The sequence below is a fragment of the Sphaerodactylus townsendi genome, linkage group LG06 (assembly GCF_021028975.2).
Source record: "Sphaerodactylus townsendi isolate TG3544 linkage group LG06, MPM_Stown_v2.3, whole genome shotgun sequence".
NCBI lineage: Eukaryota > Metazoa > Chordata > Lepidosauria > Squamata > Sphaerodactylidae > Sphaerodactylus > Sphaerodactylus townsendi.
The window spans coordinates 75909050-75981138 of record NC_059430.1 but is presented as its reverse complement, the minus strand read 5'-3'; the positions used below and the strand labels follow the sequence as shown (position 1 = coordinate 75981138).

At 41.3% G+C, this 72089-nt stretch overlaps 1 protein-coding gene across 1 annotated transcript; it reads left to right on the top strand.

Annotated features, from left to right (window-relative positions):
- Positions 1-24100: 24100 nt before the first annotated feature.
- Positions 24101-39717, top strand: GPR37 (G protein-coupled receptor 37). The gene is made up of 2 exons (XM_048499942.1): positions 24101-26119; positions 37280-39717. Exons 1-2 carry the CDS (start codon positions 25106-25108, stop codon positions 38096-38098), a joined length of 1833 nt encoding a protein of 610 aa, XP_048355899.1. The 5' UTR covers positions 24101-25105; the 3' UTR covers positions 38099-39717.
- Positions 39718-72089: the final 32372 nt, after the last annotated feature.

The following is a 72089-nucleotide window of genomic DNA, read 5'->3' as shown; positions in this document are numbered from 1 at the left end:
CACCTGTGGGGGCGACACTGACGCAAGCTTTCTCTCCGGACAGGAGGGAGCCATCCCTGCATCTTCCGTGCAGAGGGCTGGGAGAGGCCGAAGGCTTGGCACCCTTGGACCTGCCACCCTTGGGCTTGTTGTCGCCTCTTTGAGGCGCTGAGGGGCCGGCCGAAGGAGGAGAACCCTCCCCGGGCACGCGGCAGAGCTTTGGGAGAACGCCGCGGCGCTATCAGGCACCGGGCTGTGATGGCCACAGGGAATGCAACGGCAGGCGGCGGGATGAATGAAGAGTCCAAACCGCTCTGCCCCTCGCCCCCATTCTCCGGAGGACCGGCAGCCTGCATTATGAAAAGAATGCGGTGCTTTTTGGAGCCGCCGCTGCGCGTGCGTATGAGGCCGCTGCCGGAAAAGGCAATAGAAAGGCAGAACGATGTGGCTGGGATCCCCCGAGGGAACGGATGGAACGCTAGCGAGGCTAGCCGAGGCAAGGGAAGCACGCGATGGGAAGAGGGGGAGGGAAGAAAGAGTAAAGAGAGGAAGCCACTCACGGACAGACCCAAGAGCTGCCGACGATCTCGGCAGCGAGCGAAAGAGGGCCTGCACGTGGCCCGTCCCCAGTTTAAATGGGGAAGGGGCGGTCTGGGCGGCTGACGCCAGGGCTCTGCAGCCTGACGTCACCCCCAGCCAATCAGCAAGCGAGGCCGTGCTGGCCTCATCACTGGGCAACGGGCCCGCCCCCACCCAGCAGGAAGAGGCAGAGGAGCTTAATGGCCGCCCCCTTTCCCTGGCTGCAAATGGCGGCCGCGGTAAGTCGCGGGCCGCCTCCTTATGCTGCATTTCCACCCAATTCAGGATCCCCAAAGTGGCGAACATTTCCTTCATAAAAATCCTAGGTTGTGGGTTAAGGAGTGTCTCTTTTTCCTTCTGCCTTCTTTTTCCATCTGTGCTATATGAAGCAGACATTAGAAAATTATCATACATTGCTAGGTTATCTTGCTTCCAAAAAGAACCAACCTAGGAAGCACAACTTCTGGAACTTCTTGCCACTTGGACAAGTGGGGAGCATGCAATTGTTTATTGCAAATATCTTGCACTTGTTTCTCATCCATATGAGCAACACTCTGGTTTTCTGAACTTGAGCTAACTGTTACTTAGCTAACTGTAGGTAACTTAGCCAACACCTGTAAATTCAAAGCATGCCTCCTTTTGATAGCATCCTTCTCAATAAATTCTTTTCAGTAAGAAGGGGAGGAAAGCAGTGGGAGGAGGATCAACAAATGTGCCTTAAAGTTCTGCATTCCCTTCCAACAGAATGATAATTCTGTCTGGTAATTCATTTCTCTGCTGTGCTTCTCTGAGAAAGAAATAAACATTATTTCTTTATCTCTGTTCATTATGTTCTTTCTCCTCCTCTCCTTCAGGCCTAGCTATTTATGTAAGCCACTTGCTGTGTCTTGTCTGAAACTCCTGCACATGAAAGATGGGATTATTTCTTAATCACAAGTATTTGTTTTCAGCACATTAAAAACCTAGACCTACTTGAAGGCTCTTTTTTTACTACTGTGCAGAAAGCAAGAACCTCTGGAACATCTCCTTTCCTCAAATTCTCATTTCTCTTCACCAGGCTTGCTACTTAGCCACTAGCAGGGAGCAATCCCCTCATTTCTCCAGACCTTGATAATTTAAGGGCAGGGATTGGGAAGAGCTGAGAGCTCAGCAGAGTGTAATGCCATAAAGTTCACCCTCCAAAGCAGCCATTCTCTAAAAGAGGAATCCTGAAGTGTTGGAATGCTCAACGAGGGCAAGGGCGAGGCAGAATAGGAACTGGAAAAGTATCTTGCTCATATCATATGCATAGTAGGGATGATTTAACACCCACCAGTTTGGCTCACAGCCTGTTTGCTAGTTGCACACAAGAGGGCGCATTTCAGGGGGCTATTTGTCAGCCCATTCATGGCTGTTCTACTGGTTGCTTCCTTCTGTTGCTTAACTGCGATACCTGGTGATTTGGCTTTTAGCGCATGCACTTTTTCCCACAGTCCATCTGAGTTCTGCTCCCACACATCCTTGATGTGCTGCTTCTCCATTCATCAGTAAGTTGTTTAAACAGGCAAATAAATTAGTCACAGATCATAAAATCTGTCATAAACAAATACTGTTCAAATGCTTTAAAAAAATCCTAGCATTCAGTGTTTCTCTAAGCAACCTTTAATGCTGCTGATCAGTTTGGATAAGCAGCATTTTTGCTCAAGAAATTTGCGAAACCCTGGTGCAAACTGTTTGATGGGCGTTTGAATAATTTGGCATGAAACCAAACAGACCCAGTGGATGGTTCACATCTTCACAGCTAAATGTAATAAGTTTAACTGTTGAATAAGTTGGTTGTAAAATTCATAGCACCTCTCGGCAAACTGCTTGAGCCTACTTGCTATCTGTTGCCCTGCAGAACATTGTTTCTGTACCAGCCTCCTGATTCTTTGAGTTCTTTCTGCTCAGGCTTCTGACATGGGAGGCGCTGAGGTGGACCCCATTCACAGAAGTGTGACAACCACCTACATGAGTGATGGCTGCAATGGCCAGTGTGCATCCAACAGCTTTGCTGTTTGGTGACAACTGTCTTATTCTAGTCTGGCTAATGCACTGTTGCAAGTTGTTAAGCATAGTTGTTTGGTCAGGCCAGTTATCTATCATGGGGATACAATGAAGGACAGCTCTCCTATGGTTCGGTGGTCTGTCAGTGCAGTCTTCAAAGGTAATGGAGCCTTGCTAGATCAAGAGAACAGGAACCTCTATTGATCCAACTGGCATTCAGAACTTATTCTGTTCAATAAATGCTGGGATTGTTTCACAGCTGTTTGTCTGCTTTAATGAGATTTAATAGATAAGGATCTATGCCTGCCACCTGCCTGCTTATTACCAATCTCAGCTATATTTAGCCTGAGGCTCAACTGCCTACCATGATGCGACAATTCTCCAGGATTGACACAATCATATTCTAGCTTGGGGGAGGGGCAGTCTTCTCCAGGTTCATCCCTCTGATCACTGCTACACAACACAAAGGGGTAATCAAGAGCAATCACTAGGAGAAATGGCAGAAGGGGCTGATAATGAAGCTGATAAATGTGGCAAAGGGATGGTCATACAGGAAGGTTCTAAGCAAAATTATTGGTACCTTGGGCTGCCAATCAGCATGTGTAGCTTGACTACCTCCAGTGACTGGACCTGATGGTTCTGATGGTTCAAAATTTCAGCTGCGTGAAATCTGGGAAGATGCTAAGCTACACTGTTGGTGTCTGGGGCAGTCAATAAAAATTAGCAGCTATCCCAAATGATTGGGTCTGTTGGTGCAAAATTTCATCTGTGCACAGGACTACTTCCAGGCTTCTGCTAATTGACCTTTTGCAGGATCTGAACCAGAAATGTTATGCCAGAAACCTTCTAAGCAGATAACTTTTTTTCTCTGTGTTCTTGATAAAACAATTGATTAGATTTGCTAATTTATCCAAAAACTAATGTTGCCCATTTGACCATGTTAGAGAGCTTTTATTGAACACCTTGTTTAGGATGTGCAAAATGTATGGCTTCACCACACGTCCTGGGCAGGGTGCAGAATGCAGAATGTTGTTCAGTGGCTTCTGATTTCCCCCATAAACTAGGACAGACAGTAGTCTCGGCTTGAATGGAAAAAAATATTCCATTGGCCAAAGAAAATGTTATGCCCTTTCACATTTTTTTATCAAAATGTATTACAGAAGAGGAAGCATAGGATAACTACATGTACATGTCCCTCACATGTATTTTCTGAAAATATAAAGGATCTAGTGTTGTGTTTTTGTTTTGTACAGTCCAGCACTTTGTTGATGGTATTAAAATGTTAAGCAATAATATTCAAAACAGCACAGTAAGAAGGGGTGATGGGTCAAGTGACAGCAGAGGTATAGTACCTGAAATGATTGAGGGAAAGGGTTTGCTGGAAAGATGTGGCTTTTTGTTTTTTGCTGTTATATCCAAGGCAACAAATCATTGAACCATTCAGCCATTGAGATAAGAATAACAGGGTGTGTCTGTTTCCATGGAAACAAGTGTTTCCTGCCAAGTTGCTGCTTGCCATATTCCATAACAGAAAGACCTTGAGGAGAGTGTATAATACACCCTAGAAAGATAACAAACAAGATGACCAAATGGACTCCAAAATTTTAGAATATATCTAACAGGATGTCACTTGCACACAGTTAATTCAGTGTAGTAGAAGTGGGCATGGGTAAGGTTAATTGGACAAAAGGATTTGGTGAAAGGGACTTTCCGTGTAATAAGCAGTTGAGATTCCTACTATCAGCTGACAAACATCTGTAAATGGGAAATGAAGCAGTATAAAGATCAGTAAGAATTTTGATAAAGTCTATTTTAGGATGAAGTTTACAGGATGTGAAAGAAAATGTTAGAAGGCAAAAGGAGGAGTGTGTGGAAATAATGCAGAAAAGATGTAATCTGCTGTAATGAGAGGGGAAACATTGGGAACATATCTGCAAGTAAATAAATCTGGATGGTACTTGTTTCCCTTCCTGTTTATAAACTTGGGTGTGACCAGAGGTGTCAGTCTCTTGGCAATAACCCCAAGGCTTTCCTACATGCTCATTTTGCTAAATTCATCTTTCTAAGTTCCTGTTTCTTCAGGGGTTTTTTCACAGTTTTGCAAGTGTTTTGTTCCCTCTGGTAGTCAATTTGACATTAGATTTTAAATCCAGTATTCTGCAGATTTAAATGGCAGATTTTTATGCCAGATTTAAAGCTATCTGAAGTCAAATTGACCACTAGAGGGAGCAAAACACATGTGGAACTGAACATCCCCACCTTCCCAGGGGAACAGGAACTTTGAATTGAGGAAAATGAGAATGCAGAATAGCCATAATGTGTTTGGGTCATCCGTAGCCTGGTGAAACTCAGGTCAATGGGTCCTGGACTTTTGTTTGTTTTGTTCATTTAAACTGTGATTTTGTAGTCCATTTTGGGGCCACATTGAAGACAAAATGGAGGTAAAAATAAACTTTAAATACATAATTAAAATGTTTACAAGACAAAGAGCTACTCAAGTGGTTTGCCATAAAATCACTCCGAGTTCCTCCATCCTAAAGTAAGACACCATCCATTATGAATAAGAACTCTCACACCGAGGAAGTGGAGATTAAGTCGCAGTATCAGCCAATTGTTGCAGTTGGTTGGATATGAAGTTCTCCATTCCTTATTCCAAGTGCCACTACTTTAGATCACTGGCAGCTGTGTGTGTGTGTCTGTAGTCACCACGGCCTTCCTTAGAATACACTCCTTGAGACGCCACTGGGTCTGTTAAATCTTACTGTATCATTTTAACAGTGGGAAAATAGTGACTACTATCAGAGAGGTCTGACTTAAGCCACTCCTAAACCTCTCCACATGGATGTGGTCTCGGGTGATCATCTGGTTTCAGATCTTTCTATTAAGGTTAAATTAAAGCATGTGGTAAACTTCACAGATTCAGGCATTTTTGAACCCAATGCTAGATTAGACCCAACCAATTTTCAGTGGAATGTCTACAGATTTTCCTATGTTTCTCTCCATACCAATTCCTTTCAACTCACTTGGACCTACATGACTGCAATGCAACAGGCAAAGGAATGAAATCACATCTTTAAAAGTCCATCTATTTTACTCATTTAAAATACTAATAAAAGCACTGGGACACTGGTTTTGAATAGCAAAACCAAGTGGGGTTCAAAGCTTAAATTTCCTCCTTCATTCCGTGATCCGGTCTGTGACTGTAAAGCAATTTACCTTTTACAGTCATATCTGTTTGTGCCCTTCCAGTGCAATCCTCAGCAGAGTTACACTCTTAATCAAAGTGAATGGGTCTACAAGAGTATAAGTCTGCTTAGGGCTGCATTGTAAGTTGGTGTGTACGCACACTTCTAAATGTGACAATTGAAACCTCCAATGCACTTTTTTTATTCCTCCATTCACTGTTCAAAAATGCAAATTGCACAGTCATCCTGAAGAACACAGGTTAAATAAAGTAAACCTGTAGGGCTTTCATGATGCAGTCTATTGTTATAGATGCTGGTCTCATTTTTTGGCTATAACCATGAGATAAATAATTCTAAATTCTCACATTCAAATCAGTGCTGTGAAAATTGGCAGAGCTTGCTTTCTGCTGTGCCCTCCCCACACTAGCCCCACCAAGCCCTGTTGTGCTAAGTACTTTGAGAACTTCAACAGAGCCCTTCGGGGATGGGGCGGTATAAAAGTTCCAAAAATAAATAAAATAAATAAATTCAAAATTCAAAACCACGCCTAAATGCTCAAATATGCATAATAGCATTCCTAATTGACAGGTAACATTTACTGATGACTTTGCAAGAGCAGTGAGTAAAATGACCACACACAGCTTGATTATTAATTTTTGTATGCTCTGTTGCAACAAAGTAGCACAGCTGGGTTAAAGAGACACCCACACTACTGTATGCAGTCATATAGGATCTATGCAGTGATGGCAAACCTTTTTGAGACCGAGTGCCCATTGCAACCCAATTGCAACCCAAATTGCAACCCAAAACCCGCTTATTTATCGCAAAGTGCCAACACGGCAATTTAGCCTGAATACTGAAGTTTTAGTTTAGAAAAAATGGTTGGCTCCAAGACGTGCATTACTCGGGAGTAAGCTTGGTGGTAGTCGGTGGCTTGCCTTTGAAGCAACCGTGCAACTCTTCCAACAGGTGAATCACGAACCTAGGAGGGTTTACTCAGAAGCAAGCCCCATAGCCAGCAACCGAGCTTAATCCAAGGTCACGCTTTCGTTCTTCGCATGAAAATCAGTGGGTTTAACAGCGCTTAACAGGGTTACCTACACTGCTTCCCCAAAACTAGGTCTTAGGTTTAATGCTAATAATTGAGCCCAGCGGCCCGGGCCAGCCTAGATGTGTGTGTGTGTGGGGGGGGGGCATTCTGTTTGCACGTGCCCACAGAGAGGGCTCTGAGTGCCACCTCTGGCATCAGTGCCATAGGTTCGCCACCACTGATCTATGGCCTATGTCTGGGGTACAAGGCCTTTTGCAATTATTTTTTTTTTTTGCAATTAAGTCACCTCTGACTTATGGTGACCCTGGTGGGGTTTTCAAGGCAGTAAATGTTCAGAAGTGGTTTGCCATTGCCCGCCTCCATGTCACATGTTTGATATTCCTTGGAGGTCTCCCTTCACAATACTTGCCAGAGTCAACCCTGTTTAACTTCTGAAATCTGAAGAGATCAGGGTAACCTGGGCTAGCCATGTCAGGGCTGCAATGTCATATGTAAAAAAACCAGAATTCATTCTTGCTTGGTACAATGCAGCATGAATTTATGTGTCTTTACACAAATACATAGGCCTTGGGCTGTGGGAAAGGCTAGGTCCACTACAAGGACTGTCAGCTGAGGTGATTGGGAGATCTCTACTGGTATCACAATTCTTAGGCATACAGTGCCTAGGGCTGCCAACCTCCAGGTTGGACCTGGAGATTTCCTGGACTTACAATTGATCACCAGATTGCAGAGATCAGTTCACCTGGAGAAAATGGCTGCTTTGAAGAGAGGAATGTGTGGCATCATATTCTGCTGAGGTCCCTTCCCTTCCCAGACTCCATCAACAAAACCCAGCTCAGTGTTGGCAGCTCTAAGGGTCAGGCTCATGTATACAAGAAGACACATCAGCATTCCTCCTTGTGCCATTTTACAATCATGTAATTGTGACTACATAAACACCATATGGCACCATTCCTAGCAGAGTGTAGATGTTTTACCACTAATATGTTTGTCAATATGACAGCAGCAAGCCCACCCCATGAGGCTAGTCTCAAGGTTTGGCATGATGGACACCTGACCACCCTAACTGGTAGCAATCCCCAGCATTACTGGTGTGTCTTTAGCAAACATGCCACCAGAAATATTTCTGTGGGTTGAAGAAGGAGTGGTTGTGCTTGGCAGCTCCTGAATGTGCAACTCAGAAAGGCTGGAGAAGGAGTGCAATTTGCCACAGATAGCAGAAAGGCTATGCCAAATAACAGGATTATGTTTCTTTGTGATGGATTTGTGGGAGGGGGATGAAGGCTATATGACAGCAGGCCTGAGTCCCACCCTTTAGGTTAGTAGTACCCTGAGGTATCATTTGTATGATGAAGAGTTAACCCTCAGACCAGGCCTGGAGCCTTGCTGATTTCACAGAACTGGGCCAGGAAGCCTTTGAGTAGTCTCATTATCCATAGACCATAAGGCCAGGAGGATGGGAAGTAGCCTACCTCCCTCAAGCATCACAAAGTCTTGGCAAAGAGGAACCTAAGCTATATGCATGTGAAGGCTCAAGTTTCACAGCTGGGATAACCTCACCTGTAAATTCAGGAATGTGCAAACTTGAGGAGGCCTGACTCTTCCGCATCCAATCAATTGCCCACACTGCAACTGTGTTTGGTTTGGTATGGGGTTTGAATAAATTTGATCCATGTAAATAAATAATTGAAATAATTATTTCCTTACTGAGATGTTGGCTGTTCTTATTTTGCAACTGTAGGCAATAGGGCAGTGGTGATATTAACAAAGAGTTATTTACTGTATGTCTCCACCCTTCCCAGAGGTCTCCTTTCTCTTCCATTTAGTAAGATACTTTCCTTTGGAAGCACAACTAAGAAAGTGAAGTGGGAATGGATGTGTTGTTGTCTTTGCAAGAGAACAAAGAAGGACATCTCTTAATGACAAGAAATAATGGACTTCTCTTTGATTGCCTGTTGATTTTAATTGCTTGGAAAATCTTTTCTCCACCAAACCCTTGTAAGTTTTTACAAACTTCTGTTTTATGTTTGTCAGTGTGTGAAAGAGAAATATTTTAAATGTTGATTTTAATTATTTTTCTCTTGCTGAGATTTGTCTGTATTTCTGTGCTGTTTGTATGTTTTTAAAATTTAATTATCAATCTGCTATCTTGCTTTAATATTTTTTTTCTCTGCTTCAGAAATTAGCTGTCTGCTTGAAGGGTGGAATATAAATATTTACAACAGTGCTACCACCAAATTTCACCACAAGAGAAATATACAAAATTGGTGAATGATGTGTATAAAAAAACCTAAGTAGGATTTTCAAGGAACATTACAGCATTTCAGTAAGTTTAGTAAGATTTCCCAGGAGATTTATGCTCAGCTCTAATTATATTTACATTTTATTGTATTCATTCTATCTGCTTGTATATCCTGCTCAATATTGTGGAGTTCAAGATATTTTAGAGGTATTTCATCAAAATGACTGTTTGTCCAAAGGGGTGGGGGGGTGTGGGGCACCAAGTAGCTTTTAAAGAATATGAATACTTGGGGGAACAGATTTCTATGCAGTGAATTCTTCTTAACAGCACAGTTAACTTAATATTCATTATGTTGTATGATGTACGAGGGCATAATTTTTGTTGGGGAGAATGTATTGATTGCCTACTTATGTGATCTTTGAAAACCTTTCATAATTTACCAGCATCTGAAGGAGATGCATAGGTTTTTTTGTTTTGTTTTTTGTATTGGGCAAGACTAATATCTAAAATGCAGGGAATAATCATGATGGATTTGCTCTGACAGATTAGGTGTTCTATAAAATTTTCTATCTCTGAGAAAATCAGCTCCAGCAGGGATGGCTTATGGGATACTAAGATGTCAAGCAATGTGAATGTTTTTGATGCAGATGTTTAATTTAGAAACAATGGCCATGTCCTCTGTTTCCATTTAAATATCCCAGAGGATGCAATACAAAGACACAAGTTGAGGATGTTAATATATATTTGGGTGACTTATGGTTTGTTCTCTATCTATACAATCCTTTGTTTTGGGGGAGTGCGGGGAGGAAAGGACCAATAGCAGCCATACAAATAAGGAATAGCATGCGCAGCACCCGTTCTGGATTCTTATCATCTGCCTGTCGGAAGTCATTAATCACTAAATCTTTAACAAAATCAGGACATCCATTCCTGCCAACAGATTAAATGTAAACATCTAATTTTTCCCCTGCCATGCTAAACCGCCTCTGAAGGCTCCTAGAACAGAAGGCCCCTCTACCCAATTTAATTTGTTGCACAAAATTTAAGCAATGCATTTCACCCATGTTCATAAAAAAAAGGATGATTGAAGAGAGCTGGAGGCCTGACAGCTTTACTAGACTGTTTTTACTAATATACAAAATAAAAGAGAATCTCATTTGTTTGTGTGAACAATTTCTGTTCCACCTCTCTATTAAGCCTGCTTAAGATGACTTACCAAGTGAAACCAGAGAAGAACATACAACACTGTAAAAATTGTATCAAGCAGTTAAAAACTTAACGTTAAAGACAAATAGCATCTTAAAACGAGTTCCATAAAATACTGGTCTGTCTAGAAGCAGTTTTTAAAAAATGAATTTAAAAGATCAACCTCTTAATTAAAAGCCTGGCTAAAAGGAAAGGTTTTACTCTGGGGCCTCAAGTATAATAAGGTAGACGCAGAATTGCCAGCCTCCAGATCTGGAAAGCTCCCAGAATTAAAACTGATCTCTGGCCACAGATGCCAATTTTGCTGAAACTGGGCTTTTGGAATGAGATTGGGAGGGACTTACTGGCAGAGGGGAAGCTTTAACCACCATCTCATCCTAGTCAAGTGGTGTAAATCACATCACTACATCACCAGCAACACAGAGGATGCTCTGGTATTTGGACTCATCTACATAGCCTGGAGACCAGCTGCATTTCTGGGAGAACTCCAGGTTCCACCTTGATGTTGTAACCCTACTGGTAGAATACTGGGTGCTGTCAGCCATCATCCTGGTTCCAGAACTATAACAATTAGTGTTACCAAGTCTCTCCTGGCAACCGGTGGGGCATAAGATACTTCCCAGCTGCAAGTGGAGGCCTAGGCTGGCATTGCAGTGGCACTGTAAATCACTTACTCGAGAAAATCACTTACTGCAGCTTGTACCCCCCATCTCTCACACTCCACTGATTGGGAAAAGGTGGCCTGGCCCTACCTTGGTTCCAGCTGCAGCATTGGCTTTAATAGCTTTGGTCTGTCTTTCTGCTTTTCACATCCATCTCTGAAGCTAGGCTGTCTTTTCCACAAATGACCCTGCCCCAGTGCTTTACAGAACAGAAAAGCTCTGGTAGTGTTATCTTTGCTGATTGCAAGGAATGGTGAAAGCATCAAAAATGGGATGTTATGTTGTTTGTTTTACATTGTTATGTTTTCATTGTGATTTGAAAGGTGCATTGAGCCACAAGTCAAGGCAGGTAGAATGTAAACAAATATTCTCAACAAATTGGCTGCCTATTAATTTTTAAAAAGCTACACTTGAGACAACTTTCTCTTGTATGAGGCCATTAGTGCCAATGAAAGTATAATTCTTAGGTTGATTGAGGGACTCAAAAAAATCCAGTGCTTGAATGGTGGAATTAAGCTACTTGTATTAGAAAACTGGGTTATTGGTGGGGTTTGTTTATTTGTTTGTTTGTTTTGTAGTTTTCAATGGAAATATATGTTTCTGGATGTAACTTCCCCCACACACAACTGGAATAAAAAAGAGATGTGCAAATTGTAATATTAGGTATCGGGCGCCACCTATACCTATATCTATGCTTTTATTCATTCTACATTTTATATGTTAATGTGTAGCTAGTTTCGCTGCTTTTATAAGTTTTAGTCTATTTATGATATTTTATGACTGTATCCATTGTATGCTGTACGCCGCCCAGAGCCCTCCGGGGACGGGGCGGGATAGAAATTTAAAGCATAAATAAATAAATAAATAAATAAAATAATCACAATAAACCATTCATCAGATTTTAGTATCTTTCTTTTAGAATCTCATTATGGTTTATACAATTCTGTTATGTTAACTATGAACTCACCTTTCTAACATTAATATGGGTGTGGCAGAAAGCAACTCTAATTAAGCTCTTGGATTTCCTAACTGACCTTGATGTACCCGTTTGCTATGTTGATGTGGACACATCTGTCTCAACAAATTACTCCCATTATAGCAAACACAAGATAATTGGAGGCAAAGGTATTTGGAAACCACAGAAAAAAATTTTTCAAGGTGTGACTGCAGTTTCAGCGCTGTAGCTGATAATATTCTGCAGCCGTCTCCCTTTGGGTTCATGATAGTTAAGGAACAAAAAATATTTTAACAATTTCAATTTCTTCATCATGAACCCTAAAGTTGTGTAATTCTTCTGTAGTTATTACTTTTGATTTCTTGATGTCAGCTGTAATCCTTTACTTGGCACTTTTTGCTGTAACCTTCATCAGTAGTCATTTCAAGTCTCCACAATTTTCTGCCAGCAATGTGATATCATTTTTATATCTCAACCAGTCTCACTTCAGGGTGCCCAGAAAAGCCCAGGCTGTTCCTGAGCCACATAGAGCTGCCCCAGCACCCCTCTGAAGACTCAGGGTCAGTGGGAAAGCCCCTGGAACACTCAGAGCCACACTTTCACCCCCTTGGAGTGGGCTTACATTCTCACCTGGGGGAAAAATCCCTGGAACTAGGGATAGGGACCTCCCCAGGGGTCTAGAGATGAAGGACAATGAACTGCTGCAGTTTTATAATGGCTCGATACCCACCCAGAGACCAAGTCATATGGTTGTTAACAAGCATACCCTCAGTTTTCTCCCAACCCCCTGGGAGGACCGATTGGATTGCCCATCAGTCTAAACCCCAGAGGAGGTAGTAGCTTGCACCACTTGGAGACTCATACCCCATAAGTGCTGGAATGCGTGGAACAGGAGGTTGATAAGATACTGTGCAGGGGTATTATTGAGCCTGCCCAAAGCACATGGCGTAGTTCCATTGTGTTGGTCCCCAAACTGGATGGTAGCATCTAGTTATGCATAGTCTACCGAAGGTAAACAAAATAGCAGATGTTGATGCATATTCCATGCCCTGACCAACATCCTCATGAACCAGTTAGGGACTGCTTGGTATCTTTCCACCTTTGATCTCACTAATGTACATTGACAAATCATGGCTTTTGCAGACCAGGAAGAAAACAGCCATCACTATGTTGTCTGGTTTATACCACTTCAAGGTCATGCCCTTCAGGCTGCAGGGAGCCAATGTCACATTTCACAGCTAGTTGACAAGGTCATGGCTCTGTGCTAGCCTACATAGATGATATCATTATTTACAGTCCGGATTGGGAATTGCATCTGAGTCATGTGGCAGAAGTGCTCCAAACTTTATGAGAGGTAAATCTCTGGGCCAACTGCAGTAAAAGCTGCATCGGCTTCCAGGAGCTCCAGTACCTGGGCTACATTGTTGAAGGGAGGCTATTATAACCAGTACCTGAGAAAATACAATCTGTTGAACAGGTGTGATTGCCCCCAAACAAGAAACACTTTGATGGTTCCTGAGACTTGTTGGATAGTCACCCAGGTCGGGCCACTGATGAATGGTCTGTGCAAAGACCAGCCGCTTAAATTCAGGAGATCGAGGTATAGATTTTTATGCGGCGTGGACTCCTCGGGTGTGTGGCCACATCCCTCCCTTGAAGCATCCCCACCCCAGCCTCAGTGCTTATAAAAGTAGCTCTCCGAGGCTGGGGACAGCAGACCCCAGCTGCCAGCCAGCAGTTCCTTTTGCCCCCCCCCCCCGGCAGAGGCGTAGCTAGGAAAAATGGAGCCTGGTGCAAAATCTGAGTTTTGCACGCTTCCCCCCATGGGTGGCTGCTATGATGCTGGAATCCACCCCCAAACAGCATCATTTTCAATGGTGTTTAAACTAGGGAGCCCAGATTGTCCTTTTAAATCCACCTTAAAGGGAGAATCTGTTGTCCCCAGTTAAAACAACATTGAAAGTGATGCTGTTTGGGGGTAGATTATCCCCCACCCTGAAACAGCATCACTTTCAATGTTTAAACTGGGGACCTCACATTCTCCCTTTAAATCCATGCCAAAGGGGTGGATTTAAAAGGAGAATCTGGGGAAATTTGGGGGGTGCCTGCTGCCAGGGGTGCAATTGTTAAGCTAGCAGCACCAAACTTTCAGGGTATCTTTAGGAGACTCTCCTGATGATACCACCCAGGTTTGGTGAAGTTTGGTTAAGGGGGTCCAAAGTTATGGATCCTCAAATGTGTAGCCCCCATCTCCTATTAGCTCCCATTGGAAACAATGAGGGATGGGGCACCCCCTTTGGGAGTCCATAACTTTGGACCCCTTGAACTAAACCTCACCAAATTTGGGTGGTATCAGGAGAGTCTCCCAAAAATCACTGGTGCTGCTAGCATAAAAACTGCACCCCCTACAGGTCAAAAACTGGAAAAAAAACACCTTAAAATACAAAAAACACAAACGGGGGATGGAGCTTCGGACATGTAATAGGGGGTTTAAACCCAGGAAACCCCCCCCCCCATCTATGTCCTTGCCTGCAATACATCCATTGGAATCCCATTCAAATGTGTATCTTCCACGGTTTAGAATGGCCTTGATCCATACCCCAGTCCTCTGGAATCAGAATTTCAACAAGCCCTTCATGATCCAGACTGACATGTTCAACACAAGTTTTGGGGCTGTTCTCTCACAGGAATTGGATGGACATGAACCAGGATGGAAACATGTCAATGCCAACTTCCTGTCCAGAATGTTCAAAGAGGACCCTCAGGATGTTGTGTCAATTTATATATATTTATGCAAAGTTGAGAAGCAGACTCCAGTTTTAACAAAGAGTTCCATACAGTGAACGCTTGATAGCTAGACATAACAGTATGATCATGAATGGAAGGTACTGATGGGTAAGGTGATGTATGTGCAATCCAGGGAAGATGTTTTAGATTATAGAAGCAGATGATAGGAGTATTGATATGGAAAATTTCAGCATGAGTCTTAAGACAAGCATTTTAAAGAATGCTGAAGTTACAACTGGTAACAGATTAGTAGCACAGGTAGGAAAGGAAGTTCCTGTAGATTAAAAAAAAGAAAAACAGAAGGCAGCTGGAGATGAATCATCTGCACCTGAGAACTGTGCTGCCAGAGGCAATCTGTTTTTCAATGACATGTGATAAATTGATATGTGCACCAGCATTGCATAATGGCCTTTTTAAAATGCTATGATGGTAGTTGAGAAGGCTTGTAGAAAGATAGTACAGCATGAAAGCAAACAACTTTTTCTGCACCTAGCTTGCCACACTACTTAAATTGCTGTGATTTGATGTGGTCTTTTGCATGCTTCTCAGAAACCATTTATGGCACAAGATGGCCCGTAAATGCAGAAATAAAACTAGCTTCATACTTTGAATAGATATCATAGGAAAATATGTTGCCAATTTTCTGCCCATTTGTCCAAGATGTTGCAAGGCTGTTTTCGCCATCCAGTATTCTATGCGATGAGATGAAGCCACTCTTATGAAGGCTGGGTATATTGCCATCATAAGTAGATTTACGCCTTTTTGTGCCCTTCAACTTCAATTGACTTAGGTGGGTTTAACTCTGCTTAAGAATACAGTATAAATCACCCAGTGAAGAGGGCACAAGCAATTAGTTATCAGATTCTTATGGGGGGGAAAAACTGTGTCTTGAGATAGAGCATGGAATAGCATCCACCTAGATTGACAATATCTTCTCACAGTCAGCTTAAAAAAATTAGACAATAATTTTGTGATTCACATAAAAATATTTTCTTGTAAGTCCTTATTCTGATTCGTTTGCTCTGTTTTGGCACATAGCTGTAGGACCATAGGGCTTTATTGTTGCAAGTGTTGTACTGTATATAATCTTGACTTGCATCTGAGAACAAAAGGGTGAAGTTTTTTCAAGTTTAACAGCCCTATCCAAAGGCGGGGGGCGGGGAATCCACCATTGAGAATGTTGGGGAGAAACACCAGTAGATTCACCTTCTCTGGGGCACTTACCCAGAGGAGGGGCAAAACTGCCACTGTGTAGCTGCTATCCATCCCCAGTGGTGGAACATGACAGGACACTGCTACAGCATCCCTGAACTTCCATTGCTGCCTCCCGGCCTTTGCCAGCATTGTGCTGGCAGGCCACAGCCCCACACTTAGACCAGCTTTTGGGCTGGCACAAGTGCCGTACTGCCCATTTGGGCTTCTTGGAGGTGGGGAGGCTTTATACCTTTTCCATGCTGCTGGAAAGCCCCTTTGGGAGCGGCAGAGCAGTGTAGCTGCAGTGCCGCAGCTAGGTGCCCGGCCTGTGGATGGGGTTGCTCCTTCCTTTTAAGCTTAAAGACTTTAGTACTCTGGAGTTCAAGAATGATTTCTATGACCAGCCAAAACATTATGATTTCAACATTTCAGTCTATGGCGATACGGACTTGAACATTAATATTTCCAAATGTAGTCATTGCTACAAGTACTATCAAAATTCTTTTGACTATGTGTGGGCATAACTTTTAAATTACACAATGGACTTTCTGTATTCTTTGTATGATAAAGAACTACTGACTTACAGTTATACTGAACTGGCAGGTGCCATGCAAAGGAACAATACTATTCTGGTCAGGGTCAGCAAAGTCTGTCTGTCTGCTGAATTCCTGGAATTTCTTGATATATCTGTGTGGTCCACAGAAACTGATTGGTGCTACACTTTATGCTAGCCTTGATGTTACCTTGACCTTATCTTCTTTCATGTTGCCTGTTCTTTTGCCTATAGTACCTGATTCTGAAATAGCCCTTTCTGATTCCAGACCAGAACATAGGGCTGTTTTAGTTCTGTGGACCATGCTAGTGAAATATGACCTTTCTCTGCTTTTCAAGAGCACATATGTGTTCTGTCATACAGAAAATAGGAAAAAATGCAGGTACTTTGATATTTTACAACATCTAACTGAAATCTGTAGAGCTCATCTAAGTTTTGGACTTTAGTATTAACTGTTGCCTGATGTGAATGGGTGCAGTTTTCCCAGGCATCTTTGTGCCATGAAGGTCCTCGTGGCATGTGAAATTTCTGCAAGCATTTCAGTTAACAACACAGGAGACTGGCAGATCCTCATCTCGACTCTGTACTGTGCAGATGAACACAGCTCATGCTCTGCAGATATATGAAAGTGAGTGAATGAAATTGATAAGGTTTGATTGAATGCATTTTGATTGCATTTTGAATGCATTATTTCCTATGAGAAATTATAGTGTTTGCTGCATTGAGGCAGTAGTGTGTTTTAAGATAGTTGAGATGTGTGTAATTAACAACTCAGTCCTGTGCCTTGCTTTTTAAAATTAAGTTGCAGTGGGATTTACTCCAAAGTAAATGTGCAGAGGAATGCATTGTTAGTTACCCTGGTTACTGCTAATCTGCTCTGGGGTGTGTGGTAGTGAGGGATATTTTAAAAAGAAGAAATTTTGTTCAATCAAACTCTAAATCAAGTGGAAATCAGTGTGACTTACATTTCAGCAAATCAGGTGATTATGAAATCATTCCATTTCCTTCCAACAAAAGGCTACATTTTACAACATATTCAAGTGGAATGTTTTGGTTTATCATGCACTTGAAACAGAAAACAGGGACTTTCTCATCATATTTGGAATTTTAATTTTTCTGCAATTGAGAAACAGCTGCAGAGCCACACGTTGGTGGAACACCAGAGGCAGAGACAGTAGCACACTAGAACACTCCAATCTGCTATATATGTAAGAGCTGTCCAGTCACAATTGACGTATGGCAAGTTGTCTCATGGAGACCCCAGGAAAGGCTTTCATGGTAAGTGAGAAGAAAGTGGTTTGCCATTGCCTTCCTCTGCAGAGTTTTCCTTGGTGGTCTCCCATCCAAGTACTGACCCTGCTTAATTTCATAAACCTGACAAAATGAGGCTATACCTTCTCTTCCAACATGCTACATCAATATGATTTTTTGTGGGGATACTTGAACAATTACTGATTTAGCTCATACTCTGTTCACTAGAGAAGAACAGACAGCCAGGTCTTCATTGGGTAGTTGGGCTGTTCACAAGCAGTATTAGCTGCTCGCTGAATTACTTTGGGTGTATTTGAACAGTGTGAATGGCAGTATTTAATGCATGTGTATCCTAGCACAATTGGCCATGCTGGCAGGGGCTGATGGGAATTGTAGTCCATGAATATCTGGAGTGCCATAGGCTTGCCACCACGGTCCTAGCACAACCTGATTTTTCTAGGTCTCAACTAGACATGCTGGCATCCTGGAGACCACCACAAGGTATTACCCTGAATAGGCAGCTAGAGGAGGTACCTGGGATTGATGATTTATGTATACCAGGATTGTCCCCAGTGAGAACTCTTAATGAGTAGGTGGTTATATAAGTGAAAGGGTTTTTATTAAAGTACCGGTATAAAAACAGTAAAACAAGAAATATATTTTAAACAATAACACACACACACACACACACACACACAGAGAGAGAGAGAGAGAGAGAGAGAGAGAGAGAGAGAGAGCTGACTAAGAGAAAAGGAAGTACCGGTAAGTTGGATGGGATTTCAGGCATGGGTGATATTTACCAATCTTGAAAAGACATCCAGGGAAAACAGCACTGAGGAGGAAAACAATCAGTGTTTCCAGAAGCAAAGGAAGAGGAAGCCCACATGCAAGTGAGGGCAACTATATCGATTCCAGGACAAACAAGAAAGCCAGAGAAAAGAACTGACTGTTTTTCGGGGGGAGGGGGGATTCCAACAAAAGAATAGGAGAGACTTGATGTGTCATCAGGATCCAAGAAAATGCCTGGACTATTCTCTTGAATTGAATTGAATTGATTGTTGGGACAGGTGCAGTAATGGTCTGCTTGGAGTGCTGATTAAATCACCTTCGGTAATCGTCCAGCCAGAGGGAAAGTCCAGTTACCAACTTCCTTCCTGCCCAAGCTTGAAATACAAGATGAATCCCCAAACTCTGTAAGGGGCATTCATTTTGTGTGGAGCACTGTCTTGCTTTTATGTCATTCTTTGGCTTTCATTCCTCCATGGCACCCTTTAGCGGGAGGAAGAGTCCAACTGCTTACAAAATATACTGCTGCCATTTTAAAGTCACATGTAAGGCTACGATAGCTTTAAGCTGCCATGTGGGTTGCATAACAAATGCAATTCCAGGATGTCAGCATGGTTTCTTGCCATTAGCCACTATCAGACTGTTGGGAAGGGCAGGGTATAAATATAAATAAAATAAATAAATACAAATACAATTAACACCAATCTGCATTTTAGATGCATGCCGACACTGCTTTTTATTCATGTCATTTTTAACCCATCTTTCTCACTTGGGCTGATTTTTCATGTCGAAATTGCTCCTCTGTTGCCACGGGAAATGCTCCGGTACAATCAGGAGTTCTTCACGGTGCCCAGTGCTACTGCATGGCTGCCATGTTTTTGCCCCAAAGCCACCCCATGGCATTGGCTTTGCTCTGCGAATTTCCTGAACTGCAAATGTTGAGGTTCTTTTGAAATGCCCCTGTATAGCTCCGGAGGCTTCCACCACCATGCAAAACTCCTCTGTAACAGAACCGAGGTCATTTTTCCTGCCTCGCCACTCTGGCCCGCCCCACCAATGGACATGCACTGAGAATGGTTTAGATTTTAGACAGATGGAGATGGAGAATGGTGATTCCATCACACACACAAGGATTTTAGACCAGGGGGTGGTGAGGGCGCCGATTCTCAGAGCTTGTTTTGTGTTTAGAGTCATTTAAAACTAAAATAGTGAAAGTGAGTGGGGGAAACGGGGGGTGATTCAGCCAACCAGGACGTAGGAAACAGGTTGTTCGCACATGTGTGGAAGACATTGCGGCAGATCTCGTGGTGCAAATGGAGAAGCACCAGGCTCATGAAAAAACATTTGGGGCATAACATGCCAGCCCTGCTTCGAATCCCACGAAGAACCAGGGAGCAGTGAAGAGTCAACAACGGGGCAAAAAGCGCCACAGCAGGCACACTCTACCACGGGGCATTTTGACGTGAAAAATAGGCCTTGGACTCAAGGCAGATTACACACAGTGACTCAGTAGGACTGAAGGATGGGCCATTCAGTAAACAATACAGCAGGATTAGGGTTGTAGAACCAATCAGAAATCTAAAAATAGAACTGAAGCAAAGTATATGCCTTGACAGAACCTATAGGCAGCCCAGTTCAAAGGGCTGGGTAGAGCAGCAGTCAGAGATGGCACAGTGCCAGTCAGCGCAGTTAACATTGCAATCCTAAGGAGGGTTACTCCAGTCTAATTCCATTCACTCCAATGGGCTTAGACTAGAGTAACTCTGGATAGGATTGTGCTGTTAATGATACAAAAATTTCATAGTAGGATCCTTGTCTCAGTAAACTAAACACAGTGGTATAGGCCACAGTCCCTGATAATTTATCTAAGTAGCTTTGTGAATCATGTTGGAAAGACTGCTCACACACACAGACACACACAGACACACACACATTTCTAGCCTTTAGGAAGGAAGGAAACATTTATCATATCTATTTATGAGCCCCCTTTGGGAACCTGAAGGAAGAGCCACATCGTAAGTGAAAGCTCATTATGATCATTACCTCCTTTCCTACCAGCTGAGCACAGAGAAATCCAAGGCAACACACATCATGCCAGATACACTTTTTTTTCCTTTCTCTTCTCCTCTTTTTAGGCACTCATTCGTGCAAATGGAGTTTAGAGTACAGATCAGGGTTAGAGCTATAGCCCATAAACTGGGTCAAACCTTTTTCTACACCACCTATTGTTCCTTATCCATGTGCTCTTTCCAGAATCCAGAAGAGATACATCTGAAAGTAACAGAAACAAACCAGCACGTGTGAGAGGACATAGATAAAAAGGAATCATGTGCCAAGGCTGACCTTGGTGCAGTAATATGACCAAGGTTACCTGCATTTGGTACCAGTAACTCCCTGATTAACACACAGCATAAAAGAAGGCTTTATTGAAGAAATGTTTTAAAATACATTAAAACAAGGCATTTAGTTTAGTGGCAGTTAAATGTACAAAAATGATAAAGATGATTAGCTATCTTACTTACTGGAGTCCTAACACAGAACAGTTGTCTCATAAGACAATGAGTTTCCAGAGCATAATACAAGAATATTCTTGGCAGCAAGGAAGAATAAAAAAGAAAAGGTAAAGTGACAAGGGCTTCTTCTCTCTTGCTACACTTATAGAACAAAAACAAACGAATACTGACCTCTTCAACAAATCATTGGGCGGTATCCATGGAACTTTCCAGGTTAGGAGCACGTTCCCTCTCCCATACCAGATTCATAGCTGAATCATGTGAGCTTATCAACATGTCCTCAAATAGTATAATGTGAAAAATCAGGCATGGCCTGACAGTTGGAGAGCATTAGAAAAACAAAATGAAATCCAGTCAAAATATTTGGACCACTTTCATTACTAAACATTGGATATTGCAAAAGACTTATTATGGTAATGTAGTGAAGGAAAAAAACAGCTTAAAAACATGAGTAGACATGTTGGACCAGACCAATGGTCCATCTCATCCAGCATCCTATTTCCAAAAGGGGCCAACCAGATGTTGTACAAGCAGTGCCTGCAGACAACATTTAGCTGCCAGCTGTTCTTCATCTGACAATCAAAAGCATCCTACAATAACCTGGGAGACCCTGTCATATTGTTGTGATTAATAGTCAATAATAGACGTGTCCCCCATAAAACTGTACCTTTTCACTCAACATTACCGCTTCTGCACGCTCCATATACTTCCATCGCCTGGCGGTAAAACGCTCTGCGGTCATTGCCGATAGCCGCTTGCTGCAACGAAAGCAGCTGCTTAATCTGGAATGCCTTCCAGGGCTGCCTCAGGTCGCTTAAACAACAACCCTTTAAAGGGTTGTTGTTAGAGGGAGCCGCTCTTTCCTGGCGGCTGCGCTAACTCACGTTAGAAATATTTTTTTCCATTGCATTCCAGCCGTTTATGGTGTCGAAATTCGCCCACACTGCCCTCCTCGACCTCCAGGGGTCGGAGGGCAGCGCATGGGCTGCGCACGCTCGCTATATTTTAATTTGAAAGCAGGACACGTAAGGGAGGAGGAACAGGCTGCTCCGCGGCGAGTCACTTCGCCTTCTGTCGTTTTCACTTCGCTCGACGCCTGCGCGAAGAAGTTTGCCTCACGGCTAAACTCTCACGCTAATGCACCGAGGCCGCAGGCAGAACGCCTCTTAGTTAAAGGCCACCATGCCACTAAGTCACTTCCAGCTTATGGTGACCTTATGAATGATCACTTCAAAAACATGCCAGCATTAAAAGCCTTGCTCAGGTCTTACAAACTGAAGGCCATGGCTTCCCTTACTGTGTCAATCCATTTCATGTTGGATCCTCCTCTTTTTCTACTGCCTTCAACTTTTCCTAACAGTGTTGTGTTTTCCATTGAATCTTGTCTTCTCATAATGAGGCTTAGGGGGACTGAAAGGCAGTTTGAAAAGATATATTAACACGTTGTTAGATGTGGTAGCTAAATGTAATGCCAAGGTTTAAGGTTGCCTCTGTTAGATGCTGAGGAACATCTGATCTGCCTACGGACAAACAATTGTTATGGTGACATGAGTTTTCACAGTTGTAAACCTACTTCATATGATGTATCCTTCAATATGGTCCAAAGAAATTCCATGCAATTAAGTTTGTTAAGTGTAGTCATAAGATATTTATTTCATTTATATCCTATCTACCTATTGCATACTAAGAGGGGTGAACAGATTTATAGTGTTAAAAGCAAAATGAAAACAAACACTACAATAGCAGCCTTAAAATTCCACAATACATATCAGCAAAAAATGTGACAAACAGGCAGATTTTTTTTACAAAAATGCTAACAGTTCACTGACAGAATTTCAAAACCAGTCACACGACTGAAATGTAATAAGGTTTTCATTGCTGCTGTGTTCCCATCAAACGGCATTTTGCATCTGATAGGTCACCTAAGATGTTTTGTGTTTATGTTGTATATATAGCTTACCCAATGCTCAACTGTAACCTAACCCTGAGTCCTCTTCTACAGACAAAACATGGACATGATAGCAACTGGAAATGGCACATCTGGGTTAACAAGCACCAGGGGGTGATGTTGTAGTCTATGTCTTGCCGTGCTACTGTAATGTTTCAGCATTTGGGGCTGTGTAGCCCAGGGAATTAGACTGATGGATAAAATTCCGGGAGCCACTTAGGATACAGTGTTGATGGTGGGGATGACATGATACAGTCCTGCCAAAAGGAAGGTCGTTTGGAATGATTTGCAGAGCAAGCAAGCTTTTCACAATACTTTTAAAAAGCCAGTGCTGGCCACTGAACGGTTTGAAATGTCTGGGGAAGATTAGTATAGCCTTGTCTGGATTATCCAGAAATAGGAGGTCAAAGGAGATTCATAATTCTACCTACTGATCATTTTTTTAAAATGCTAATATCAGTTTCATTGGCAAAAACATATGGGAGAAAGAGTTGAACTGTCTTTCTCCACCCACTGCTCAAAAGAACTGGTGGGAACTGGTGGGAACTGGGCTCTCATGTGACATGTTAGTATGTTCAAAATTTTAGAGGGACTATTGGATTGCCAATTTCAGTTCGGAAAATTCCTGGAGATTCGGAGGTAGACCCTGGGGAGGGGAAAACCTCAGTGCAGTATAATGTCTTTAAGTCCACCCTCCAAAGCAGCCATATTTTCCACGGGAACCGTTCCGTAGTCTGGAAACCAGCTATAAATCCAGGAGATCTCCAGCCCCCACCAGGAAGCTGGGAACCCTAACCTTGTACCACCCTGTTAGGATTAGGCGGCAGTGGCTCTGAGTAGCATTCTGACCAGGTTAGCATACAAATATGTAAAGCGCCCTATGCAACAGAGCCGCCAAAGACCAAACTTCAGCACCGCTACATCTGGGCGCAAACAGCGACGCCCTGGACTTGCTTCTGCGCCTCAGGGGCTTGCTCGCTTCTTCCACCTGACAGCGAGCAAATGATGTTCCGTTCAGTCTCAGGCCAGGGCGGTGACTCCGGTCCCTGGCCGTGCCCCACCTCTCCCGGCCAGCCACCGCCCGGTATATCGGCCAAGCACAGCGGTGGCCGAGACCCCCTCCCTCCCCCACGGGAGAGTGACGCCTGCGCAATAGAGGCCCGCTTCTCTCCCTGACTAAAACCGCCACAAAGCGCGAGTGGATGTTGCATGAGGGTTGAAGCCGCCAGAGGGAAGCCGTTTGCCAACGTCTGGAAGACGGAGAGGAGACAGCAAAGCAGCAGTGCCCTTCCAGACCCGCACGCGAACATGAAGGCTGGCCTCCAACCCTGCTGATTGCTCAGCGCTCGCCACTGGGCTCGCTTGAGGTTGGAAACCAGGAGGTAGCAACACGTTGTTTGGAGGGAGTGCTCTCCAACGCTTCGCCCTCGCCGAACTTGCAGCTGGTTCCAGGAGCAACTTTGCATCTAGCTGAGCTGCTGAGCTCTTCCCCCGCAACCGGCTCCATCCCGCCTCTAAGCCAGAGGGGGCTTCTCTTCCCCGCCCTTCCTTGCGTTTCACCCGCGCCTGCCTGGCTGGAAGGCGGCAACCTGTTTCCCGAGCGCGGCCTCCGGAAGGTGCGAACCGTCGGAGCGAGGTGCGAGCCATGGAGCCCCTTCGCTACGCCTTCGCCCCTGCCAAGCAGGCAACCGGGTAAGGGTGATCTCCGGAGGACGCGAAGCGGGCGAGCCCCAAAGCAACCATCGCTGGAAAAGGCGGAGCGCAGGGAGAGAGAAGACGTGTGCGCGCGCGCGTGTGTGACACTCTTGCCGTTGCCACTTGCTACATTCATCATCGCAGACGGGGGTTGATGCAACTTTTGCAAGGTCCGTCCCGAGAGGCCGTCGTGGCTCGAAGACGACAATCACGCCTGGCCGAGACTGGAGGATTCTTCGTCTTGTGATTATTTCTTAATCCCTTTGTGAGCTTTGCCGCTTGTTCTCCGAATCTAGGATACCTTTGCTGAAGACATGGCTGGAACGTGAAGCCTTACTGCGGGGATCAGCAACATCCTTTATTGCCCAACCTGTGCCCCGGATCAGCTTGTTGTGGGATCGCCTTATGGGAGGAATGTGTGCAACTGGCAACTCCTTTAGGCTGGGCAGCAGCTGTTTCTGAAGGAGCCTGAGAGCTTCTCCCTCTTCCTAAGCATGCACCCGCTCCAGACTCACTTTGCCTTTCCTTGGCTTCTGGGTACGCTCTCTGCCCTTGCCAGAATAGCATTGTTTGAGCCACCTTTGAAAAGGGATGGGGTGGAGTGGCCATCCAGTGTCGGGAGCAAAAGCAAAGCGTGCGGGTCGTGGTGCCAAGTGACTCTTGCAAAGTCTCAGCAACAGACGCCCAGGCAAGGCGAAGTCTGGACCGTGTCGGGATTCCCCTTAGGGAGCACCTCCCAGAAAGGTCAGGTAGGTGGATCCAAGGCCACAGCTAAAGCTCTGGAGGAATGGGTTCCACTGGTGGATTATGGTGACCCCAATGACTGGGTTGTAGCGCAGTTTGCACTTGGTGGATCTCATTCTCTGAAAACAACTGGCTCGTCTGGTGGCCCTAGGAAAGAACTGTTGAACGAAGTCCGCTTTGTAGCTTTGGTGAATGGACTCCCTAAGAATGAAGTACAGGGAAAGGAAAGCAAAAAGGATGCCACAAGGATTAGCCTCAAGAGCTATCTTAGAAGCAAACGGGGAGCTGGTGTTCCCCTTGATGCAGAGCAAGCAGGAAAAGTCAGGGCTTTAAAGAACAGCTACTTTTTAAGAAATGTCAATAACTCACTGGATAGAGGGGCTGAGAAGGATACCCCCCTGTTGTTACCCTTGAATGGTTCTCACATGAGGGAGAGGAATACAGGTATGCACAGGAATGGAACCTTAAGATCATCTGGGGTCAAGAACCCTTTCTACCCTCTGACTGAGGAGTCCTATGGGGCCTATGCAGTCATGTGCCTGTCAGTAGTCATCTTTGGCATTGGGATAATGGGTAACATGGCAGTGATGTGTATCGTGTGCCACAACTACTACATGAGGAGCATCTCGAACTCGCTACTGGCTAACCTGGCCTTTTGGGATTTCCTCATCATCTTCTTCTGCTTGCCTTTGGTGATCTTTCAAGAACTTACCAAAAAGTGGCTGCTGGAGGATTTCTCCTGCAAAGTTGTACCGTACATTGAGGTAAGTAGAGTTTATGTATTGCATAGTGGTTTTTTACATGTATACTCTTAAGGATGAGTATTTGAGTGCACATGACTTGTGACATTTTCCCCTTTGTAGCATCCATTGTGTGGTGTTTTTCATATTCACTGTTTTTAATTGTTAAAGTCTTTTCTTACTTTCAGAGAAATGTGCAATATTTTAAATTATTTGATTTTGGCGAGGTTTGTGTTGGAGGAAAGAATTCTCTCTGGCATTTCTGGTTAGAACAGCTAGGATTCTAGCCCATTTAACCCTGTTGACATGAGCAACAATGGCACCATGATCCTAAAATGAGAACTTAAGTCAATTGAAACAAATTGGATTTGTGTCTGTATATTGGGTATGACGTGGTTCCTTGAACACAGGAGTTGCCTATGTTTGTGAAGCTGCATGCAAACATCTTTGTGAATGCATTTGTGTGGAAGTACTTCAGTATTAGCATCAAAGTTTTTTAATTGGGGCAGATGTGTTTAGGATTGGAGTTAAATTAGGTTATTGTATTCTCCATACTTTCTTGGAAGTGAACTCAATAAAACTTGCAAGCAAATGTGTTTGTGATCACAGTGGTAATCGGCATAAATGTATTTATGGTCTGTGTCAACTTAAATCCTTCACTGTAATTGGTAAACCAGGCTACTGTAACAGAACAAATTTTAAAGAGTGGGAAACTCCCAGCAAGCAATCCATATGCACACTTACAGTGAAAAGGACTATATGTCATGGGCATTTTTAGATATTTAAAGTGGTCATGTGTACATTTGTTCTGTATACACTTACCACAAACACAGTAAATGCATATCAGTGTAATTTAATTTATTGTAGTGTACTCCTTGTGAAGTCATGCATACACAGTTCATCTTTATGAATATGTGGAACTCTTACTGATTTTTGATTTGCAGAAGAAATACCCTGTTTCTTCTTCTAAAGCTGGAGGACAGTAAAGTGATGGATGTACTTTGATGGAAAACCATAAATATGATATTTGCATTGTTAACATAGCCAATTAGTTCCAAATTCCATATTTGGATCCCATTTAATTTTTGCTTTATAATGCCTCTTGTTCCATTTAAATTCTCACTTCTTGACAAGTGCACAGATACCCTGTCAGCCAGTCCTTCTAGCCAGTCAGCCAGTCCTTCTAGCCAGTTGGCTAGAATCCTGCTGCTGTGCATGTCGTTTGCTGTATTTACTGAAGATGGGAGAAACAGCACTAAAGTTGATTGGTAGAATGGAGTCATTCTGGCCTGGTGGCTCTATGCTTAACACCTTTAATTTAACTACCACCTATGAGGTAAATGAAGAAAGGGCCTTAAAAGGCCACTCAGATAGGAAGCTAATAATTGGATTGCATTTGAATTGAAGGGATTACTCTGGTAGGAGGAGTGAGAAGTGGGTGTGACCTTGTCCTCCCAACATTTAACTAAATCACTTTGACTTGTGACATAGTTAGGGTGTGGCCCTAACTTGAAAGTTGGAAATTCCCATGCAACACCCCTTAACAGAGAAACATATGCAACATATCCCAAGCAAAAATTTATTAAATGTCAGTATAACAGTTAGCAATATCCATGCAATGAAAGTGTGAAACTGAGTTAACAATAGTTCAAAGTGGAAATCCTGTGAAAGTCTGGGTTCTTTACTGAGTTAATTTTAATTTTGTTGCTCACACACAGGAAAGCCTGTAAGTGAATCTTGCACTTTTCTAAAAGTGCAGGCATAGTAATGAGAACATATGAAAAATCGTCAGATAGAGGATTCATGGCATATCGCTCCTATTTTCTACAACAGAAACAAGCCTGGTGTTTCCAGGATAAAATTGCCAGGATAATCAAGGGAACAACTTTCTCCCATTGCTTGTCCATTCCTATCACCTGCTATTCAGAGGTATACTATTTTTACCCATAAATTTTCCATTTAGCGGTAACTGTTGAAAACACTATCCTCCAGGAATGCATTTTATTACTTTCCATCCACCCAAGCCAGTGGCTTTAATTATCCCAGTCTTTAATCTATTGCTAGTATGTGTCATTGGGTAACCCCAATTTATCATTTAATTTAGTTGGGTTCACTCTCTCAACATCATTTATAGTTGTGTATAATATCCATTCCATTCTAAACTCTCAGTATCATTCCATTTGTTACTATTGGAACAAATACCTAGCCCCCTAGACAATACTTTTATACCTACAGGTTTCAGTTGGTAAATTAACTGTTAAACTGATTGAGTTTCAAAAGTAATTTGAGTAACTAGTTGACTGTGTGTTGGTTCCATGACCTGACACTCATGAGAGAGAAATATTTGGCAAAGGTTGAAATCCTTAAAACACTTCCATTTGAGTAGGTGGTCCCACTGAGTAAACTTGACCTCACTTCTCAGTAAATCTTGCTTGCCCCTATAATAGTCTTGTACTACACATTTCTTTAGTCATAGTGAGTAAGAAGTAACTATCTCCAACACATGGAATATCAACAGCACTTACTACTGTTTAAATCCATTCATTTCAGCTGGCATAGACTGTACAACTTTACAGACTGTACTTCTGGTGAAGGTATTAAATAAACTTTGTTCATACTTTTTACCACTTGTACATATGTTTACATAGTGCTTTACAAAATAATTGTAAGCAAAAAGAAAGCCTCTGCCCCCTATGCAGTTAGTTTTGTCCCAGAGATGAACTTTTTAAAGTCCTGAGTTTTGTGGCTTGCCAAATTTGTGTTGGTCGAGTCAGATGTCTTTGTTCCATCCTTTTTCAATGTGGAGCAAATGCACTAAATTCACCTCGAAAGGTGGTTGCAGCTAAAGAAAATTTGCCTTTTGTTTAAATATGAGGAACAAAGTAAAATGTTTAATTCAGTCTAATTTCAAATCTGTGTATTAATTAGGAAAAGTAGCCTGTCAAGAGATACTTAAAAGACAAGAGTATGGATGAGTTTGGCAAAAAATTTCAGAGTTAAAACAGAATTTTTCGAGGGTGGCAAAGCAGCAAGATTGACCTATGAATTCAAATGAATAGTACTTCAGGAAGGGCCTTGCATTTTCTAGCTGTTGAGATTGCAGATGGTAAAACATATAATAATAATAACAACACCAATAATAACAGCAGCAGCAGCAATAATAATAATAATAATAATAATAATAATAATAATAATAATAATAATAATAGCAGCATTTATTGTCATTTTGCACACACAACGAAAATTACAAGCATTCCCTGATGCACACTATTTCAGACCTCACACCCTATCCTTACATTCCCCTTCCTCCAACCATCACTACACTCCAACCATATGTAGTCCATAGCATGGAACAAGTTGCCAGCTTTTGTCTGTGCTGCTTGGTGAAAGAGTTTTGCATTTGATCATGCAACACAGCTTCCATGCCCACTTCAGTGTACAAGGATAATGAGTTGGTGCATCTTTCAGAAGCTTCCCTGGGCATACTTAGTCATTGGGTTGGTCATAGTTCAAATCTTCCTGGGAATCTGAAAAAGGTTGTTTGAGGCTCAATTCATATGCTTAATTTCATGGAATGATTGCCAGTTCCCATACCTGTCCTGGGCAGTTCCCATTCCCTCCGTAATATATGAATATTTTGGTCATATGAGAAAGCTGGATTGGATCACATGGCTTTCTCTTACACAAACAGCACTGGTAGCCATAGTGAAGGATCAACACTCCCGTGGGAAAGATTCAGGTAATCATACTAGCCACATGCTAATAAACAAAAATACTCATTGATTACTGATATGGCAAGATTATTGAGAGAGCAACCATCTTTTTTCCAGCAACCAAACCTCAAAGCTAAGGACGTTGGTCATAAAATATGGAGCAACTAAATGTAACCAAAATGTCCTTTATATCCCATGCCCTTCTAAAGCCTGTGTGGTTTAGTGGTTAAGAACAGCAGACCCTAATCTGGCGAACCAGGTTTGATTCCCTACTCTACCACACGAGTAGTGGATTACTTTATTTTATTTTTCTTTATTTAAAGTAAATGTTTATTTAAATGTTATCTAAAGTAATGTTTACTTTATTTAAATTTGCACTGCATCCTACTCCAGCCAATGGCTGGGCTCAGGGTGGCTCACTCATAGTCAATATATAACATATGTTATCCATACATAACATTCATATCGTGTTTCCCCGAAAATAAGACAGGGTCTTATATTAATTTTTGCTCTAAAAGATGCATTAGGGCTTACTTTCAGGGGATGTCTTATTTTTCGTTGGGGGGCATTCCAGGGCGTGGCAGGGAAACAGAGCCCAGAACAAAATGGCAAGTATGCCTGTCTGCAATGTCCTCTGTGAGGCCACACCCCCTTGCCAGGCCAAGCACAAGTGCCTCAGACACCCAGACTACACATAGTCCTGCTGGCTCTGTGATTTTAAAAAGGTTGTTTTATAGCAGGCATGGTCCTGCCTTTGGGCTATCTTTTAAGTTATGGCAAGCATTTTTAAAATTATGATTTATAACTGTAATGTACACAAACTGTGTTTGTTTCCTACTCCTCCACATGAGGCCTGCTGGGTGACCTTGGGCTAGTCTCAGTTCTCTCAGAACTCTCTCTTCACCTATCTCATAAAGTCTGTTTTGGGGAGGGGAGGAAAGGAGTTTGTAAGCCACTTTGAGACTCCTTACAGTTGGGAAAAGTAGGAGCATAAATCCAAACTCCTCTTTTTCTTCTAAATCAGAACAAAGGCATTTGATAAACCAAATCAGACTTGGCTTGTCCTCTGTATTGTTTATCAGAAGGAAAATATTGAAGCAGTTGGAAAATGCCTTGATGCAGCTGCATGAAGGCCTTTGTGGCACATTTCCAGTACAGTTTTCAGAGCTGCACCTAGGTGTGGCTGATTTCATGTGATGAGTTCTATAAATCTGTGTACTAACTGACTGGTGAATTTTGTTCAGAAAAACCTTATTGAAAGACTTATAGAACAGTAAAAATCCAACTTTATCATAATTTGCCTCTGGCTAATAAACAAAAGTATTAAGTAACAGCTATTTTGTTTCAAATCATACATACATAAAGGTTTTCAAGACCTTAATTTGCTGTAGAAACAATCTCACCCCTGTGCTTTATTTTCATATTTTAATTTGAAACCTTTTGTGTATGTGTGTTAGAATTATACTTCTGAGCCTAGTGTTAAAAAAACATTGAAAATTGTACTTTTAAACATTTTAAAAGAAAATAATATATTATTTGCTTTGCAAATATAGCTTGAATTAATTCATAAGCCTATGCTGCAAATTTGCAACTGCAAAACATTGCATTTCTGAGTCAAAATAAAATGCATTTTGGGAGGCAGTTATTGATTTTAGTGGGACTACATTTAGGCATTGAAGCTTGCTGCCTTAAAATAGAAGCAAAAGAAATATGATGTGAACTTTTACATGAACAAGAGATGATCCACCCTGTCTAGAGTAATCGCATGGAAATCTCAACCATGAATGCATTGTAGTTTACAGGCTTAGATAGAAACAATGCTAAATCTGATGCAACAAGTTCTCATGCAACAGGCACTTATTCTACAGAGTCAGGTCTGCCAGTATGGCACAATATATCTCCCTGTTGTGCTCTAATAATTTCTGAGACATTAAGAAGTTATTTATAACGATGTAGTCACATGGCTGACCTGTTACCACACCAGCATCAGTGGTTGATAAAAAACTGCCTTAGAGCACAATCCTATGTGGAGTTACTCCAGTTTAAAGATACAAGTTCAGTAAACATAGGTAAACTCTATTTAACCCTTTCCTGACTATAGTTATCATGTACAAGCATGTAGTTATATGCAACATATTACTAGTAACATATTTCCTTATTTGGTTGTCTTCAGAATTGTGTTCCTGTACAAGAAGTAGTCTTCCCAACACACAATTTCTTATGCCCTTTCCATAGCCCACAATTTCTCCCTCAATTCCCCCGCTTTGTTTCCTACAAGATTACTACACACCTTTTAAATTTTAAGACAGCAAATAAAATGTAACTATATATGTGAGTTAATGGTATTTGTTTATCTAGTAACCTGCCACATGAGATGTAGCATATAATATCCCAAGTCTTAGACTAATTAACAAATAAATGGTCACCCCCATTGGTTCCAATTCCAAAATATCAGACAACTCATTTGAACACAGACTATGGGTGTCTTATGTGTGATTCTGTATTCTAGAAGATGTGATGCCCCAAGTGAAACATACTGAAGGCCCCATGAACATTTTGCAAGGGCTACTTTAAAAAGTTCCAAAAGAATCAGTGGTGGTGATCTTTAGGGGGAACCGGCTGAATTATTTTTAAAGAGTACATTAACCTGATGGTGGATTCCTCTTTAAATCTGTTGTTGGCTTTAATGTTTGACATTACCTATATGTCTGGAAAATGTTATGAGTGTGCGCTAGAGATGCAGTATATAAATGTGTTAAATAAATACATTTGGGCTTAGACATGAAGATTTAAAGGACATAGTCTTCATGGAGTTCAGGGACTGGGCCAGGGAACATAACCCTGGTATCCCTTCTCCACACATTCATGACATAGAATCATATCTTTTGGACATCTCTACCTTAGTGACTCATGACTTTGACACTGGACTGTTATATGGCTTTTTGTCAACACTAGAATATTGACTGTGGACTATTGGAAAGGTCTATTAGTACCATTTTGGAAAAATAATTAACATAAAGACTGAAACTCATGAGGGATAGAACAATACTCTGTGGAACCCCACAAGATAGGTCCCCATGCCGATGAAAACTGATTTCCAATAGCAATCCTTTGAATGCAATCCATAAGGAATAATTTGAACCAATTCAAGACACTTGTGTCACTGGTTCCATCTGTCTGGAACCAGACAGATGGCAATTACATGGAAGTTGAGAGGGAGCTCCTCTTGAGTCTAAGAAACAGCAGGGATGTCACCAATACTCTGCTGGAATCTAGAAGAAACTCCACCAGCTGCACCTAACAATTTTACTTGGAAAGCATACATCAGGTGGTGCAGGAAGAAACAGATAGACCCTTTGATTTCTTCAGTCCAGTCCATCCTGGAATTCCTGCGGGAGAGTCTCAAGTCTGGTTAACGAATGGCAACTCTTAGAAGACAGGTGTCTGCCCTGGCAATGGTCATTCCTCAGATTGACAGCTGGGTGACCACAAAACATTCACATATTCAGAGTTTCCTATAGGGTGCCATAGCCCTGGGTCAACCTTTTCACCTGGAAGTTAAATGCTTGACTAAATGACCTTGACTAAATTTCCCTTTGAGCCTAACTTGAAATTTGTAAGAATAAAGACTATAGTCTTGGTGTTTGTCACCACAGCTAAAGGGTCTCAGAGTACTTTCCATCAGTGCTTCCTTGTGTGTATTCCATAAGGATAAGGTCATCCTGACTACGGATACTGCATTCTGGCCAAAAATAGACTCTGAATTCCACTGGTAAGAGATTGTCCTTTCATCCTTTTGCCTGAATCCAAAGCACCCAAAAGAATGGGTGTAGCATATCTTGGATGTGAGAAATGTGCTCAAGACGTACCGTATATACTCATGTATAAGTCGACCCACATATAAGTCGAGGCACCTAATTTTACCACAAAAAACTGAGAAAACTTATTGACTCATGTATAAGTTGAGGGTGGGAAATGCAGCAGCTACTGGTAAATTTCAAAAATAAAAATAGATGCTTGCCCTCCATCTATTTTCCTGCACCACGCACATCTCCCAGCCGGCTGGCCAGCAACTCACTCCCGAGCACCACCAGCCAGCTTCCTCCCCCGGGCAGTATCAGCCCAACTGCGCGCGTGCGCAGCCCCCACCTGGTTTGTCCCAGCCTGTGGGGAGGAGCCAGCGAGGCGCTCAGCAGCTCGCCGCCCCACAAGACCTTCTGCAAACTGACTCCACACATGTGAAGGTGAGCGGGGAGCGGGGAGCCTCCGCAGGCTGCCCTAGCAAGGCAGAAGGGCTGGGCGCTGACTCGTGTATAAGTTGAGAGGGGCTTTTTTCTGCACCCCAAAAGGGCTGAAAAACTCGACTTATATGCGAGTATATACGGTATATAATTCAGACTCAGCCTTTCAGAAAGATGGAGGCCCTGGTCATTTCAGTTTCTTCTCTCAACCTATATTATAAGATATCAGCATCCACTTTCAGCTGGTGCCTCAAGAATTTAATTTTTGAAGCCTGCCGAGTTCAGCATATCAAGATTCCTAGGGGCATCACCACCCATTCTGTCATTAGTGCAGCCACAAATGCAGCCTTCATGAAGAATGCCTGTATTGAGGAAATTTGTAAAGCTGTCACATGGTCATCCATTACAACCTTCATCCGACATTGCAGAATAAATACCTACAGTTCCGCTGATGCAGCCTTTGGCAGGAGGGTGTTGTATCACATTCAGTACTCTGAAAACTATGACCCACCCGTAGTGTAGATTTACTGATCTGAGAGCTCTTCTGGCTCATAGGGAGAAGAACCATTGGATACTTACCACGAAAGGACCTTCTCCTGAGTATAAGGGTACATCTTGCTTTTCCATTTCATCATTTTCTTCTTCTTTACTCTCCTGATCTACTGTTTTGCTGTTGTCACGTTAATATTCAGGCAACGGTTACTTTTGTTTTCCTGTTCGTTTCCTTTCAGTATTTTCTGTGTAGATAGATTACAGTTGAACTTCTGTTTGAAGAATTTAAAACTGAGAGGAGGGGGGATGATACCAAGTGAAACAGGAAGAAGAATTTGTTTCCTGCCTCCCTGATTGGTTAGTGCGAACCACCCAGAAGATGTCCTCTTGTTCTCAGAGAAGATGAACCCTTTATGATGAGTCTCCAATTGTTGATTTTTGTATACTACAAGATTTTGGGGTCCTTATACCATTGATTTAGCCACAACAATTGCAATAATGAAACTATCAATAGTGTTAGTGAATAGTTTTGGTGCAACCAGTTGGTTGATTTATAACTTGCAGTGATTTGTTACTGTTGATTTATAACTTTCTGTGTTGCAACAATATTAAATTGTAGAATGGAGAGGTATCAATAAAAGCACAATATCAGAGTTAGACCATGGTTGAAGCAAACTGTTGAACTGATTTAGAATTCTAATCTCATTCATTCTTATTAATGCATGGTAAGTTTATAGACAATTTCAGTTCAGAGACAGACTACATGACATTTTCTTAGTAGCCTAGCAATTGCTTGATTCCAGTTGGAAACACCACAGTACTTGGAGCACCACAGAGGAGAAAGCCTAGGGGTGTATCTGCCAGAGGGACGTGGGGTATCACACGTCCCTGGGTGTACATCATCTAAACACGTGACGGAGGCGCCAGGCCCGGGCTGTGCTCGCTGGGCACCTAACCTGCTCTGGGTGGTAGACCTGGGCACCGGCTCCTGGCAGTAGACCTGGGTGCCTGCTCTGGCTGATAGACCTGGACTCTGGCTCCGGGCAGTAAACCTGGGTGGCCTTGCCAGCACCGGGTGGTAGACCTGGGTGCCCAGGGTGTGTGTGTGGAAAATTCAGATTTTGCCCCTGGGCTCCATTTTCCTTATGTATGCCTCTGGCTAGAGTGGCTCTCACCCACCCAGTAGCATAGAAGGGAACTGGCACAAGGCCAAGCAGGAGATTGGTGTATGGGCATAACTGTCTTTACTCAGCCCTGTTCCCTTCCCTCCTCACCTCAGTTGAGAACTTCCACTTTTATGGTAAGCCATCGTTTGTCATTTTGCCTGAATTGCAAACTGTAGTCTGGAATATAGTTTGAAAAGGAAGGCCACAAATTACAATTTGTGATTTGTACAACACATCAATTGGTGGTTTGTTACAAATGTAAAAGTGTTAATTTTTTAAGCTGCATGCATAGAAAGGAACAACCATTAAAACTGGTTCATGTAACAACACACTTTTTTGTTGCCTTTGTATTGAAAGTTGGCACTCGGTTGGTTGAACCAATATGTTGGTTGCTAGGGAACCTCTGGATGTAAAATATTTTGGGGACAAGGTTGCAAAGTCTTAAATTTTTCAGTTTGCTAAGTGGCAGCTCTGATGTGTTAAAAAAAAACTTTGTCAGCCTTTTTAACTCTGACCTCTTTTTGAGTACTGTTTTATTCCTCCCAGAACTTGTATATTCAATTTGTCCAATTTGTTTGTGTTTACTAAGCTGTTTTTTTTAAAGCATCTCTGACAGTTTAACTCATCAAATTAATAGGTTTGCCTATCACAGATATTTACAGATCTGCTTTGCCATAGTTAAGTATGACTCCCATTGCAGGTTAATTAAAGGGGCCGTGTGATACTCATTTCAGACTCTTTCAGTTAAGCCGCTATTTACCAAATTTAATCCCAAGTGTCAAATATTTTGCTGTTCTGTTGATTTTTACCAATCAGATATGGCCATTAAATGTTGAAGGCCAACGCATATGATACATTTATATAATTGCATACGATGTCCTTGCAAGACTTTTTAATAGGTTGTTCATAAACAATATTTCATCATTATGAGGGTAATCAGACTCTTTTGAAATATGCATATTACAGAATCTCAATTATCTCAGTGAGCACTAAGTAAGCAAAAAATTACAGCTGTTCAATATTTTAGCCCCCTGCCCCCCACCATATGATGTACAGATGCTGGGCTAAAACAGCTTTACAAATCTTTAGCAGTTTCAGTTTATATTTCTTTACTGCATCAGTACACCTAAGTAAAGGGTTACTTTTAAAAAGCAAGCTTTAGAAAACATAACACAGCATCATTAAAAATATATGGTAGTTCTGCTGTGGAAGGAACTGGAAATCTGGCTTTTTATCAAGCAAAAATATGGCTTGAAGGTAGCTTACTTCCTAAACATTTGCTCTTGCTGTGACTGTATAGTGTACCTGTTGAACCAGCATGATATAGTGGGCATCATAGTTTGAAACACTGCAGTGTTTTAGTGATGTTTGTGCCTCTTCCTGAGTGCTGGCTTAGAAAATCTTGGGAACAGGGAATCATAAGCTCCACTGAAGACATTATTTAAAGCATAGTAACCCACATTTAACTGGTTTGTGGGTTGGGCTGGTAGCCACTCAGAAATCTAATATTGGATATAATATTTTGGTCTTCATTCCTATTAAATATTGTTTTGTTTTTCCTTCCCTATGCAGGTAGCATCTCTTGGAGTCACTACATTTACATTATGCGCCCTCTGTATAGACCGTTTCCGTGCTGCCACTAATGTGCAGATGTATTATGAGATGATTGAAAACTGTACATCCACGACTGCCAAACTGGCTGTGATATGGGTTGGGGCTCTCCTTTTGGCTCTTCCTGAGGTAGTTTTGCGCCAGTTGACTAAAGAAGATTCTGAAGGCAGTGGAAGCCCTCCTGTGGAACGGTGTGTAGTGAAGATTTCTCCTCACTTACCAGACACCATCTACGTGTTGGCCCTCACATATGACAGTGCAAGACTCTGGTGGTACTTTGGCTGTTACTTTTGTTTGCCTACTCTTTTCACAATTACTTGCTCGCTGGTGACAGCAAGGAAGATCCGCAAGGTGGAAAAGGCATGTACAAGAGGCAACAAACGACAGATCCAGCTGGAAAGCCAGATGAACTGCACAGTGGTGGCTTTAACTATTTTATATGGCTTCTGCATCATTCCAGAGAATATTTGCAACATTGTCACTGCTTACATGTCCACAGGGGTCTCTCAACAAACTATGGATCTCCTTCACCTTATTAGTCAGTTTCTCTTGTTCTTTAAATCATGTGTGACTCCAGTTCTTCTTTTCTGTCTCTGCAAACCATTCAGTAGGGCATTTATGGATTGTTGTTGCTGTTGCTGTGATGAATGCATTCAGAAGTCTTCAACAGTGACAAGTGATGATAATGACAATGAATACACTACAGAGCTCGAGCTCTCCCCTTTCAGTACTATACGCCGTGAGATGTCCACTTTTGCATCTGTTGGGACTCATTGTTAGTTCACTCTATGGTTGGAACTTATGAAGGCAAATAGAGTGGGGTTTGCCTGTTGACTTCAGAAGGGTGGTATGTAGATTTTGCTATTTGGTCATAGTTCTACATATTTATATTGAGGGAGGAAATTGTTGTAAGGACTGTTAATAACTGTTTTACATACTAACATATTTGCATTGAAAAATACTCATTTAGACATTAAAAAGAGAGACCAATAACCAGCTTGGTATTTTAAACTGATGCAGTTGATGTGTTCTTGTATTTTAGTTTTAAGGGAAGGGAGAAGTCATCCCATTTCATTATTTACTTTCTATTAGTTTTTTTTAATCACTGCAGATTTCTTAGATTGGGCATGATCCAGCCAATCTCAAGTGCTTCTATAGATTGTTCTGTTTTTTGATGATTTTTTTTGCGGGGGGAAGGAGGGGTGTTATTGAATGCATAAGAACTCCAGTTGACTTTTGTGGGACAAAACCTAAGCACATTCTTCTTGAAATCAATAAAACTAAAAAGCTCTTAACTTTGACTGAGTAGTCTTCACTGGGTTATTTTTGATTCCCCAAAATTTTCCCACTAAATATGTGGTTTGAAGCGCTCAACTTTAAACCTATTTTATGCAAATTATTGTGACATTATTTGGTATACCAAAATAATGGTAGAGTTAAATTAATGCATTTTAATTATTTGATTACATTGTCAAGAAGTATTTTAACAGTTGCATTAAATAATACGAGGATAATCAGAAGAACAATCATTTTCTTTCATTATCAATGGACTAATATTGAATATGCTTTCCCTGGCACTGACTTAGAGATATATCTTCACAATGCACCTTTGCAGGGCACAGATGCACATAGGTCACCTATCCAGTTTCTGTAGGGAGAGTCTTAATGCTGTGCTCATCTCTCCCTCCACATGAGAACACATACATGAAACTGCCTTTTATTGAACTAAATCCTTGGTCCATCAAGGTCAGTACTGTCTATTCTGATTGGCAGTTGGCCGGGGCTCTCTGGGGTCTCAGGCAAAAGTCTTTCACATCATCCCACTGCCTGACCTTTTTAACTGGAGATTTCAGGGATTAAACCTGGGACCTTCTGCATGCAAAACAGATGCTGTATCACTGAGCCATGTCCCTTTCCCCCACACATACAAGCAGCAGGGAAAATTTCACAGTGAACGTGGGCTATACAGTTGTAGTGTTAGTTTTGCAATGTTTTGAGGAAGGAGGAATGAACATACTGTTCTTTAGACTATTCTGATTGTGTGCTGCTGTCCTAAATCTTGAAAGCTGTTGTGCAGATGTGGCCTATCTGACAGGTCTAAAGGAATGGTCTATATGTGGATATACAATATACAGTCAAAGTTTTAATATTTCTGCTGTGGATTCTTCCTTTTAAATACACATATGTATGTTATGTTCTATTTGATCTGTGGGATTTCCACTCACATAAGGTGTATTACTGCCTGTGACTCTTAGTTTCTTTTTGCTGTGTTTTCAACACAAAGGGCTATGCCTTCCGTCTGTGTATGTAACTCCTAATGTAAGTCACAGTGCCACTGTAGGGAAGGGGATTTAAGACTTTGCCACAGAATTAGTGACAATAAAATCTGAAAGCTTAAATGTTGTGGTACATAATTTCCCCTCTTTTTTCTGTATTAAGTTGGAGTATATATTGGTTGGAGTTTGTTTGCAGTATTGCCTCATTCCCAGTGCTAAATGGGTAGCCAGAGTTACTTTAGAGCTAGTAGGTGTACAGATGCCCTCTAGAGGTTTGAAATGGAAAATAGAATTCTCACAACTTCCTTTTTCCCATTTTTCCTTTATATACAATCAAATAATGTTTGACGTTTGCTTTCTATATATGTTTATGAATTATAGAGATTTTAGTTTCCCTTAACATTTCATATGCTTTCCAGTTTAGAAAGAACTCCGCATACTTATGTTGCGTTTCCAGCTCTGGCTTGGAAAAGTCCTGGAGTTTTCGGAGTAGATCTTGGGACAGGCAGAATTTGGGCAGGTGAGGGAACTTATGAGAAATATGACCGCATAGAGTCTACCCTCCAAAGCTGCCATTTCCCTAGAGGAACTAATCTCTGTTGCCTAGAGATCAGTTGTAATTCTAGGGAATCTCCAGCAACCACCTGTAGATTGGCAACAGAATGATCTCTCTTTCCTAAGTAAAATTCTGCACAAGTCCTCTGACTTTACTTTCTATTCATTGGTATCTATTGTACCTGTATCTTGTGAGCGTTTTAAAAGCTGCTTCACAAGATTTGCTCTTGTGTTCCTTAATAAACTGCCTGTGCCTCTTTCTGAATTAGAACTGGCTGAAACTGATTCTTACCATTACATTGTTGGTGTGTGTGTTAAGTGCCATCAACTCCTATGAATGAATGACCTCCAAAACATCCTTTCATTAACAGCCTTGCTCAGGTCTTGCAGACTGAGAGCCATGGCCTTTATTGGGTCAATCCACCTCATATTAGATCTTCCTCTTTTTCTACTGCTTTCAACTTTTCCTAGCATTACTGTATATTCCAGTGACTCTTGTCTTCTCATAATGTGATCAAAGTACGATAGCTTCAATTTAGTCATTTTAGCTTCAAATTCAGGCTTGATTTGTTTTAGAACCGTGATGGCAAACCTATGGCACGCGTGCCCAAATCTCCCCCGAGCAGGTCGCCGCCACCATTCCCCCTCTGCCCGAGGGAGAAGGCAGCCATCTCCCTGGGGCAGAGGGGGAATGGCGGCGGCGACCAGTTTGGGGCTGCCTGCTCTTGCAGCGCAGGAGCTGGCGGCGCTGAGCAGGCAACCCCTCTGCTCGAAGGAGAAGGTGGCTGCCTCCTCCCTCGGGCAGAGGGGGAGACAGTGGCGGCGACCTGCTCGGGGCCGCCAGCTCTTGCGGTGCAGGAGATTGCGCCGCTGAGCAGGCAACCTCCTCTGCCCGAGGGAGAAGGTGGCTGCCTTTTCCCTCTGGCAGAGGGGGAAACAGCGGCAGTGACCTGCTCGAGGCCGCCTGCTCTTGCGGGTCGGGAGCCGGCGCCGCCGAGTAGGCAACCCCCTCTGCCCGAGAGAGAAGGTGGCTGCCTTCTCCCTCGGGTAGAGCGGGAATGGCATTGGCGACCTGCTTGGTGGCCTCCAACACTCCAGTCTGGGCATTTTTTTTAAGCGAGAAAGGGACTTTTTCTCAGCATTAAAAAAACCCAAACAAATGCAGAGGCTGGAGGTTCCCTCTCTCTCTGAGAGAAAGGGCTGGAGCCCACTTCTCTCTGAGAGGCTACCTCTCAGAGAGAGAGTGGCGCTCCAGTCTCCTTTGATCCATCCACCCCACAACTGCATCAAGCTTTCTCTGCCAATGGATCATAGGGTCCATGGACAGTGACAGCTTTCCCATCCCTCCCCACCCCCATCCCCATCAAGCTTTCTCTGCCCATGGATCACAGGGTCCATGGCCTGCATCTGTGGCTGGCATCTTCAGAGGTGTATCACAGAGGGAAGTCACAGAGTGTATCACAGTGTGTAACAGACTTCCCTCTGTGATACACCTCTGAAGATGCCAGCCACAGATGCAGGTGAAACGTTAGGAGTAAGATCCACCAGACTACGCCACACAGCTCGGAAAACCCACCAGAACCTGTAAAACCTCAGTATTCAGGTTAAATTGCCATATTGGCACTTTGAGATAAATATGTGGGTTTTGAGTTGCAGTTTGGGCACTCGGTCTCGAAAAGGTTCGCCATCACTATTCTAGAACCTACTTATTTGTCTTTTTGAAAACCCATGATATTCATAAAACTCTTATCTAACACATTTCAAATGTATTAACTTTCTTCTTGTCAGATTTCTTCATTATATTAGGAAGATGATATCTAATAGGAAGAGAAAAATACCTGAATTGCTGTGAACAGTTTCATCAACACTTCATTAAACAAACAAAAAAATTATGTTGAAGTTTATATGAACAATTTATTCACCTTGCCTCTTTGAATGCTTTGATTTATTTTGAGTGAAAAGATATTATCCACTTTAACATACCAATTATTTTAAAAAATGAGAAAAAGAAAGTTTTCACTTTAGCACAGTTCATTAATCAGAAACTACACAGAAATTCTTCTTGTTATCAAATACAGTTACAGACACATTGCTGTCTATCCTGTTTCTTCAGGCAAGTCCGCTAGGAGAGCATAGAAAGGTTAAATACTGCTGAGTCAAACTGTCCCCTTATGCTGTAAAGTTTCTGTGATATATGTTTGATGTTGCACTATCAGGTTAGATCCAGAGGACCATGAATGGAGCTCAACTCATGGAGCAGAACTTTCTCTCCTCTGCAAGCAACCAGGAGAGTCTCAGAACAACTCAAGGTGTGATGGGAAATGCAGTGGCAGGGGCAAGTGACAAAATATTACTTTGTTTTCACTACCAGAAGTGCTCTTTTTCTTGAAGAAACTGACTTCAAACTCAATCCATTCTCTTCAGTTATATCCTTGATTAAATTGATCATTTTCTCTCTTGACTCTCGTTTGCTGTAGAAAATCTCCGTTCATATTTGTGTTTTTCAATCTTTCATTCTGAGCTTGCACAATCTCCTTTTCTGGAGATCATAATTTCTATTTCTAAGGTAGATCGAACTCTTTTTTGTTCTGACTTCATATGCTTTTGGTGCTACTTCATACCAATAACTGTATCCCTGCTGAACAGTAGTTTTTTTTTCTCTTTGTGGTAACATGTAAAGTGCTGCAATCACAAAACACTTTTCTTTCACTTTCCTTTCTGTCTTATTTTTATTCAGTTCCACACTTTCTGGCTGATTTGCTTTTCTGAATCTGAGTGAGTCTGATTCTAGCATTCATCTCAAACAAAAACGCTGCAGGTGACCATCCAGTTTCTTAATTGTGCACTTCTGTATTTTGGTACTGCCAAATATGGCTGTACTTGAGAATGTGCTTCTTTTCTAAGGAGTTTCTTAATTATTTAAATGGCATTTTCTACTAATCTATTTGGCTGTGAATATCTAAGACAAGAAATGTGATGTGCTGAAATGCATACAATTGGCAAAATTTCTTAAATTCAGTACAGTTAAATTATAGCTCATTTTTATACCTTAAAAGGTACATCTTGCAGTGTAAAAATTGATTTAGCTCTGATTTGTTCCTGTAGTGTTAAATAACAGTGCCTGGATAGGTAGCCAGTGAGGCACAGTCAGACTTGGGCCTGGTCTAGCCATGCAGCAGAATGAAGTAGAATAAGCTGTACTATTTCATACTAGAGGAGAGTTTCACATTTTTAATGCTCATATAACCCCCCCCCCCTTGCAAATTAAACAAACAAACAAACCACATATTGGAATTAAAAGTTCTAACCTAACCCTTTGCATTCTGTGTCAGTTTTTACTTGCAGGGAATATCTAGTTTAGACTTTATGTAATATCCATGCTGCATGCTGAAGTGGTGCAGTCTTTTCTACCAATGTAGCACTCTCAAATTGTGCTGGATGTGTAAACCAGATCCACTTGGGACAACCAGGTTTAAATCTCCACTATGCTGTATTGCTCAATGGGTAACTTGAGCCTGTTTCTTATGTTTCACAAGACTTGCATTAACTCTTTCCTATTCCATTTTGGACAGTGCAGCGTATCTTGTTCTCCTTTTACAGTTCTCCAATGATTTTTATGGTTTTCCACACTAACATACTTGATCTTCAATCACTGGATTTTCATTCCATCTTAGAAACAAACTCCACTGTTATATTGAATTCCTTATGGAATAATATTTTTTTGCATTTCATTTCAATTTAATGGCTTTCATAATGTGTTACAATGTGATACGTTAATGCTTCAGCAAAAACTTCACATTCTGCCATAGATATTTGTTCTTTTCAACAAATTTGCAGTAAGCAGTATAGTCAGCCGTTTTGCCTTTGAAGTGTCATCTTCCCCATCATAAGTGCAAGGTAATGTGTCTGCCATGACTAATGACCTCTCTGAAGTCTAAAGCAATTTAAAGTCACATAACTTCAACTGAAAAATAACTGTTATAAACCTTGAGGAATGTAACTCAAGATCGTCTTTAAAAATAATTATTATATTAGTGGCTTATAATCTGATGCTCATATACTTGAAATTGTTTTGCCTGTAAAGGCAACTGTTACATTGTTTTTTCTAAGCATATTGAGTATTACTGTCATGGAAAAAAACTACCCTGCCTAACTTCCTGGTGTTACTTCTTGCAACATCCTTGTGTATTCTTTTCAGTAAAGATAAATTTCCTGTTTTTTATGCCACATTAGGTTTTTTATTTAAACTACCACACATCACTGTCTCTGAACATCATCTTTACTTCTGCAGCAGGTGTGTGATAGTCCTTAAACTATCTCTGTTCCATTTGGAAGAACCTATCTTTTAACAGTTAAATTTCTCTCAGTCTATATCTGTATTTAGTTAGTACTTGAAAATATTGTTTAAAGCCTCTGACCACAGTCCTGTGGTGTGGTGTCCTAAATTATGATGTAATCTTAACTTTTGGTCTCACCATCTCTTCAACATCCTTTTCTGAAAAACAGAACATAAAATGCAGCATTGTGAAACTGCCAAATGGGGAATACATAGCCACTTACCAGAGGTTTTTTTAGAATTCATCTGCCAGCATGAAATAAATAAAATCACTTGGCCTTTGCTATGTGACCAAAATTTAATTTCTGCATATTTCTTTAGGCTTTAAGCATTATGTTCCATCCTTTTTCTCTCACATCACTAATGACAATACCCATTCTATTGTAACTGGTTTAATAAGCCCCTTTAAAAAAATTTCCCCATAATGATAAAGGTTTGTAACTTTATGCAACTATCAACTGCATGGTGCTTAAAATTTAATTTTATAACTTGTGTCCAATTTTTCATTGCCTCTTCTTGGAAATCTATCTTCAGTGTTAATAACCCCTTTTGTGACAGATTGCATACTCTTTTAATTAATTTTATTGTTTGTAATTATACATTTCATGTGCTCTCTTTATTTACCCTAATAAACAGTACAATTTCATTCTTATCTTTTAATTGAACTGCTGTCTTACAAGAACCTATTGTTAGAATTATATTGTGAGTGTATGATATGTGTATTGTCATGCCCCCACAGACGCCTTTATTATTTTCATTATTTTGTATCAGTTTCCTATAGATAGCATGGGTTTAGTCCTCTGTATAGTCTCCAAAGGGAAGGAATTTTAGTTAGCCCCTGTCCCTTTAAGAAGTTTCCCAAGAGGCAGTCTTTCTGTTATCTCCTAGCAATGCCCCTGTTTAACTCAGTTCAGTACAGGTGCCCAAGGAGTTAGGAGGCAGAAGTATTTTGCCACGTCAAAGGTGCACTGAGGGCACAAAGTTGAGGTTTACAGAGAGTAATAGCCAAATAAAGACTCAAGGAACTTAAAGAAGTGGACTTTCCTGGAAGCAGTCAAGGAAAGAAAAGTCTACAGCTTCCACTGTCCAGTCAAGCAAGTACTTTATGTTAGACGGACCCAGGGAGGTGTTAGGGTCTCCATTCTTCTAAATATTAAACCTTTCATTTGAACTGTTAAACCTTGCTTGTGACTCTCCCACTCTGTTATGGCCTGGCACAGGGCACCAGAAACAGTTTTGCTTGGGAAACAGAACATGTATCATTCTAGAGCATTTGATTAATTTCAGTTTAATTTCTGTATTGTGATATATTTATCCAAGAACTTTTTTTAAAAAAAGCACCCTTCAGTTCCATTTAGTACCACCATGTACCAATCATTCCCCCTTTATGTCTTTTAATCCTTTCTGTACATTAAAAACACTAGGTTGGATCTAGGACTCCTTTCTGCTAAATTGAATCTCATGGCTCTCTGCTGACTTTCTCCAATAGAGAATGATTTTTGTGGTGGAGGAAAATCTTTAGTGGTGGTGGGGGTGTAGTTGAAGCAAGATGTAGTGGAATAGAGTCATAGGAACTAGCTTAGTAGAAGGAAACTAATGGGTTGGATCCAGACTTACTTTTCCAATGGCAGACAGAACTTTTCTGCTTCTCCCCCTTCCAGTGCAGCCCACTGATCTCCCTGAAATGCTGGTCTTTGGGAATAGAGGACTGAGCAATGAGGGTCTGAAGAAGGAAGGGGGTATTGGTGGAAATTGCCAATTTAGTCTGGATCCACCACATCGTTTTCAGTTTCATCTCTTGCTACTTGCTGCTTGGTGACCTGTTGTATCCACTTCATAATTAGTTGGCTCTTATTTCATGAATTCTATTTACTGTTCCAAATGGATGCAAAATTATTGTATGTAATACATAGTGAACAAGTATTTCCATATGCCATGCAAATACTTAGCAACTTTTGAATGGCTGATAATCTAATCTCCTTTTATATAATATTCCCTTTCTTTTTTATTTAATCAATAATGGCCACATCTTGTATTGTGAACTTTTAATTGTACAAGGTTGCAAACCCCTGAGATATACAACATTCTCATCCCTGGAGCCTGGCTCACTAAATTTATTGGGAATCAAAGCACTAGTGAAAGCAAGTGTTCGGCTCTCATTTGTGTACATATTCTTGTTTCATAATATAATGCCTTATGATGTGAGCTGCCCCAAAAGGGAAGAGCCCAAAGGGGAGGGAAGGCATATTAAATCTAATAATAATAATAATAATAATAATAATAATAATAATAATAATAATAATAATAATAATAATAATAATATTGTTACTTTTAAAGGCAAGGATGAAATATTACAGATGAGTATGTATATATATTCCTTTATATATTTCTATATCGCCTTTAAAAGTAACAATATTTTAATTTTAATTTTTATTATTGTTATTTTATTTTATTAGGTTTAATATGTCGTCCCTCCCCTTTGGGCTCTTCTCTTTTTAGATATCTATTCCCTTTTCAGATATCTATCTATCCATCTATCCGTCTATCTATCTACATTGCCTGGATTCTTGTCTTTATTCTGCACATATGCGCAGTTAATACCAGGGAGAATTCTTATTCCATGGTCAGATTTTTAGTGTGTCAGACTCCTCCCATAATCCTTAGGGGCAGTTATAAGGCCTATAACACCCGTCTTCAAGCTTAGGTGTGGTCCCACCTGGCAAGTTTGGACAGACACCTGATGGCTAAGGATGTCTTACATGAAACATTAACTCCATCACCCCCATCCACACCTTTAGAGTCTCTTATTACATGCTAACAATCTACAGTTTTTTCTGATATTTTCCCAATATAAATACTAACTCCCCCGAATAAATATATTTAATATCGAAGACCAGCACAGTTTTCCTAGGGAAAGTTTCGCTCAGCTGCCTAATGTGTCTTTTATCAGGCTAAAGACACTGGTCAGTATTTCCTAATAACATTTCCTAATAACGAACAACAATTGAGAGAACATATTGTTTTCTTATGAAAACTAAGCATTATTCAGCATCACTTTGATACATTTTTTCTGTGAAGTAGGAAGTCAGCACATGTATGATAGTAGATGCTGCTTCTGCTCTCACCCTGACCTCTACCCCTGAACCATATGGATTTTTGTTGTGAATGGCTCTTTTGCTTCCAGATCTAGATTGGTAATGTATAAGTATAACCCTGCCCCATATCTTTTCCAAACCCCATTCAATACTTTATTTTCTTAGACACTGTATGAATGAATCACTCTAAGATGATTGTAATAATTTTATTATCTTTCTGAGACTCAATAAAATTATTTCTATTGTCAAAACAGTTCTCATTATTCAAATGTCTAAACTCTCATAAAAGGATTCAGGTATACATTGGGGTAGATATTTCACATTTACCCACCTCCTTCATAAATTCAAATTCCCCACAATAATTTACTTGGTTGCAGGCCATTATATTTGGTAGCAGGATGATAGATATGACAAAGTTATCTGAGGGTGAGAGAGTTGGCCTTTGGATATCTACAGGGCTCTTTCAAATAAACAAAATTGAAATAAAGTAATTATAAAGGCTTGCTTCATCAGTAATCACTAGCAATGAAACTGTTAATCATCCTAACATTTAATACTCATTTAATAGTTGAATTATCTTTTTCCATGTGTGGAATGGACTACATGCTAAACAGAGCTAGGCCTAGAAAGAACTGGAATAAGTAAAAAAAAGCGCTAAATAAATTTGCTGTCAAATAGACATGTCTATTCTGTATCTCACATGTCTATTCTGTATCTTTACAGTCAATATTTTTCCCTTGCCCTATCCCTGGGTTCTGCAACATCCGATGGTGGGGCAAATATGGATATTTAAAAGTTTGTCTCTTTACTAAAGAAAATGAAGCCTTTAAATTAAGGGATTATTGGGATGCAAGAATAATCAGAGTGGAATGGCAGGCAAAGATTTTTATGGGACTGAATGGCTTCTTAGAGATGCTTTGGAAAACTAGAAAGGCTAGAGTTGAAGAGCTGCAGGTAATCACAGACAAATGTGAACCATGCACACATCTATGCCAGTGCTCCAAAACAATGGCCCGGGGTTCTGTTGTGTATATTAATTACTTGCTAACCTTCCCGACATAGGTTCTTTGCTCTGGGTTTACTGCTGTTGCTATGTTTAGTGTTATAACAATGAATCTGTTGGGGTCTCTTAATTCCCATCTTTTTAAAAAATCTAGCCCTTTGTTGTGGAGATATGCATTTCTCTTATATCTCTGCAATGACAGGGTGAGAAGCTTCCTTTTTCTTAGAAACCTGGGAATTCATACACCATATTGTTATAATGTTATAATGCTATTCAAGTGCTGGTTAAAACAACATTCCCTCCCCTCCCTTGCATGCCACCTCTCCCCATCCCTTCGCTAGGGTGGGTGGGCCATGTCCAGATGCCGCCCCCTTTGCATGCCACCCCCCTTCCCTCCCCTCCCTCCCCCTCTCCCTCTGCTAGGGTGGGTGGGCCACGGGCCATCTTCCTCCTCTGATGGTTGATGGCGATCAACACTTCTAAATCCCAGAAATTTTGACTCTCGCTTGTATCACAAACGCTTGCAGTATTTGGTTTCATGAAAGGGATTTGAACCTGGGCATGATGAATACGTTTATGCCGAAGATATTTGAGCCCCAAAATTAGCTAAGGCGTTCCACTGTGCATGCCCAAGCAAACTGGAGGGAGGTCCTAAGGGAGGTGGAATGACAGGATGGGTGCCATGGGGGTTGGGAAATTACTGGGTTTTGCTGAGTTATGCTGTGCTTTGCTCTGCTCTGTCCCCTTGGCAGTGTAAAGTTCTGCTGTTTTGCTTCACATGGTGGGCGGGAGAAACACTGATGCATATTATCGTCTGTTCTGAGGGACTGGAAGCAGGAAAAATATGAGGAAACCTTCCATGTGGACCACCTCCCAATGCCATTATGTTGTATTCTGTATCTCAGCAGCAAGTCTTGATTTTTGCCTCTGGAAATAGAACTGTGAACGGAAAGAGTATATGACACTTTGGGAGGTATCTATATTTTCGTTTTATTTATTTTCATTTTTACAGTATTCTTGGGATGATGATTGTTTCTTTACAGTAATCCTTAAACTTATCCTTCAAACAGGTCTGTAAGTATGTCATCCAAGTTTCCGTTTTACAGATGGGGAACTGCATTAAAATCTATGTAATACAATCCTGCTTTGTGTACTAGAACAGCCATAAATATTTATATAAGGCCTAATATTTGCTGTCCATTTTGCTGTTACAAAGAGGATTCCTGTTTAATACCAGTTAGAGACATTCAGTGTGGTCAATAGCTCCATATTATTGTAATACTAAATTATTATTGTGTCATCAGCATTTGTGATATGTTACAGAATTGCATAAGCATAATTGGGGTGAGCTGAAACTTAATTCCAACAAAACAAATGTGCTACTGGTAGCAGGAAGGTTTAACTCAAGAACTGGGATATCTCCTTTTCTGAATGTATTTAGTTTGCAGTTTACAGTTACTGCTAGACCCAGGTATCTTGTTGTATAAATAGATGGCAATGGTGGCCAGGACTGGTGAGCCAGCTATTGCTGTTCCTGGACAGGAAAGTTCTTGCCATTGTGGTGAATGTCTAGATATTATCTAGATTAGATTGCTGCAGTGTGCTCTACATTGGTTTGACCTGAAAGACTGTCCAGAAGCTACAGAATACTGCAGTCAGAAACTGACTGGAGTGGATCATAGGGACCATATGAGTCCAGTCTTGTTCCTTTTACTGTGGCTCCTAGTTTGCATCTGGGTGAAATTCAAAGTGTTGGTGTGTATGAGTGTGTAAAGTGCTGTCATGTCACATCTGCATTATGGCAACCCAGTAAGTTTTCAAGGCAAGAGACAAACAGAGATGATTTGCCATTGCCTTCCTTTACATAGTAACCCTGGGCTTCCCATCCAAGTACTAACCAGGGCTGATCTTGCTTAGCCTCTGAAATCTGACAAGATGAGGCTGGGCTGGGCCATCCATATGTCATATTTCATAATCATACCTATATAGATACATACCACATATAATCATATTTCTTCCACATATGCTTTCTTCCTTAAAATCAAATAGGCTTGTCTGATTCTTGTTACACAAAAGCTGGAAAGTTCTGTCCTTCTCTGCCCAAGGCTACATGTCCTTTCCCATTGGCAAAGGGCCGGGGCAGTAAACCGAATTCTATAGTTGGTTTCAATCAAGATAGACAGTTCCCAACATTTCTAAGAGTGGGGTTTTCCCATGGAGAAATACATCTTCAGGGTGTAAAGATTTCACATACATCTTATTCACTTTAAAAGGTTAAAAATGATTATGACAATTATAATATGTGATCCTAGTAGAATACATGTTATATATATATATATTCTTTTCATATATTTCACGATCAATTCAATGTTCATTAAAATATAGAAAAACACATTTTCAATTATCTGATCAGATTAATCTCTATTCTAACCTTTGATCTCTTCATTTCTGTGTTTATTCACATAGGCCATCTTATCTATTTGGGTAGGCCTAATAGGTCTATTAGATATGCTCTCTCTCACATCTCTGAACCTATACCACGATGTTACAACTTCCTTAGCGATGAAATCTTCTCTGTTGGTAACTGTTGACCAACTGGCCTTTATATAGAAAATCCTCTTGAATTTTTGATTTTATAAATCCCTTATTCTTGAATAGCAAATATAATTTTCAGGCCTATTCTCCTTTTCCACAATGTCAAGGCAAACTACTTGTTCCACCTTGTTTAGTTTTATTGGCTCTCCATGGTCTCAGGTAGAGAAAGATCTTTTTAATATTTCCTCACTGAAGTGTGGTCCTAACTATCTACTGTATTTTCCTCACAGACTTCCCTGGTCAGGTAGAAAGGTATGTTCTGAAATTCCATACTTCCTTGTTATACAGAGGCCTGATTCAAAATTGGGACCAGAGCAAGGGACCTTATACCTTCTCCTGTGTGGGTTTCCTGACCTATAACAGCTTAGGGTGCTGTTTGCCCCATCGGAGGCTACATGTGTATGGATGTTATATTTCTACGAGGCAGATTGCCCTCAGGGCAATTTCTATTTGGGGAAAATGGTGTGGAAAGAAAAGTCTGTCTTCTCTCTGTACACTGTAGTCCCAATCCAAATTAGGCTCATGTGTCTGGGAAATACAGAATTTGGGAACACATCCTAGAGATGCCCCTAGGCATGAGTTCGGAGTTGGACCCAGACTTTCTGAGTTCTGCTCTGACAACTATGCCATGTTGGCTCTGGATTCTCAATTTAGTGCACATAAAATTGCAGCCTTAGGCTATTTCACGTGCCCCATCTCTCCAACAGTAACTGAAATAGGAAACTAAGCAATATATAGTATTCTTCAGCCTTTGAAGATTATCTTGTTGAAGGCACCTGGTGTAACACCCCCCATCTAGTTATCAATATGGAAGTTAATACAAATGCATTACAGATATTTCATTGGATTAGAAATTCATTTTATCTTAAATAGCATCTCCAATGTAAATATATCTTTCCAATACCAATTCTAACAAATGGAAAACATTCTTCAGTACTAGAGAAACACAGATCATGATATCTCAGTAATACAGGTGTAAATGTAATTCAAGTGAATTGTTCTGTGTATTGGTTAGCCCCAGGGGAAAAGATTATATTTGCTCTTGAATTGTGACCATTCCAGCAAGTAATTTGCATGACTGTCTCAAATTCTGTGTGTTGGAAGATGAAAGGTTCTTGGTAGTTCATGCTTTTGCTGAGAATATTAGATATTGTACAGTTACTGTGTGATGCACTTTCCTTCCACAGAAATCCCATGCACACCAGAAAGGAACATTCTCCAGGCTTATCCAAGGAAGGTGACCTATGCAGTACAGTAAATTCGGTAAGAAGTGGTAAAGTTCTGAAATAGCTAATGAACTACACCACTTCAGTTGAGAAAGTTTGATGACAGCAGTAAACTATAGCAGATCCACAGTTCATTTTCTCAGTTGCTATGAAACAGCAATATGTCTGGCACACAAATAGGGACATGAATGCATTGCACAAGATGTGTGGCCAGAGGAACAGTAGGCATGTTGAAAGCTGCAGCATCCCATTAAGCATCTTTTAAAAGGTTTGAACACTTTCATCCATGCTAGTTGACAAACCTAGTGAGAAGGTGTCCATAACTGCAAGCTTTAGATAGTGCAAGTTAGAAAAGATTAGAACATGAATGAAAAAACAGTGGGAATCTAGCATCTAGTGAAGCATAGTACCGTCAGGTTCTTTAATAGGTCCCTTGCAATAACAAACATCACGGCCGGGGCCCTATGAATGAATTCCCTGTGTGCTAGGTTGCATGCTTCCTCTTAATGTTCACTCTTGTACAACAGCTCAGTGATAATCACTGATTTTGTGCTGGTGGAAATACACAAGAGGAAGCATTTTTCACAACAGAAGCTATTTAGCATGCATGGAACTCTTTCGTAAGATCCAAGCCTGTAACTGTTCAATTAATTTTATTATTTAGTAATTGATTTTCAGATGTGACAGGCTTAGCTTGATCTTGTTAGCTCTCAGAAGCTAGGCAGGGCAGCTCCAGTTAGTACTTGGATGGGAGGCCACCAGTAAAATTCAGGGTCTTCACCGAGGCAGGCAATGATAAACCACCTCTGTGCATCTCTTGCCTTGAAAATGCGACAGGGTCACCATAAATTGTTTGTAATTTGATGGCACTTTACACACAATTGATTTTGAGAACTAGTGTGGTAAAATGGTCAGAGAGACCCAGATTTGAATCCCCATTCTGCTGTGGATGCTTGTTGGATTACTACTACTGTCATACTACTACCGTCCTATGAGATGGGATAAAATGGGGAACAGGAAAATAACATTGGAAACCATTTTGGACCCCAAAAATGGGGAGAGAACTGGGGAAGAAATATTTTAATATACGATCTCTCCACTACAGTTATTTTGGGAATTTTGCAGATGGCTAAACTAACAAAGTATTTGCATTAGATTGGCATGGTTGATCTCTCTCCTTTGAGGCTGTGTATCTGTGGAGTAGGAAATACATTTGAGAGACTTTTAAGTAAAATTATTGATTGCTGCATTTTTAATCCTACATTGAGCAGCAAAGCTAGACTGGTTCTTTTTCAGCTGATTAACCCGTCTGCGTCGATAGGTTACTTAAAAAAAATTGTGCATTCATTGATTTGTTATCAGGTAGATATTTTCACAGCGTACTACTAAGATGCTTGTTAGTCTTGAATACTTTAAGACAGGCTAGTACCTACTGACATAAAACTGTCAGGTCAGGTCTGTCAATATATTTTCCTCTGCTGCAGGCAATTTCACCACTCCACTTTCATAGCACAATGAGAGAATTCTACAGCACCTTCTTCATTGCTCTCATTCCCTCAGCAGTTCACACATTTGAGTTATTTGGACAATATTAGAACAAAATGGTATAAGCTTCCCTCTTTTGCTATTTTGTATTCTGGTCCTATGGGAGATACTATATCACCAGACCTGTAAAAGAACAAAGTCCCTACCAGTTTAATGTTAAATTACTGCTTCTCAAAGGCAGCCAAATTGAGAATAAATGGAGACCAGAGCTGCCAGTATCAAGTAGATCATTTAGGAGATTTATAGGTAATTGGCATAATGAATAATATACTGAGGAAAATCAACACATTTCTATATAAATGCACAACATTTAAATGCATTTAACAGCCTTTGGAAAAAAACAACAGGTGTATTAGAAGGTATAAAATTAAATGTTGGATCATAGGAAAAAATGTAAAAATGTGTCTAAGTTCTTTCCAAGCATTTATTTATTTAATACATTTTTGTTCTATGTTTTCTCCTAGGAACACAGGATGGCGTACGCTGCGTTCCTCCTTTTTATTATCACCACAATCTTGCATGCAGGTCAAATTGTGAGCGTGATTGGTGGCACGAGGTCACCCAGTGAATAGGAATTTAAATGTGGGTCTCTCGGATCCTGGACTGGCCACTGTATTATACCAGCCACCATCCAGACAAGCCACTGTACCATACTAGTTGCAATTGTAGCCAAGCAATAGGGGCGCACTGGTCATTACCGCCACCAGGATTTTTCTTGGTGAATGAATAACCCAGGGGGCTCCTCTCTTGAGCCTCCCTAGGGCCCACTCAGCACGGGCCAAAAACACCAGTGCAAGACCCATAAAAACACCAGCTGGGAGGAGAATTTTGCATGGCCACTGGCTCTGAAATGAGGCAGCACCATACTTTCTCCTCCCAACAGGTGGGAAAACGGTGTTTCCACAAATTGCTAAACTAGTGAGTCTTTTCATTAACAGCATTTTGCACCCCGTGCCACTTTTAGGCACCTCAGTTTTGTTTGTAAACTTACTGTCCCTTCCCCTGAGGAGCTCTGCAGCGACATGGGGACATGCCTTCTGCCCTCTGACCCCTGAGGTATTGCCATGGTCACGGGAGGTGTCCCCTCATCCCCGCAGAGCTCTGCAGGGGATGGGAAGGTAAGTTTACAAACAAAATGGAGGCATCTTCATGCGAAGAAATCATAACACAACAAAAGTGAAATTATACTTTTGGATTAGTTTGGGGTCCCTTAACCTGTAATTAATGGCTATCCTTTACTGACTGTACTACATTACTAATGAGTAATGACTGTTTGTTTGCTTTATCTTCTGCCTGACTCACTTGGACTCAAGACAGATTTCACAGAGTGAGTCAATACACACAACGGGATAGGACATTCAATGCCAATTGCAATAGGAATTACTGTGGTAGTATCAACCAGAAGTCTACAAACAGAACTGAAGCAAAACATAAGTATTAACATGACACATTGGCCCTTTCTGCATGGGCCATATACGGCGCCCTGGGGACGGCAAAAACGCTGTTTCCAGGGAGCCGTTCGCACAGGCGGCGCTGCTAAAATGCAGCAGCACCAACCTGGCTCCCCTCCACCACCCCCAGGGCGGCATCAGGCCGCCTCCAAAAACCTCCCTCCTGGAGGGAGGTTTTTGGGAAAACAGCGCGTTCCCGCCAGCGCAGTGCGAACGGCACCGCCGGGAACATGCTGTTTTCCCCGTCCCTCTCCCACTCACCTCATCGCCTTCGTCGCTCTACTGGACTGCTGAGACCCTCCCTTGCTGTCCTCCGACCCCTGGAGGTCAGAGGGCAGCGTGGGCAGGTTGTAGGAGTCCAGCAGGGCAACGAAGGCGACGAGGTGAGTTGGGGGGGGGACGGGGAAGAGGCAGCTCCATGTGGAGCCGCCTCTCCCACGCCAGCTTCTGCGGGGGCCGCTCACACGCTCCCGTGCGAACGGCCCCCACCCCTCCACCGGCAGAATTCCTGCCAGTGCAGGGGCGCCCTTTCCATTAAGTCATGCAAAAATTATGTAGTAGGAGCCTATTTCAACAAATTATACACAGTAGTATAGACCATAGTCTCTAACAGCTTATCCAAGTAACTCTGTGAATCATTTAGTAAGGTGCAATACTACTGGCTGCATAAAAAAGCCCTTTTGAATAATTCAGATTTGCACAATCTGGAAAGTCAGGAGAGTGGGAGACTCCCTGAACTCCTTAAGCAGGCCGTTCCATAAGGTGTGTGCCACAACAGAGAAAGCACATGTACAGGCAGTTGTTGATGTTGTCCATTTGCAAGCTGGCAAGTGCATAAGCCCCTGCTCCAATGAGTGAGGCAATCATGATGGAGCAGGATAGGTGGTCTTGCAAATAGGAGGGATTAGTTAGTGGAACTCCTGGGAATGCTTTCTCCTCTGATCAGCCTAGAATTACAATTCCCATCAGCCTCTGTCAGCATGGCCAATTGGCCATGCTGGTAGGGGCTGATGGGAATTGTAGTTCCTGAACATCTGGAGAGCCGCAGGTTCCCTACCCCTGGATTAGGCCATGATGGGCTTTGTGTGCAATAGTTAATCCCTTAAATTAAGCCTGGTAACTGAAGGCAGCCTGTGAAATTCCTGCAAGATGGGAGTAATCTGCAAGCTGCATCTAACTCCCAATAATAGCTGAATCACGGCATTCTGGATTTTGATGGAAGACCAATGTACAGTGCATTACAGTAGCCTAGTCTTGATGTTACTGTGTCATGGATCTAGGTAACTAGACCAGCACTGTTGAGATAAGAGACCATATTTCAGACTAGGCTGGAAGAAAGTCTTCACTGCAGTTGTATTAACTTGCTTTGCCAGTAATAATGTTGGTCCAGTATAACTCCAAGGTTCCAAACTGAGTAAGCAAGGATCAGCTGAACACCATCAAAAGTGAGAAGTCTTTCAAGACCACTACCTTCCCAGCCACCATTATCTCTGCCTTTTCAGGGTTAGTTTCAATTTGTTCACTGTTAGCCAATCTACTACAGCAGCCAGGCAGCTATTCAGTACCTTTACCACCTGACCAGGGGATTTGGGCATAAATATAAAAAGGTGGGGTATCAACTGCATATTGATGACATCCAACCCCAAACCAGAAACGATTTGTCCCAAGAGCTTTATATAGAGATTGAAAAACATAGGGGAGGAAAAAATTGTGCACTGTGGAGCTCCACAGGATAGATCCCATTCTAATGCAAACTTGTTTCCCACAGCAACCATTTGAGTTTGGTCTGTGAAAAATTATTTGAACCAGTTCAATATGCATTCCCTGACACCTACTTATGCTCCAAGTTCCTCAATAAAATGGTAAGATCTATTGTATCAAAGGCTGAAGATTATAGCAGCAAAGAGGCTTGGCCTTTGTCTACTCTGACCATTATCTGTTTTTATTATTTTTATTGTGATTTAAAACCAAATTAAAGCTCATAAGGTGACCTGATTGGGCTACTTTTGTTATGAATTGTCATAAGATGATCTTTAAAAAAATCAACCTAAGAAAGTAGCATATGGGCTCAGAAACAAGGCTCCTATTTGTGCACTGACTTCCTCCTCTTTCTTGTATTTCACTGTTTCCCCTCTCAGCTTGGAGCATTTGCTACTAGTTTCAATCCTGAATGAAATTAAAGTTTTCTGTAACAAGCTTGTTTTGCATCATCTCTACACAAGCAGTCATTGTTCAACATTTCATTGGGCTTGTCAGTGAATTTTAAAGCTCTCAATTCTTTGTTTTATTTTCCTTTTGTGTTTGATAGCTAGAGGGACACACACTTCTTATTTATTTGACCTATTGGTTTCAAAACAGCAAGAACTATGTATCTCAAGAACAAATGACCTCTTTCAAGAGAGAATTCTAAGCCCCAGATCTAAGTTTAGCCAAAGTACATTTGCTTGCTTAGTACTTCCGTAATGGAACATTTTGTGCCTTAAAGTTCCATCTGTGTAGAAGTAGGAAAGAAAGAGAGGGCTGCAAATCCAGACTTCTCAAGTTTTTTTTTAAAAAAAATATTCTGCAAATATTTTGGAGAGATTGTTGAATCATAAATTCATTGAAAATTAGGAGCTCACACAAAGTTTGTTCTCCCCAGCAGTCAAAGTTGGATTTAAAACATTTTGCATATTCTTTTTTCCTGTGCCATGCTGTGTTTATATTTCTTTTAAAATTAAAAAAGTCCTGCTGTCTGGTGTGTGTGGAGGCAGAGAGTTTATATTGTCAAACATTCTTTATTTGAACTTTGCCCATTTTGCCTGATTTGGTTCAAATATTTTTGCAGATTCAAGTTCTTGCAATGCTTTGCCAGGGATGTCTACTTCATCCTCTTTGCCGACTCTGCCTGAGAGAACAAATATTCACTTACAGTTGCCAACCTTCATTTCCAGACTACAGAGGTCAGTTCCTCTGGAAGAAATAGCTGCTCTGGAAGGTGATCTGTATGATATTATGCCCCGCCAAGGTTCACCTTCCCAAACTTCTCCCTCTTCAGGGTCCATCCACAAATCTCCACAAATTTCTCAACTCACAGCTGGCCACCCTACTTAAAGTACAGGCAGTTTCATTGGTTGTCTCATCCCACAGTGGTGAAGGTTAATAGAATGTTCCTAGCTTTTATTTATTTTATATTCATTCATTCATTTTATTTATATTATATTATTTATTTATATTATATTTATAGTCCACCTTTCTCACTAAGACACAAGACAGGATCATACCAGGCAAGCCAATGCAATCAATAGGATGGGACATCTAATAAGCAGTATGATAGATCTAGAATTACAGAAAAAGAGTATTTTAACTAATTCAGAAAAAAAGCAGAAAATGTTGCAGTGAGAATAAGATAATGCAAACAGCAAACGGATAAGTACTATATGTAGTAATTTAGTCTCAGATTCCATCCTTCTCTGACTTCCCTGTATGACTTCCCAACCTGTGTGTGTTCATTTGTATTAATAGAGCATATGCACTTTTCCTGGGAACTGTAGTTTAATCCATTAAGCTTTTTCATGTGTCAGCATGATTTATGCCTCCAGGTAGATAAGAACAAAAGCAATCCATGTTCTCTAACATGGCTAATTTTCAGTATCATATGATCTCCCCACGATGATAATGCAAGCCAGTACCTAGGAATGTGTTTGAACTGCGTATTGCTGCAACACAGGTGCAAAACTCTTCAAATCACTGCTCCGTTTGAATTGTGAGCAAATCACCAAACAGTCATATATGATGCTTGACTCAATCAAAAACGGGCATTGTGAACAAGGTTGTTATGGCTTTTGAATGCCTTATTTGTGAACAATAAATTAACCTTAATTACATGCTCAGTGTGAAGGGCCTCAGCACAGTGAAAATTAGACAAAATTTGGACTGAGTAGTTGTCGAGAATACAATAGTGTATTGTATAGTGTAGTGAATACAATCAGTTTTTAAATAACTTAGAAGCTATAGTCTAAAAAGCGGAAGGAAGGCAAACTGCTCATCTTAGTTTAGCTTAAAAAAAGGAATATTGTAATAGGTAATAAGAAAGACTTCTGCCTAAGAACCTGGAAACCCACTGCCAGTCTGAGTAGACAGTACTGACCTCGATAGTCTGATTGAGCATTAGGGGGAGGGGCTATGATTTGCATGCAAAAAGTCAAAACCTGGCATCTTATTTTTTTTAAAAAAAAATTGGTTAGGCACTAATTGATGTGAAAGACTTCTTGAGATCCTGGAGAGCGATTGCTAGTAAGAATAGGCAATACTGTCCTTGACAAACTGATGGTCTGATTCAGTAGCCCTGTTTACAAGTTACACTGATTGCATATATATCCTACATGTACATGCATATACTTGTTTGTGAGAAAGCACCAACATGCATTTCATTACAAATAAAAGCAAGGACCAATACCTGGATAAAGCTACTGTTCCAATCAGCTGTGAATGTGTTGAATGTGCATGAGAATTACTGGACATACATATAAATAAAAATTAAGTGTATATTGTGCATGTATTGTACATATGTTCAGTGTGACTTATGAACAGGTCTAGAGCAGGAGAGCTGCATGCTGTGTGTTTGTGTGATTCTTATAGTTTCTGAAGAAATATAGTTACCCATGATATGACTTCTATCCTCATTGTTTTTCATTTGTCCAAGTGGTTTTGTGAAAATTCTACACTTATTGCAAGAATGCTTAAAAACTGGGAGAAAATTGCCCATATGGAGAGTTTTTCCAAGACCATTTTGTCGCTTAAATATTTATTCCAAACACTTTCAGAGCCTAGTAAGAAAATCCTGCCAGCACAGTTCTGATTTCTCTGTTGCTCCCTTTATTTTGACTATGCCTTCTTCCACTTAAAAGTTAGGTGAGCACTCGCATGTATAAAATGTGAGCATAAAATTGCAGAGGTGGAGATATAACTACAACACAATATGCACCACAGCAAGTAGAAAATATCCTAAAGCTGAACAGAGAAAAACCTGAATGAAAACAGCCTTGTTTCCCTGGTAACTTTACTATCAGCCAGATCCTCCCCCTCCATTTCTATTCACAATCTTTTGTTTATGTTGTTTTTCTTATTGCTGTTGCTTACAAAGTCACAATCTCCTGCCTGTAAGGTAGTGTGAACTGAAATGGCCCCAAGACAGGGGCAGTGGGTATTTCCAGGTTGATAATGTCTGAGTATGAGGAAATGTTAGTATATTTTGAAGGCCAGCACTATGATGGCATGACCTTCAGCTGGAATCAGCATATTCTCCAGACTTGGAGACTAAAAAAAATAAGACCTTGGTAAATGAATTCTGCCATTCATTGAAGTAACAAGCTGAAAAATGTATGAACATCAAAATGGAAACAACCAACAATCAGCCATTCAGTCTTTGAGCGCAACTCCATAAAACTCCCCAGTTCTCCAGTTTGGTTCTGTAGGATCTGTTGCATTGTGGTATACTGATTAGAATGTCAGACTAGGATCTGGAAGACCTAGGTTCAGATCTCCAGTCTGGCATAGAAGCTTCCTGGGTTACCTGGGGCCAGTCGCATACTCTCAGTTTAATTTATGTCACAATGGAGAACAATGTAAATTGCTTTGGGTCCTGATTGGGAAGAAAGGGGGGGCATGAGCACTGTAAATAAAAATAATTACATTTAACAGAATAAAACTATGTCGGAGCTGCCAGATTCAGATTCCAGATACAAAAGAAAAATTCTTCCTGGGTGTCAATAATCTTGTTTCTGACAAAGAGCCAATGCATTAGAAATTCTCAATTGACCTGCTTTTTAAAAATAATTTTTGGAAGTTAAGCAGAATGCTTGAGCACCTGCTGCTCATCACAGCGTTTAGATCTTTCAGTTCATAAACATCTTTTCCCACCTCTCTCACCAATGACTTGTGCATTTTGATTAATCAACCTAACATCATCTTGTTTGCACAGCTGGTGCTCTTCCTGAAGTTCTCTACATCTGTGGTATAGATTGCAGAAATGAATCTGAGTAGTAGTAGTATAGTGTAGGAGTCCAGTGTCACTTCAGTTGTGCAGCGCTGGTGCATTTTTAGTCTTCTGTGAGATCAAAAAAGGCTTCTGAGAAATATACGGGCCTTTCCCCACTTCTCCTGCTGCCGCCGTCGCTGCGCGCTGGTCTGAGCGCACAGCATCCCTGGCGCGCGTCCGGGTGTCCCCATCCAAAGGCGCCGTTTTCGCCAGCGCCCGGGATGCTGCGCGCTGAGCGGGCACAAGAGCGGCAGCGTCGGGGTGGCTGCGCTGTTGCCGCCCCTGACGTGGAGAGTGCAGTGGGACCCCTCGCTACTTGCGGAGAGTAGCCCAGGGCTTAAGGTAAGTGGGGAAAGGGCCTAAGATGTCTGGGGTTGGCAAACAGTGGCTGAGCATATAGCCTAGAGAAACTGAAGGCCCTCTCCAACAAAAAGGTGATATATGTCTTAGGAATTTGACTGGTGGCATATTGAGAAAAGTTCTTGTACAAAAATGGGATTTTGATAAAATAAGACAGCCCTTCACGGGATGTTTCACTGATAAATGACAGTACATTGAAGAGATATCTCTATTTCTTAACTGGTTTGTTGTCATTTTTTTCAAAAGAAATTTTCTTCTCCCTTTTCTTAACAAACTAATAGGATGATGCAAAGCAAAGTTATACTCTTCTAAAATCACAAATTTCAGTGGACTTAGAAGGGTGTAATTATTTAAAATTGTACTGTAAGATATATAGGCTCTGAGGGTGGGGAGGGAGAAATTCTGTTGGCTTCTCATTTCCTCAGAAAGCATTAATTATGAAAACATTTTTATAAGATTATCTTTGACAGAAAGTGCTGGAGTTCTTGAAATCTATGTGACTTAATAAATACACAGATTTATATGGCAAATAAGCAGGCAATGCTCTTCCCAGTACACGACGCCAACCCAACCCCCCCTGGGACCGTTCGCATGAACGGTCCCAGAAACCACCGGGAAGACGGCGCTGTGGAGCGCCATTGCCCAGTTGACCTACTGCCTCTGCGACAGGGCAGGGGGCGTGTCCCCAGGCCTCGGCGATGCACCGGATGGCCGCAGAGATGGTAGGTCGACTGGTCACAGGGGGGAGGGATGGCGCCTTCGAGCTGCTCGAAGCCGCCATTTTCCGTAAACCTCGCTGGGGAAGCGAGGTTGGAAAATGGCAGCTTCATGCCGCTCGGGAGGCACAAGGGCGGCGTGGCTACGCAGCAGCCGCGCCCCCTGTGCGAACAGCTCCCTGGGGACGGCGTTTTTGCCTTCCCCAGGGCGCTGTTTATGGCCCGTCTGACTCCCAAGACTTTTGCCACTCAGCTCCAAACCAAACCTTGGAATAGCTTGTTTTTTTCTGGTCAAACTGACTATATTTATTTTATTTATTTTTATTTATTTGTTCCACTTTTATACCGCCCTCCCCCGGAGACAGTTTTACAGTCCCTTCCTGACCTACAAATGAATGTAAATTGATTGTTGAAATGGCCATATGATTTGCTGCCTTGGTCTCTGCTTGTTAGCAGACTAGTGATGCTCAGCACAAAGTAGGCTGTTGCAGCTAGGAAACCAGAGCTGTTCACAATACATTCCATTTGTCTCTACAGGTTTCTAGAAAGATGGAATATAAAGTTTCCAAACAGAACAGGGTATTCCTAAAAAACAGACAGAGGGAACCCTGGATATGGGCTGAGGTGTGGGCTTAGTAAGAGGATGATTGTATTTTGGTTCTGCATGATTTACTCAGTGACAATGTCCCCTCAAGTTTGTTATCTTATCAGGAAAAGAAAGAAAGGGCCAATATCAGGGAGGGGAAGGCAGCACAGTATAGCCTAATCTCCTCAGAAGTAAGCAGGGTTGGTGCTTGGATGGGAAACCACTAAGGAAGACTTTGCAGTGGAAGGCAATGGCAAACCACCTCTGCTTCTCACTTGCCTAGAAAGTCCCTTCCCATAGGTTGCCTGTGACTTGACAGGCTTTACACACACACAATATGGGTAAGGAGTTCCATTTGTGAAAGTCCAGTATTACATGTAGGTTGACCCTGAGACACCTAATTGTATAATGTATAAAATAATTGTTTTGATTGAAATACAATGATTAATAGTTTGGGTGTAAAATAATCCAGAAACTAGAAATAGCTAGAATAACTAAAAATAACAAAGATCTGCCATTTTTACTGCAATAGTTTAACAGAGGTTCCTTTCTAGGCACAATTATTCCCAACTATTTCAGCACAATTATTTTGCTTAGGATTGTTGCATACAAGTTAAAATCACAGCAAAAAACCTACTGTATATACTCGCATATAAGTTGAATTTTTCAGCACATTTTTTGTGCTGAAAAAGCCCCCCTCGACTTATATGTGAGTGAGGTGTATTTTTAAAAAAATATTTTAGGGTTTTTACTTTGTCTGCCTCCAGGGGGTGCAGTTTTTAGGCTAGAAGCACCAACATTTCAGGAATTTTTCAAGAGACTCTCCTGGTGATACCAGCCAAGTTTGGTAAAGTTTGGTTCAGGGGGTCCAAAGTTACGGACCCCCAAAGTGGGTGCTCCCTTGAACCAAACTTTACCAAACCTGGGTGGTGTCATCAGGATAATCTCTTGCTGATACCAGCCAGGTTTGGTGATGTTTGGTTTAGGGGGTCCAAAGTTATGGATCCCCAAAGTGGGTGCTCCCATCCCCCATTGTTTCCAATGGAAGCTAATAGTAGATGGGGCTACATTTTGAGGGTCCATAACTTTGGACCCCCTGAACCAAACTTCACCAAACCTGGGTGGTATCATCAGGAGGGTCTCCTAAAGATACTCTGAAATGTTGGTACTGCTAACATGAACATTCCTCCCCTGACCAAAAATCCAGTTTTGAAGGATTTTAACTCTTGTGTTTTAGCTTGGTTGCTGGTTGAGCTAAGGTTTTTGTACTTTTAAAGTTATTGTTGAGACCATATTGTTTTTGTTGACCCTCTTTTCCACTTGCAGAGCTAGTTTACTGTTTTTCTTTGAAATAAATATTCAAAAACATTTCACCTATTGATACCTCAATTAATGTAATTTTATTGGTATCTATTTTTATTTTTGAAATGTAACAGTAGCTGCTGCATTTCCCACCCTCGACTTATACGCGAGTCAATGTTTTCCCATTTTTTGGTGGTAAAATTAGGTGCCTCAACTTATATGCGGGTCGACTTATACACAAGTATATACGGTAGCAAGAAAAGAGAACACCAAACAACAACAAGCTAGGAAAAGGTTGAATAGAATCTGACAATAAAAAGAAAATAAAAGTGGGGGAAAAAATAACACCTCTGAAAAGCAATGGAAAAGCCATTATATTATTTCTGACAGGATAGACATTGTAATTTTAAAAATATTGGGCACCCTTACATCATACTGTTCTATAGTTTCATATATTTAGCTCACTTGCTTATTTCAACCAGTTTTGAAACAGAATTTGACAATCAGATCATGTTTGGAGGCCTCCAGCAGATCTTACCCCATTGAGAATGAATTTCTAGTTGTGCCCCTGCTGTGATAACTAACTTTGTATGGGGATTTCTTTGAAACTTTACTGTGGGTGACAATCTTCAAAATTTATCATTTCTTGCAAATGGTGTGCTAGCTTGGCTGAATGGTTTCCAGCAGTGATGCAAACATTAGTTGAGGACAAATGGTTTGTCCAGGGTTTCAAGTGTGTTTTTTCTGTAATAGTTTAGGAGACATTACACTGTACTGGATCTTCCAGTGGACTTCCTACCATTCCTAAAATACCTCATTTTTTATAGCTGTGTTATCCAATTTATCATTGAAGGGCTTCTTGATGATCTGAAAATCAGCATCATTCATATTCGTTTTTGAGTATGAAGGCTGCACATTCTGTGGAAGAACATCTATGGAGACAACATATAGTAACACAGGGTGACTGAAAGAGATATTTATAAAAGGATAATGTTGCTGTGGTCACATTGGTCTAGGCGGAGAAATTTAGGAGTCCCTTCTGTGAAAATTCCAGAAGGTTAGACCTATCGTAGCAAAGCAAAACAGAAATCCAGTGGCATTTTAAAGACTGACAACATATATACTAGCATGAGTTTTAGTGAATTCCCTTCCTTGGATACAATGGAAAGAAAGCAAACCATCTTCCTAAATTTAAGAAGTTGCAGAAGGGGAGAGGGAAAGGGGTAGGAGTTGCACAAAGTGGGGCCTGGTATCATAAATCAATGTTGAGTTCAGGAAATATTTGCAACTGATTTGTTTGGACCATTCGTCCACTGAGTTTTTAATTTCAGATTTTATTGATCTGTATAATTTTGATAACTGATTTCTGCTTCATATAGGTTATGAATTTTCCCCAGCTTCAAACAGGAACTTTTCTGTTCAGAATAATTTGGAATTTGCATAAGATCAATATCATCTCCTTAAAGCAAGTTTTGAAGAATTACTGGCTGTAATTTTTTTTAAAACAAAAGAGTTCATTAAGACAATGTGTCCTTCATCCAGCTGTAGTTCACAGAGTAGATGTAGACATTTCCATTCTCCCATAAATAGATAAATTTAGTCTTTTTGAATATAACTGGTAACATATGGAACTACAACAGCTATGAATTTTTAGCATTTCATTTTGTGATTTAAATCTCTTTTCATTTTTATCCCATGCTCAGGGTGGCATGCACAAATTTCTATACCCATTTTATCTTTCCAGCAACTCAGTAATGCATTTTGGGCTAAGTGAGTATTAATTGGTGCAGGGTCACCCAGTGGACTCCATGAATGAGAAAGAATTTGATTCCAGATCTCCTTATTAATAGAAAGCTGCATTTATTTTATGATATATTACCTTGCATGTACTATGTTTATTGATTTGTAGGATCATTTTGCTTAAGTGGTCTTCATGCAGCCATAGAGTGTTTGTGGTAAAAACAACATACGACTGTTTCATAGCTTATTCTACCACTTTGCATATATGAATTGCCAAACACTGTACTTAAACTGAGAGCAGCTTTAGGCATTATTATATAATAGAGCTGATATATGTGTTGGACCAGAACCCCTTCTTGGTCCAGATCAGTCATGTTTAAAAGACAGAAAGGAAATTTCCAAAGACTTAGGTTTTAAAGAGAGGATTTTTACTGTTCACATTCAGTCTCTGAAACAGGGTGCTCTAGATAGAGACACAATTTCCCAGTTACAGATCTCCGTTCTTATACTTTTCAAAATGCATACATCATGATCTTCTTGTGTACATAACCTCCTCCATAAAATCAATTTCAGCTAGTCTAACAGTTTAACACAAACACAAATTTCCGCTAGTCTAACACAAATACAAACTTTGCTAGGATAGTTTATTTACTACTTCCATAGGTCAGATCATAAAACTATTTTCAGCCTTTCAATCAAGTTAACCAGTTTCCAACATTCCTGAAGAGGGTTATGGCGCAAAGTAACATCTTCCAGGATTAAATGATTTCACGTACATCTTATTCACTAAAAACAGTTAAAATGATTATAGTCATTCTTATAATGTGATTCTAATAAAACACATATATCATTTTCATATATTTCACTATCATTTTAGAGTTCATTAAATTATAGAAAAACACATTTTAATTATCTCATTAGATTTTACCTGTCTTCTAACCTTTTAAGCATTTGTATTTGACATCTGTATTTATTGACTAAGGACCTTTCTGCACAGGCGGATTATGGCGCCCTGGGAACGGCAAAAACGCCGTCCCCAGGGAGCCATTCGCGAAGCCGCCATTTCCCAACCTCACTTGGGAAGGCGCCCTCCCCCCCTTCTACCCTCTACCTACCGTGGCCGTGGCCATCCAGCGCGTCACCTAGGCCTGGGGACACGCCCCCCTGCCCTGCGATGCCGGAGCACTCGCGCAGGGCAAGGGGGGCGTGTCCCCAGGCCTCAGCGATGTGCTGGATGGCCACGGACACAGTAGGTTGGCCGGGCGACGGCGCTCCGCAGCACCGTCTTCCCAGCACCCGTCTTCCCATCGTCGCAGTGCAGAAATGGCCTAAGTTCCTCTACCTCGCTGAGGATGTATTTTGGACTCTAGGAGATGCTGTTTTAGCAGAGGCATATCTAGGCAAACTGGAGCCCAGGGACAAAACCTGAGTCCCCCCCAGTATGGATGGCCACCATCCCCCATCACAACCAAACAATGATTTTTTGCACCAGCTCACAAAACACCACCTACCCCCAGCAAAACATACCATGGCTCTCTCCTCACCAACTCTCTTTCCTAACTTTGTCCTCACACCAACCCTATGAGGTAGGTTACTAGCCTGAGAAACAGCTCCAAGCCAGTGCAAGTGGGTATTAAGCATGTAAATCTCTCACAAATCACCCCCAGCAAAACATTTACCAAACAAATGTCAGCATCATCTCTCACGAAACACCTCCAGTGGAATCCACCCCCAAACAGCATCACTTTCAATGGTGTTTAAACTAGGGAGCCTAGATTCTTCTTTTAAATCCACCTTAAAGGGAGAATGTGGGGTCCCCAGTTAAAATAACATTGAAAGTGATGCTGTTTTGAGGTGGATTCTCCCCCACCCAAGAAACAGCATCACTTTCAATGTTTAAACTGGGGACCTCACATTCTCCCTTTAAGTGCATTCCGAAGTGGGTGGATTTAAAAGGAGAATCTGGGGAAATTTGGAGGGTGCTGCTGTCAGAGGTGTAATGGTTAAGCTAGCAGCACAATACTTTCAGGGCATCTTTAGGAGACTCTACTGATGATGCCACCCAGGTTTGGTGAAGTTTGGTTCAGGGGGTCTAAAGTTATGGACCCTCAAATGTGTAGCCCTCATTGGAAACAATAGGGGATGGGGCATCCCTTTTGGGAGTCCATAAATTTGGACCCACTGAACCAAACCTCACCTAACTTGGGTGGTGTCATCAGGAGGGTCTCCCAAAAAAAATCCCTGAAGTTTTGATGCTGCTAGCCTAAAAACTATGGCCCCTGCTGGCCAAAAACAAAAAACACTAACAAATACAAAAAGCACACAAACGAACCTGACATTTTTGCACCCTCCACTGGGGGGCGCCCGGGGACATGGGATACCCCATGTCCCTAGGCAAATATGCCACTGGTTTTTAGAGTCCTGTCCTGTTTCAGGATGTTATAAATTACTTAGTAATATGATAAGGTCTTCCTACTTTGTATCTTTGCTGACAAATTACTTTTTACTACTGAGAGAAAGACTCCTTGATTTTCAGTTTATATAGATCCCTTATTCTTCTATATCACATCTAATATTCAGGCTATTTTCCTGTTCCTATATATGAAACATCTTGTAAAGCTTCTGGAACACTCTACTGACAAAAGCTCTATAAGGAAAACTGGAGACAAGAAAGCTGAGTAAAGAGAAAAGCACATCTTATGGAAATTTAGGAATACGTCATGATTAGAATTCCATGCATGGAGAACAGTTCATAAAATCTTGTGGTGGAATTATTAAACTGCAAGAGACTGTGGTTGGACCGAAAAACCTATGTTTTAAAGACCTTATGTAACCCCCATGCCCAGAATGGGTTGGCCCAGAATGGGTTGACCCAGTAAGGGGGTGGAGACTCGGAGCAGCAGAGAGGCTGCAAGAGCTCTTTTGCAGAAGAAGCAAGGCTACCAGACTTGGACCTTGATTTCTATAAGCCCTTAACACCTTGCTAAGGTAATTTCAATATTGTTGGGAACTACTGGGAAGGTAGTTGTTGTTTTGCTATGTTGTAAATGTTGGAGTTTATTGTTTCAGGGTTTTCTTGTGTGGTTGTAATGGGTGAGAGTTCTCCTGGAAACCTTCATCATGTTGCAACCTGTTCATCAAGCCCTTGGAGTCTTCAAAACCAACCACCAGCAAAGAAGAATTTGGACTTGGCAATATCAGTAGACTGTAAATAGAAGGACTTGAAATGCAACCTGAACAGGACCTTGAATTGTAACGTTAAATGTTGATGTTTTACAAGTGTTAATTGTAAAGAAAAGTAAACCATTTTGTTGTTTAAAAATTGGTTCTTTGCAACTCCTTCCAAGTACTGCCCCACAGAACCCACAAGCTGAGGTTACACTTACATAAATCTTTTCAGGAGCCATTTATTTGGGGCATGCACAAGCTCAACCTGCACTGAGATAATTGGCAATTTAGAATATAAATACAGTAGGGGTGTGCATCTACCAGAAATGTTTTGTGTTAGGGTCATTGTCCTACTGCTTTACTATGAGGTAAATGTGCTGAAGTGTGAATGCAGGCTGAGAACTTCATTTACCTCGGCAGATGCCTCATTATATAGATTAAATAACCTGTTTTTGATAAATGGTCTTGTACTCATGCAGACTAGCAACTTGTTTAATGAATTATTGAGTCATAACACAGGTGTGGTTGTCAGCCTCTGCTTGATTCCATCTTGTTCTGGTCCTGGTTTCTGGATCTCCAATGTTATCAAACTGCCTCACATTATTCTATTAAAATTAGCCTTTTCCTGTTAATAGCATAAATCTAAAGGTGGCATCATCAAATAATCCTGTGGTTATTAAATTAGCACATCTATTTTATCATCCTCAGTTTATCTTTTGGTGCTGAACCATTCAAAATGATCAAACAAGTGCCAAAATAACAGCCCTTAAAAATAGCTAAACCAAATAAATGCAAGCTTTGGGCATGCTCTGAAGTGTCACAACACAAGTTCAACGAGAGACTTAAGCAGCATGATGGATTTTGCTGCTTAGAGACCATTCTCCAGCTTTTGACTAGTCTTAAATTATTCTCTCTATTAACATATAATCATTTTGTAGAACCTCTCCACTTGTCCCCCTCACACAGAAGCTGTGTTTCTTCAGGAAAAAAACAATGCCGTGATTAGTAGGCTATTGTTTTATTAGCTGTTGTTCAGCATGCCTGATCATGCTTGAATTATCCTGCTGCAGAACACAAAGCAAAAGCAATAAAAAAGGTTAAAACTTTCTTCAGAATTCAGAAATAATGAGTCTCATTAGTGTGGTTGCAAAGGAATCTTGATTTCTGGCTACAGCAGAGCGTGGGACCTATGTTCAGAAAGTGACTGATGTTAGTAACATAATCAGTGAAGGTGACTAATGTGGGTAGAAATTGTGACTTTGATTCAAGGAAAGGCCCAAAAGTCTACTCATGAATTTCTCTTGGCCAGACATTCCCTCTCAGCCTGTCTCATGATGCAATATATAGATGGTATTCTTTGGATTAAATTGGGTTTAAAGGTGGAGGGAGAAACAATACAGAATAAAATCCTGTTAAAATAAAAGATTGGAACATAGAGAATCCAGACAGTGTGTTGGATCTATCCAACATTTCTGTGGTGCAAAAGGAAGGAGAGTCCCTTATGATCACCAAAAGTGCTGTTTTGTATCATGGGACTACATAAAGAAAAGTCATGTGGGGTGGGATCTTTAGTAATTAAGGGAATTAGGTGAGATAGAATGAAAAAAGTGTCTGAATCTAACCTGCCTTCATACTGACTGATATGGTACTAAGCTGGCATTCACATTATCACTAGATACTGTATTATCATTGTGCTACAGTAGTCATTCACCACAAGACCATCCAGGAGCTGAATGGCTATGATAGCTCAACAGTAGTGAATTAAGAACATAAGAACATAAGAACAAGCCAGCTGGATCAGACCAAAGTCCATCTAGTCCAGCTCTCTGCTACTCGCAGTGGCCCACCAGGTGCCTTTGGGAGCTCACATGTAGGATGTGAACGCAATGGCCTTCTGCGGCTGTTGCTCCCGATCACCTGGTCTGTTAAGGCATTTGCAATCTCAGATCAAAGAGGATCAAGATTGGTAGCCATAAATCGACTTCTCCTCCATAAATCTGTCCAAGCCCCTTTAAAGCTATCGGGTTAGTGGCCATCACCACCTCCTGTGGCAGCATATTCCAAACACCAATCACGCGTTAGCGTGAGAAGAAGTGTTTCCTTTTATTAGTCCTAATTCTTCCCCAGCATTTTCAATGAATGCCCCTGGTTCTAGTATTGTGAAAGAGAAAAATTTCTCTCTGTGTCAGCATTTTCTACCCATGCATAATTTTGTAGAGCTTCAATCATATCCCCCCCCTCAGCCTCCAAACTAAGAGTCCCAAGCGGCTGCAGCCTCTCCTCATAGGAAGGTGCTCCAGTCCCTCAATCATCCTTGTTGCCCTTCTCTGCACTTTTCTATCTCCTCAATATCCTTTTTGAGATGCGGCGACCAGAACTGGACACAGTACTCCAAGTGCAGTCGCACCACTGCTTTATATAAGGGCATGACAATCTTTGCAATTTTATTATCAATTCCTTTTCTAATGATCCCCAGCATAGAGTTTGCCTTTTTCACAGCTGCCATGCATTGAGTTGACATTCCCATGGAACTATCAACTAAGACGCCTAAATCCCTTTCCTGGTCTGTGACTGATAGCACTGACCCCTGTAGCGTGTATGTGAAGTCTGGATTTTTTGCCCCTATGTGCATCACTTTACATTTTGCTACATTGAACTGCATTATTGCCATTTTCTGAGCCCACTCACCTAATTTATCAAGGTCCACTTGGAGCTCGCCATGCAATCCTTTGTGGTTCTCACCACCCTACATAATTTGGTATCACCTGCAAACTTGGCCACCACGCTACCCACCCTAC

Excerpts from the sequence above, each read along its gene's own strand:
- GPR37 (XM_048499942.1), top strand. The coding sequence starts at position 25,106 with ATGCACCCGCTCCAGACTCACTTTGCCTTTCCTTGGCTTCTGGGTACG. Across the intron at positions 26,120-37,279 it reads AAGTTGTACCGTACATTGAG|GTAGCATCTCTTGGAGTCAC; the intron begins GTAAGTAGAGTT and ends TTCCCTATGCAG.